At 41.2% G+C, this 72,089-nt stretch overlaps 1 non-coding gene across 1 annotated transcript; it reads right to left on the reverse strand.

The window, feature by feature from the left end:
- Positions 1–458: 458 nt before the first annotated feature.
- Positions 459–565, reverse strand: LOC127089374 (small nucleolar RNA R71). Its single transcript, XR_007790982.1, has one exon. It is a non-coding gene; the product is annotated as a small nucleolar RNA R71 (small nucleolar RNA).
- Positions 566–72,089: the final 71,524 nt, after the last annotated feature.

The following is a 72,089-nucleotide window of genomic DNA, read 5'->3' on the forward strand; positions in this document are numbered from 1 at the left end:
GCGCTTTTGGCCAAAGCGCTGTCTAAGGGGGGGGGGGGGGGGGGGGCTTAGACAGCGCTTTTAAGATTTAAAAAAGCGCTGTCTAAACCTTTAGCAGCGGAGGTTTAGACAGCGCTTTAAAGCGCTGTCTAAGGCTAAAAAAAGCGCTGTCTAAGGTCTTGTTTGTTGTAGTGAATTTCGAACTTAAACCCTCCCTGTTGCAACTAGTGCAACAAAGACAATTCGCAGGTCTCGCTACTGAGAACCCAAACCAACATTTAAAATTCTATCTCGAATTAGCAGACACTTTTAAAACCAATGGAGCTTCTCCTGAGGCAATCCGTTTGAGATTATTCCCTTTTTCCCTCAGAGATAAAGCCCTATCATGGTTAGATTCCTTTCCACCCAATTCCATTACGACTTGGGATAACCTTATAAGAGTATTCCTTGCTAGATACTTTCCCCCAAGTAAGACCGCCGTTCTTCGAAACCATATAACTAAATTTACCTAGAACCAAGGAGAATCGATGTTCGAAGCTTGGGAGAGATATAAAGAGCTGTTAAGAGCATGCCCACATCATGGTTTAGAAAATTGGTTAATCATTCAAACCTTCTATAATGGACTTCACTATAACACTAAGATTACCATCGATGCTGCCGCAGGCGGTGCGCTGATGAACAAACCTTACCCTAAAGCTAGTACCCTCATCGAAGATATGACTCAAAACCATCAATCATGGGGAGTCGAACGAGCGACATTTGAGAAGAAGGAAGCCCAATGAGGAGTACATGAACTAAACTCTATAGACATGATGCAAGCTAAAATGGACGCATTAGCCCTCAAAGTCGAGCATATATGCATAAACCCGAATACTGCAGCCGCAGTTTCGTCGGATTGTGAGATATATGGAACCAAAGGACACCAATCTGCAGAATGCAGTCTATTAAATGAAAACCACTCTAAGCAAGTAAACTACACCCAACGGAACCCATATTCGAATACTTATAATCCTGGATGGAGGAATCACCCGAACTTCTCCTATAAGAACAATAACCCAATCCAAAATAATGCACCTCCGAGACAAATAGGTTTTCAAGCCCCAAGACCAAATCAACCTATGCAACCTGTGCCACCAAAACCGAGCCTTGAGAAAATTATGGAAATTTTTATCACTGCTCAAACCCAACAAAACAAAGAGTTCATGAACCAAAACATTCATGTTAACTAACTGATTACTCAGTTAGGAACCAAGGTTGACCAAATAGTTACTCACACCAAGATGCTTGAAACCCAGATCTCTCAGGTAGCTTTAAACCAAGCCCCCCAGACCACACCTGGAGGACAGTTCCCTGGAACCTCAACAGAATCCGCGAGGGCAAGCCAATGCCATTACCCTACAAAGTGGGAACGCTTATGATGAGCCACCAAACCCAAGATTGAGTGACCCCAAAACTTCTAAGGAATATACCGAACCCACGGACAAAGTAAAGGAACCAGAGGAATCTGAAAAACAGGAAGGTCAAGAAAAAGGAGAAAAACCTAGATACAAAACTTACGTACCCCCGCCATATAAACCACCTATACCATATCCACAAAGACTTAAACAAACCCAGATCAATAACCAGTATCAGAAATTTATTAAGATTATAGAAAAACTTCACGTAAAAATCCCTTTCACATAAGCCATCACCCAAATACCTTCTTATGCAAAGTTTCTCAAAGACATCCTTACCAACAAACGTAGACTCGACGATTTGAAACCCTTGGAATGCAATTCTATTTCCGATAATAAGTTAGCCAAAAAAGATAAAGATCCTGGAAATTTCTGCATTCCTTGTCTTTTGGGAAGTCATGTCATCGGAAAATCTTTTCTAGACTTAGGAGCTAGTGTGAGCTTAATGCCTTTAGCAGTTTGTGAGAGGTTAAACTTAGGATAATTACAGCCCACTAAGATGTGACTTCAGTTAGCCGATAGATCTGTTAAGTATCCGATACGCATTTTAGAAGATGTCCCTGTTAGGATAGGTCAGTTATTTATCCCTATTGATTTTGTTGTCATGGACATCAAAGAAGATAATGATATACCAATCCTTCTAGGTAGACCATTCTTATCAACTGCAGGAGCCATAATAGATGTCAAGAGAGGAAAGTTGACCTTTGAGGTAGGTGACGAGAAAATAGAATTTATACATTTGAAATTTCTTATGGCACCTGTGATGGGAGACGCATGTTATGCCATAGATATCATTGATGAATGCATTAGGGAGTTAGAACAAGAAGAAATCATAAAAACAATTAAGTTTCCATCAACTCTCATACTGGAAGATGATGACTTTAGGAAACCCTACATCGATGATAACCTTTACGAATGTTTATCCCTTACCCCAGATCCTATGCCATGCCCTAGGAAACCAACCTTAGAACTTAAGGAACTGCCTAAGAACCTGAGATATGAGTTCCTCGATGAAGAGATGAATCGTCCAGTTATAGTCAGTGCTACCTTGAGCCAAGAGGAAACATACCAACTTTTAGACGTTTTACGAAGATATCCCTCAGCCTTAGGATGTAATATCTCTGACTTGAAAGGTATAAGCCCATCTGTATGCATGCATCGGATTTCGCTCGAAGAAGATTCAAAACCCTCCAGAGAACATCAAAGAAGAATAAACCCTATAATGAGTGATGTTGTTAAAAAAGAAGTTCTTAAGTTACTTGAGGCAGGTATAATCTACCAGATCTCGGATAGTAAGTAGGTGAGCCCTGTGCATGTAGTACCTAAAAAGGGAGGCATCACAGTCGTGCAAAACGATAAAGGCTAACATGTAGAAAAACGGACACAAGGAGGATGGAGGATGTGTATAGATTATAGAAAGTTAAATAAAGTAACTAGGAAGGATCATTTCCCTTTACCATTTATAGACCAGATGTTGGAGCGTCTAGCCAGACACTCTTACTTCTGCTATCTAGATGGATACTCAGGATTCTTCCAAATACCTATCCACCCCGAAGATCAAGAAAAAACTACCTTTACATGCCCTTATGGAACTTTTGCCTACAGACGAATGCCATTCGGCCTCCGTAACGCCCCAACCACTTTCCAACGCTGCATGATGTCAATCTTTGCAGATTACCTAGATGGTATCATGGAAGTATTTATGGATGATTTCTCGGTTTGCGGATTTGATTTCCAAAATTGTCTTGCTAACCTTGAGAAAATCCTGGAGAGATGCGTGGAGGTGAACCTTGTACTAAATTGGGAAAAGTATCATTTCATGGTGACCGAAGGAATTGTTTTAGGACATATAATTTCCGAAAAAGGTATAGAGGTAGATAGAGCTAAGATAGAAGTTATAGAGAATCTAAAACCACCAAAAACCATCAGAGAAGTCCGAAGTTTTCTTGGACATGCTGGATTCTACCAGCGTTTTATCAAGGACTTCTCCAAAATAACTAAACCATTAACTGGCCTTTTAATGAAAGATGCTAAATTCATTTTCGATGGAAAATGTAATGAAGCATTTAATCTTTTAAAGCAAGCGTTAATATCAGCACCTATTATGAAACCCCCTGATTGGTCAGAACCTTTTGAGATAATGTGCGACGCTAGTGATTATGCGGTTGGAGCCGTTCTAGGACAAAGGAAAGATAAAAAATTACATGCCATTTATTATGCCAGTAGAACCCTAGACGCTGTCCAACTTAACCACGCAACAACTGAAAAGGAATTACTCGCTGTAGTTTTTGCTATAGACAAATTTAGATCTTATCTAGTAGGAGCAAAAATTATAGTTTACACCGATCATGCTGCCATTCGTTACCTATTAAGTAAAAAGGATGCAAAGCCCAGGTTACCCCGATGGATTCTGTTACTACAAGAGTTTGATTTAGATATAAGAGATAAAAAAGGCACTGAAAATGTAGTAGCTGATCACCTTTCTAGGCTAGAACATCTAAAACCAGACTTAGTACCCATAAATGATGATTTTGCCTATGATAGACTAATAGCTAGACTAGAAACCATTAAAGACGATAGCCTAGGCCCTCATGAGCACTTCCAAAAATCCTTAGCAGTAAGTAACGTACCATGGTATGCAGACTTTGTTAATTACCTAGCTGCTGATATCGTACCCCCTGATCTTGACTACCACCGCAAGAAGAAGTTCTTCAATGATGTGAGAAACTTTTATTGGGACGAACCGCTCCTTTTCAAAAGGGGTAAAGGTGGCATTTTTAGCCGTTGCGTTCCAGAAGAGGAGGTAAAAAGTATAATTGAGCATTATCACTCTGCACCCTATGGTGGACATGCGAGCACCTCTAAGACATACACCAAGATTCTTCAAGCTGGCCTATTCTGGCCTACCATGTGGCGTGATGTCCATGCTTGCATTGTCAAAGGTGATAGATGCCAACGCACTGGAAATATTTCAAGGCATGACGAAATGCCTCTAAGAAACATTCAGGAAGTAGAACTCTTCGACGTTTGGGGTATAGATTTCATGGGACCTTTCCCACCATCCTTAGGAAACAGGTATATCTTAGTAGCTGTGGACTACGTGTCTAAGTGGGTTGAAGCTATAGTTTCACCCACAAACGACACTAGGGTGGTGATCAAGCTATTTAAAAACTATATATTCCCTAGATTTGGAACACCCCGTTTAGTCATAAGCGATGGAGGATCGCACTTCATATCGAGAATATTTGATAAAGTTTTAAGAAAATATGGAGTTAGGCATAGAGTAGCAACACCATACCATCCACAGACTAGTGGCAAAGTAGAAGTATCCAATAGGGAGATAAAACAAATCCTTGAAAAAACCGTTTCTATCTCTAGAAGAGACTGGTCTCAGAAGCTTCAAGAAGCATTATGGGCCTACCGAACTGCTTTCAAAACCCCTATAGGAACAACTCCCTACCAACTAGTCTATGGAAAATCCTATCACTTACCTTTCGAATTAGAGCATAAGGCTTATTGGGCCATTAAAACATTAAATTTAGACTACCTGACCGCTGGTGAAAAGCGTATCCTTGACATTCACAAACTAGAAGAACTTAGGCAATCCACCTATGAAAATGCCAAGATATACAAAGAAAGAACAAAAGCCTGGCACGACAAAAGAATAGTAAAGAAAGATTTCAATATAGGCGACCCTGTTCTCTTGTTCAACTCTAGGTTACGACTTTGCCCTGGGAAGTTGCGCTCAAGATGGACTGGCCCTTTCAAAGTATCCAAGATTCTGAGATCCGGAGCCGTAGAAATCAAGAACGAAACTTGTAGTCCATTCATTGTAAATGGACAAAGACTGAATCTCTACAAAGGAGGAGACATTCCAACAGACTACTCAAGCCACACTCTGATTGATCCACCGATTCCTACTACTACAGGTGTATAAATTCCGATCATCAAGCTAATGACGTTAAACAAGCGCTGCTTGGGACGCAACCCATGGTTTCTTACCTTGTTTTACTTTTTTTTGCATTTACTTTATTTTTAATTTTTAATTTTTATCATATTTTCACAGAGACTAAATATTTGAAATGTTTGTATTTTCAGGATCCTTTTTCTAACTTTTACAGGATGCAAGACTTCGACGATATGCACGTAGCCTATAGAGATGATGCTCAGAGAGAGCGCTACATAGCTCTTTACCAGCGCCCTATGGTGCCCACACGTTATCCAGATCAGCACTGCATGGAAGCCCTGGGTATTGAGCCGAGTATCAGATTTATGAGCCACCAGCTCCATTGGAACGAGTTCGCTGACGACCTGAGCAACACCTACAGGAACTTGACATTGGAGTTCCTCAGTTCATTTGATTATGACCCTTACTCTGGACCGGATGGGTATGCTGCTTTCAGACTTTTTGGGATTGAGTACTCCTTCAACCAAAAGGAGTTCGGTGACCTATTAGGCTTCCAGACCACCCCTGACGCTATCCTTGAGACACCGATGGGATATTTTCTAAGGAAGGAAGTGGAAAAGTTCTAGAGTAACATCTCAGGTGGAGGGAGCCAGGATCCTTCTACTCAGTTATCCCAGGCTATACATAACCCTGCTTTTAGATACTTCCAGATGATACTGGCACATTCCTTCCTAGGAAGACCGGATGCTGAGACTTTACTAAGTGAGGAGAAGATATTCCTACTATTTTGTGCATCCCAGTCTCGCCCAGTGGCATGTGGGAACTTTCTGTTATGTGGCCTCAGCGGTGTTTCCAGATCTTCCAAAAGAGTCATTCATGTAGGAGGGATCATTGCACAGATCGCCATCGCCTTAGGTCTATCTCGTAAGTTGTTACATCTCCGGACCTACTGTGGGTACACCACCATGGATATCGACTTTTTCTTGACCAGAGGGTTGATGAGGAGATCCTCCTTCAACCCAAGACAGTTCAGATTGCTGGTCGATAGTGAGGCGGTTCATTATTTTACACTACCTGATCCTATGATGACTAATGTTCATGACCCAGCTAACTGGAGTTATGCTTTGGAGGGCCAGGGAGAGACTATAGAGGAGCCCAAATCCCCACCTATTGCTGAGTATACCCCTACACCGCCTTCACCCAGGATCACTGTATTCTCTAACAATTTATCATTGCAGACCCCAAACATCCACACCCAGATTGCACAGTGTCGTAGAGAGATTGCCGAGCTTAGGCACGAGGTGGCTGACCTCACCTTACAGATGGGAGTATCCGATCTCACACACGCTATTGAGGCTGACTGTTTATACCAGGAGATCGCCGAGCTTCGCTAGGAGATAGCCATGCTTCGTGGATCTACTCAAGCAGACGAACCCCCTACTATCTGATTTTACCATCTCATTTTATTTTGTCTCATTTATGCTTATATTTTTCGCATTTACCTATTTATTTTATATCATTGCATTTGGGATATTTTTCTTAACTATGTCAGCACATTAATATTTCCACGTCTATACATCTATATTTTATGTGTGTTTATTATATTTATATTTTTATCATAATCTAGTTAATCATATTATATATTTATTTATTAGTCTAAGGTTTTGAATTTTATTTTTATAAAATTATGCAAGCCCTGTGTCAATAGGAAAATACAATGCAAATGCTATCCGGACCCCCCAACCGAAAAGAGAACGAGAAGCCCAAGCCAAATGACCAAAATCCGGCCCAGCCGAATTTTGCCTTGTGGCGCCCGCCATATATGTTGTGGCGCCCGCCACAGCGTCTGTATAAGCTCGGGGCAGACTCACATTTTCCACCATTTTCATACCTTCAAACTATTTTCCCAACTTCCATTTTCATTTTCATCCATCGAATTTCATAAAAATCCCACCTTTTTACAAACTCATCTTCATCATCTTTATCTTATTGCAAGAGCTAAATAATGGAGTTCAATGGATTTATCCTTCGAGGAGGGAAACCGGGAGATAGGAAAAGGAAGATTATCGAAAGATTGCAAAATCGGGAAGTTCTTCCGACAAGGTATGTCGATGAAAATTGTCTTTACACTTTGGGTATCTACAATAGAATTTTTTATTTATTAGATAATTTAGGCTTGCATACTATCTTTTCAAACAAAGAACCTACCTTTGAGCAATTGACAATCGAATTTTTAAGTTCTTTAATTTATATTGTCAATCCTACACTGCTTGCACAGTTGGTACTATCAGATTTAGCATGTTTGCTGTTGAATATGAATTCAGTACCGACGAACTAGAAGGCTTGTTAGGTATTCCTCATGGGGACGGTGCTATTTGTGAGGCCCCTTTGGATTCAGATTGGTTGGTCGAGGTGTTTTCCTTCTGGTAGAGATTGTCAAACACTTCCATAAATTCTTTCGAAGGAATTCTTGCCTCGACCATCCATAACCCGACCATCAGAGTTTTTAGATATCTGTTGGCATGTACTATTTTTGGCCGGGAGAATCCAAACAAGGTCAACGCTCGAGAACTTCTATTTTTGCAAGGAAGCCTCACAAATAGAAGAATTAATTCGGTCCCGTTTATGCTCGCTCATATGGCTTTAACTCTTAATAAAGCGGGACCTATAAGTTTCGGAGGACTCATTACGTCTATTGCTCGGGCGCTTAACCTGAACAATGAGATCGCTACCCTAGATCCCTTACCTCATCGCACAATCAACCTAAAATTTTTGAGAGATATGAAATTATGCCGATTGAGAAGAAAAGGAGGTTATGTGCTTATGGTTTATGGTATAGCTATCCCATCTGTTGTCTTACCATGCACTAGACGTACTGATGTACGTAATGAAAGGAATTGGACCTATGTTTTAGATGCTCCACCTGTTTTGGGTCCTCTTCCTCCTAATGTTTCTGATGAGGAGGGACACGACACTGATGAAGAATATGATCAGAGAGAGCGATCTCCCGCACCTCATGTGTCCCCCCATCACCCTTCACCACCACACACCGCACCATCTTCTTCTTTTGCAGGTTCTTCTCCTGGCTTCTATATTATAAAGGAGATGTGGCGTGACCACATGGCTAGAGAGCAAAGGCGTGATGACCTACTCTCTACCATTCAGGAACAACTGGCGGATAACATGAGCTTCATGCAAGAATCATAGCGGAGGACAGATAAATCCTATGAGACTGTTGTACAGTCCCTGCTGTAGCGGGGTATTCGTTACCATTAGAGATATCGACTAAATCTAAGGTAAACCATACAAGTCGAGTCGCCACCGCACTTCTATTTGTCCAAAGGAATGGTTAGAAAGCGAACAAAAACCTAAAAGTTTTATCGAATCAAAAACTAGTAAAAATGTCAGAGATTAGGGTAAGGGGGTTGGTTATGCAATGAGAAGGTTTTAAGCACCCAAAACATCCTAGGTACTCTAGGGAGCCCTTTTCACACTTGTTGTAAGGTTGGTATTTTGTGAAAATTTATTTGTGCAAACATGATTGAAGAGATGAGAAGAGAATATACAAGTTATTTACATTTTGTGTTTGGATGGATGAACCCATTGCCTACGTACCATCTTAAAAAAGATTAGGATCAAAACCTCGTAGTTCGGGGTAAAAATCTCAAAATGATTTGGTGAATTGATTGGTCCAAAAGCCTTAAGGTCTTTTGTTATCCAAGGGAGAAAACTCAACCTAAAACCCCAAATCCACCATGTGAGGATAGCTTCAACATGCTAGTGAGGGGTTAACCCTATAATAAGCATGGAAGACTCATTGTCCATCACTAAGGATATAAGTGAATATTACATCTACCTCAAGGATAACTCAAACCTAATAGCTAAAGGTTATAAGAAAGTTTTTTATTAAGAAAGTGGCCATTGAAACCATAAAAAGGTATTTGAATGAGTGGTATTTACCAATGAAAAGTATTTACAAAATATGGTCAAAGTTGACTTAAGATTCAATTCAAAATAAGTGTTATGAAACATGTTTGAAAATCAAAAGCATAAGGCTTAGGTTTCTAATGTTTGAAAAGGAGTGTTAAATGTTTGCACAAAAGTTTTGGCTTGGGTTAGAGTGGAGGGAAGAAGAAGAATGGCTAAACTCCTAAACATAAAAGAGATGAGGGATAAGAAGCAAGAACACAAATGGAGTTCCTCTCTTGAGATCATATTGATGATTCAAGTAGCTCCCATCCTTTGGAATATGCAAGCAAAATAAGTGTAAGCTCAAGCAATCAACATAATCAAACAAGCTCTTAGAAGATCCCCAATGTTTCTTGTATCTTTCACTTTGGATGAACATGGCAATGGTTCTTCAATTTTAGCTCACATAGGATCCCCTAGCACAAAAGCACACACATCAAAGAATTCTATGAAGTAACTCAAGAATGGACAAGAGTGAGTTTAGAGGTTTAGTCCTTCTAATCCATCTTCAATATTTAGGTCCGTTTACTCCAATTTTGCATAGCGAATGTCCTAGAAACTAAGTCCATTTGTTCATTTCTTTGCATTTGGTCCACAACAATCAAAACACAAGCACAATAATATATACACAATTATGTTCTCAAGTGAGCAAAACGCAAATTTCATTAACATAAACATGTGCTCAAGTGAGCAAAGAGCAAAACAAATGAATAATATATACAAGAATAGTAAATTGCATAAAATGTAAAGAGCAAGAAGTAAATGTTAGTAGTTAATGGTTAATGTTAATAGTTAGTGTGCCATAAGGCAAATTTAGCGCTATGTTAAGCAATCGTAATTGGACTTATGTAGAAGTCACAACTATCTGAGGCCGGTTAATAATAATGTAGGCAACAACACAAGTTAGAGGTCTTGATTAGTGAATCAAACTCCAATAACTTGCCATGCCAAAAAGAAGATGAGAAATGATCTTGTTTTGATTTAGGTTCTTTGCATGATTTAGGAAGCAACCTATCCTTAATGCAAAGCCATTCACTTGATCTATGATCAAGATGAATTAGATTTCAATCAAGGAAGATTAAACCTCCATGTATCAATTCGAACCACCAATCTTTAACTCATCGATCAAAAAGAAGAAAGAAATAAAGAAGAAGAAGAAGAAGAAGATGAAGAATTAAAGTGCATTAATGGAAATGGTATGTATTAATCAACAAGTATTAAGCAAAGATAGAGAAGATCAAGGTCAAACAATAGAAAACAGAAGCAAAATGAAGATTAGAAGTCAAGAAACAAATAAAATATTTTTGGCATTTTTTAATATTAAAATAAAACTTGAATTAAAATAATAACGAAAGGTCAAACTTCAAACTCACTTCAAATCAACTTTGAAAAGTACAAGTGAATTGTCCCAAGTTCAAAAAGGTCAAACAAAGTTTGACAAATTCTTTTAGCATCTTTAAAAGTCAGAAACTATTTTAAATCAATTAAAAATGCATAAAAATAACCTAATTGAACTAAAATCTCAAATAAATCTCAAGTAAATTAATAAATTGTTGAGAATATTTTTCATAGATCTATCATCATTCAAAGAGGTTGGAAAAATATTTTTGTATTTTTTGAATATCAAAAACTATTTTAAATGAATTAAAAATAACCAGAAAAGAGAAAATTACTAAAAAATATCAAATGACAAAATAAAAAAAAATTAAAAATCATTTTTAGAAAGTAGAAATTAAGAGAAGAATGAAATTGGTCCCATAATTTTTGGACCAATAATAAGAGAGATATTAATTTTCAAAATGAAATGGAATTAAAATAATAAAATGAAAATAAAACAGAAAATAGAAATAAGGAAAAAGCGTGAGCCATTGGATGAAGATTCATTAATTGACGTGGATCATCACATGGCCTAGAAGCGCACGTTCACCATACACCTTGGTCAACTGAAACACTCGAGCCTTTAAATAAGTCATAACAATGGACGTGTGTGATTGGATCTGGAAAAAGCAATGGACGGATCTGATTGAATCTGGAGACCAGACGGTGGCCAGCGCCACCGTCTTCTCCGACCAAACTCCGGCCACATCAAAAATTGCAAAAGTTAAAATGGCAACCAAAATGCACGATCCATGCATCAATCGAGAGCTAGGGGTGATGTACATCACCCTATACCACTCAATTCCTTTCTAGATCTCTATATTGAGAGAAATCATAAGTGGAAATTCTGTGGTGTTCATGTGAACTTCATGATTTTAAAAAATTGAAAGCATAGGATTGTTGCGTCTATGCAGAGGACTTCAGAGCACACAATAACAAAGAAAATAGAGCACTATACAAGCTGGTTCGAAGTAAATAAAAGTTAAAGTAAACCTTTGAATTGCAAGGCTTTGAGTCACGATCTTTGGATGCTTTTGCTTACAGTAGACAATATGGATCAAGGAGAGAAGGTTTAGGAACTTTGAGATCTGAAGATTGATCAATGAAATCAAAATTCAGATCTGAAAAATATGAAGAAAAATGGATTAGTTCCTTTAGTGATGGCTAGAATTTCAGTTCAGCAGCAATTGGGGCGCCTTAAGGTTGCTAAAATGAGAGGCAATGGCATTGTATTTATAGCTGAACAAGGCTGAGTTGCATGAACAAATCACGTGCATGGATGGAAAGGGCCTCCATGCATGGGCCTGTACAGGCGCATGGAGGGCCCAATTCCACTTGGATTTGCAAGCTTATGCCAAAGGGAATGAGAATGGACATGCAGAATGAGTGTGCTGAGCTCATGCAATGTAAATTTAATAGATTTTCAAAAATGCACCAACATGTTCATGCTTTCGAAAATGCCATGTCCATACTTGAAATGCAACCTTATGAGTAATGGTTGGAAAGCTTATTGCATAAGGAACAAATGTTATGTTGATCAAAACTCCATTTGGGCCTTGGAAATTAATGAAAATTGGACTTGAAGTGTAGGGTGCAAAACATGCATATGTGAGATTTTCAAAATTTACCAAAGTTCAAGCCCTTATGTCTCATTGATGCAAGCTCCAAATGAAAACCTCGTCAACATCAAAGTTGTATATCTTTTCAAGAAAATCAGTTTGGACACAAATTTTGCATTATTTGGATTTTTTATGAAGAAGTTATTATCACATGTATTTATTTTGAGATTTTGAAATTTTGCTCAACACAACATTTGAATTAGACATCTTAATATTTCCAATGAATTTGGTTTGACTTCAATATCATAAAAAATGAAGGAGTTATGTCCTTGGGAAGTTGACCCAAAATTAGGTTTCAGTCAAAATGACCTATAATGTCTTGGAATGGTTGATGACCTTCCAAGCTTCAATTCAATTTTTGATGAACATGAAAGTTGTTCATATAGTTCTTAATAACAGTTTTCATCTTGGGGTCATCTCCACTTGACAAACACATAAAAAGTTAGGTCTCGGTGTATTTCAAAATAGTCAGATGAATTGACTGATCAACTTCTCAAGTCCAAACCTCATATCTTGATGTATTGATGATTGAGGACACTCAAATAAGTTCAAATATGCATTAAATGATGAATTAAAGAACTTCCCTTGATTTTATTTGACCATGGGTTGAGGTTGCTTCATGAGCAAGGCACAATTGATGAACAAATGAATTAGGGTTTCCTTGGGAAACAAGCCTTAAAACCTTTGATTTGCTTTGATCAAAATGATGAATTGAGATACTTGGGTGGCATATTTGATGGATGAGAGCTTTGGGAACCATTGTCATGCTTGCTTTTATCTTCTCTTGGCTATATCTATGCACATAGGGTCTCCTAGAAGCTTTAGACCTTGTGACTACTCAAGCTACAAACAAAAGATGTTAGTGACATATTTTTGTGCTTTTGGTTAGTAAATAAAATGGGAAAGCTAATGATATAGAATTCAAACATGCTTGGTGATCTCAAACCAACTCACAAGAGATCCCACCCCAAAAGGTAAGGATCCAAGATGCTTATGATCCTTGAGGCAATGTAAATGCAATGTTATGATGTCATGAGGGATCTTAGGGTCAAAATTAGGGTCTTACACCTGCTTACGATCACGAACGAGCAAGCCCGTCAGCAACAATACCACCGTCAACATACTGTACTCATAGAATCCACTAAGGGTTCCATTTTGGGTAACCTTCGAGAGGTGAGGACTGCTCAAGACGCCTTACAGGCCAGGATGGATCAAAGAGATTATCGTCGTAGCCGATCCCATCGTCCACCTCAGGATGGCACAGGTACCAGTGATCAACAGTAGTATGTCAGGTGAGTCTCCCCTTATCTTATTTCAAAACATTGGGGATAATGTTCGATTTAAGTGTGGGAGGAGACTTTATCATTTTCTATTTTTCTTTGCTGTTTTTAGTTGGTTTGTTTATTTTTATTGCTTTTTAGTTGTTTACTTAGTTTCATTTTGCTTTTAGTTTGAGTGTTTTAGATAATGCATGAGTCTGACGAGTCACCAGTATAGTGTATCTTTAGTACAGTCTAATCTCCCCATTCCTTTAGCCCTACCAAAAAAATTTTTTTTGCAAAACAAAACGATGTTATTATGAAAGTTTTTGGGTTTTTAAGACGGGTTTGAGTATGGATGCGGTGATTTGGGAGAACTTTTTGAAACATCAGTATTGTTTTAGCACCATGGACTTCATGAATATAGGAATCACTCCCGAAACCCCAAATACCATGGCCTTAATCGCCATTTCAGTATAAGTCCTCAGTAGTTTATTCCAGCAGTCAGCTCCGGCCTACGCATCCTCTACGTGTGGGACCGATGAACATAAGTGAATGATCCAGTGAAATAAATAACAGAAAGCAAAAAGGCAACTCAGGTATAGGTGACCCTCATAAAGTCATTTAAACCAAAAAGTTTGTAAAAATTTGCTACAAAAGAAAAAGAAAAACTCACCCACCGTTAGTTGGTTCAGAGGTATCTGATGCTGAACTCGGTAGGGCGGATTACGATCCGATCCCCCACAACTGCAGTTAGGTCAAATAAAAGGGTTTACACAGATTTATGTGCCAGGAACCCCATGTTTAGATCATAATCACTAACAGGTCACTCTGCTATGAAGCATGTACGGATAACAGGCTTAATGTGATTGCGCCTGAATGAAAAGGACACAAAAAGAGATGAAGAGGCAGGCCCAGGTATTGTGGGATAATATGGGTTGGTTAATATAAGAATGGAGTTTATGTTCGTGTTTGCGGATAAGTGTCATCATGATACCCTTAGTTCACTCAGTTAGTACCTATCACTGCATCCCGACTTGAACTTAGAAATCTTTTAGCCTGAATCACTCGTTGACACCAGTTTTTCTTATATGAGCTCTTTAATGTTTTGCTTGAGCACAAGCAAGGGTTTAAGTGTGGGAGAATTTGATGACACTGATATTCACCGAATTTTTGACTCCGATTTCGCATGCATTTTAGTTATTTTATTATTATTTTGTTATGTTATTACTATGTTTCTCTTTGTTTTCATGTTTTCAGTCTAATCGGAGCCCCGATCGAGAAAACGAGTGAAAACGAGCTAAAAACCCTAATATTCAGCATTTTACACTTGTGGCTCCCACTGTGGCTGGCGCCATGGGTCCAGCCATGACGTGTCACAACTCAACTTCCCTCAACTGCCACGTTCCCCACTACCTCCACTTGGGCGCCACACTTTGCTCTTGTGGCGGGCGCCACAAGAAGAAAAGTTTTCCCTCCCAATTTCAAACTGAAGGGCGTCCTTGTCTTTTCCATTATTACTTGCCTATAAATAGAGACTCGAATTCATTTGTTTAATCATCCAAACTTAGAGCAGATGCAAACTTAGAGCAAACTTAGTTTCACTTAGGCATATATTTAGTATTTTAAAAGTGGTAATCGCTTCGCATTGAGGTGTTACCACAATTGTGTAATCAAGTCTATAATCGAGTCTGTAATCGAGTTTGGAGCACTTTGGAAGGAAGTTAATCCTGCCGCCATATTCATTTCCGCCTCGCATTTTATTCAACTCTCCGATTGGAGGAGGTTTTTATTGCTTGCCTTTATCTATTTTATTTTCCCGCACTGTCATTACTTTATTTATTTCTCGCACTCGCTTTACTTTATTTATTTCTCGCACTCACTTTACTTTATTTATTTCTCGCACTCGCTTTACTTTTATTTATTTCTCGCACTCGCACTACTTTTATTTACTTTCCGCACTCGCACTACTTTTATTTACTTTCCGCACTCGCATTACTTTTATTTGACCATGGGTTGAGGTTGCTTCATGAGCAAGGCACATTTGATGAACAAATGAATTAGGGTTTCCTTGGGAAACAAGCCTCAAACCCTTTGATTTACTTTGATCAAAATGATGAATTGAGATACTTGGGAGGCATATTTGATGGATGAGAGCTTTGGGAACTGTAACACCTCAAAATTTGCCCTCGTCTTCTTGAGACTAGTTTGACACATTGCATTTCATGCTTAGAGCATTAGGCATTGCATTTTGCATATCATATGGAAATAAGAAGGTCATCCTCCAAAGTCTTTTCAAAGGATGGAGAAGTTACATGATTCAAGCCTGAGGGTCTCTATGAATTGATGATCAACCATCTGAGGACATGGGCTTCAATTAGGGTTTCTTGGTTCTTCAAAGGTCTTGAGCATTCTCTTGTCTGCAAGGATATATTACCATCATCATGGTTATATCATCATCAAGGGTTTCGTAGTTCATTCTCCAGTTCCTTTGGATTAGGGTTGTGGCCTCTAGTCAACCTTAATCAATGTCATTCTTCCAACTAGGGTTTCTCAAAGAGATGGGGTATTTTCTTGGGATGAAGATCACATGGTTATCATGAGGAGCTTACATGCGCTAGGTTTTCATTTTAGAGCAATTTCCCTAAGTGGTAGAGGTTCAAATTGATCAAGGCATTTCAAGGTCATCTGAGGACCAAAAAGTCAACTGTGCAGTCAACTGAGGGCTATGAGGTGGGGAAATGAGTTGAGACACCTCAATCATGGTCAAATGGGGTCCATTCATCATTTTAAACATCCATATTGAAGATTCAAAGGTCATGGCAAAGGTTACTAAAAATGGAAAGTGACCTATAATTCAAAGTTTCCAAATTTGGAAAGTTTTTGGTCCACTTTCAACTTGACTTTTAAATATCAAATATATTTCTAATGGATTTTTGGTGAACATGAAAGTTGTAGATCTTTGTCTCTCCTTTCTAAAAAGTCCTAATTCATGTTCATATGATCAGTGGTTGAGGAGTTATGGTCATTTGATCACAAGGTGTGCATGGAAATTCAAAATGGCATAACTTTTGATACAATGCTCCAAATTGGTTCATTCTTTTGACAAAGTGTTTCTCATGTTCAAGACATCTCAAATGTGCTTTTGCCATGCATGGGAGAGGCTTGTATGCTCAACATTCATTTTTGGCTTAAGATGCAAGCAAACAAATACTCAAATCATGACCATTGGATGTTTTTAAGTGGATTGGAAGCTCAACATGGGATATTGCACGTGTACTATAGGCATGGTAGCTCATTTTGCATTTTTGCAATTTGATTCATATCTCACTAATCATGATTAGTACATGGAAAAGAGGATTAGGATTGTGATTAACATGAGATATAAATATCCAAACCCTAATTGTAACTGCCATAACTAACTTTTGAGATCAAGATTCAAGAAACTTTCCAAATTTGCTCTCTCTTCGAATCTTCATTTTTCTCACACAAACCTCAAATATTCTTGCATATTCTTGATCCTCATCCTTCACTGATCAAGAATCATCATTTGTTTGGAGCAATTCAGCCAGAATTTGAGGAGATCAAGAGCATGAACATGGCGATGGATTTTGGAAATTGAAGTGGATTCAAGTGTTTTCAACCATTGCTTATTGCTTAAAGCTTCAAAGGAGGTGCATAGGAGTGGATCTGGAGCATTGGAGCTCTTGAGAACGCATGAACAGAAACTTCCATTTCCAGGTGATGCAATTTCATCCTCTCCTTTTGTTGATTTTAGGTTATAGACTTGTAGATCTCATTGAGTAGAGCACGTACATATGTTTGGAATTGAAATTGGCTGAGTATTGAGCATGTTAGGTTGAATGTAAGTTTAGATCTAGAAACTTCTCCTCTTCGATCTGAATAATCTAGAAGGAATTAGGATGATCCATTAGCATATTTGGATTCAGCATTGAAAGAGGATTCGAACGGTATACATTTCGTGAATTTATGGAAATTCTCACGGCGGAGCTACTGTGCATCTCCCCAGAGAAGACGACCGAAGCTGCAGCTCCGGCGTCTGTATGTTGTTAGGGTTTTGATTACGTGTGAGCCATGTGTGCGCTTGCTTGGATGATCGATTGGCTGAGAATCCTTTGGCTGAGCCACGCGTGCCTTGGATTGCTGATTGGGCTGATGACGTCGTTTAATGAAACAGCGCGTTTTGATCATTTGAATGTGGACCTTTGATCTTGAGCGCACGCCATATCCAACGGTTTTGATATTTTCTGAGTTTATTCAAATTATTGTATTTCCCTCCATTTTTGTTTGGTTATTCAATTATTTTGGTTGTTTTGTAAAATTAATTAAAAATACAAAAATAGTCCAAATGAATCCCAATTTCTTTTCATGGTTTTGTATGGATGTCTACCTTTTTATGGTGCTGATTTCATGATTTTTGGATGTCTGGATTTTTATTTGGAGATTTTTGAATTGATGTTGTGCCAAATTGATATAGTGTATTAAATGCATTGTGAAATCCTCATTTTTGAGCCATTTGATCTAGTTTTTTGCATATATGATCTTCATACATGACATAAATTGTTGGTCACTGGTTTGGAATTTTCCTCACATGTTATCATTGTTTTTGACACATAGAGAATAATGTGACAAATTGTGTCACATTTTTGGCATTGAATTGGTGCATTTTCATTCACATTGCATTTGCATCATTCTGGACTTGATTTTTTGCACATTGAACATTCATGACATGAGGAACTTGTATAAAAAATCTCAAAGTCATTTCATGCATTTCTGATTTGATTTGAATTTGGAAGTTCATTTTGTGCCTATTTTTGGTCATTGCATCGCATAAGCAATTAGAGGCATTTGATTTATGATTTGATACTGGTCCTTTTGAGGACATTTTTAGGAGTGTTTGAATATGGAACGAGTAGAAGATTGGGTTCTGTTTTGGTCATTTGGTTAGTTTTTGAATTCATCTCTTATGCCTTTGTTTGTTGGTGTTTTGTTGTGTTGTTTAAATGCACATAAACTAACTTTGTCTTGTGTTTCAGGTTTGGATACTCATCATTGATCTTGTGAGATGCAAATGCATTTGAGTTCTAACCTATGTTTGTTTTGTAGGATTTAATTGATGTGGTGAACTCATGAGCTCATTTAAGTGCTAGGACACTCATGCATTGAATTGCAAAACTGTGGGAGAGTTTCACTGTTTGTTTGCCGGTTGTATAACTGAAGTACTAACTGTTTAGTCTTTGTACAGGTACCTTAGTTGCTTGCTTGCTTTAGCTCTTGCTTGAGCTTTGGATTGTGGTTGATACACCACTCAGGTAGTTGGCTTCTTACTTCATGAAGTCTGAAGTCCTATCACCTTTTTGGCAGGCATTTTGCTGGCAAGTCCTCCTTCAGAGGCTCTGTTTGTGTGTGTTTAAAATTGTGCTCAAAGACCTCCAAGAAGAGGCATGTGATATTTAATAAGACCTCAAAGAGAAGAGGCAATTGACGGATAAAAGGGATTAGTAGCCAATCCCCCGTTATTCAGTGTGTCGTTCTTTATGCTCACACTACGTGCTGATGCTTCTGAACATGTGACCCAGATCTTTGTCCAGAGTCGGTCAAGTGGAATAGGATCCCATTTTCTGGATCCCCACGCTTTCTTTGTCATGAGCTCACCCTGGCCAGGGTTAAGAGCATGAGGTCTCATCCTCATTACCATTTTGATCTGCTCACCCTGACGTTCAATGTCAGTGGTTAAGAGACCAGTTGATCACCCTTATAGTTTGGCTTGTTTGTCGAGGTTGATATGACCCCTCTTGACTAAAGCCCACCCATTGTTTGGGCCTCTTGTATGGATATAGTGTGTGATGCTTGTTCACTTGTGCTGGTGTGTTTATCTGCTTTCCTCTTCTCATCTCCATTTCTGTAGGAGTTGTATGATTGATTTCTGAGGAAGTTGAATGCATGTTAGAGACCTCAACTTACGAATATTTGATTGCATGACAACTATTAGGCTCGAGTCTTAGTCTCCCTATTAGTTTGTTGTCTCCCTGGTCTCTGGTTAGGAGAGTGTTTTACCCCTATTAAGGGGAACTACGTCGCCCTGATTCTCATACCAGATGAGATACGTAGGCAGGAGGTTGTGAGCAATCTCTCCGGGCACCATTTTGTTTTTTTGTGTGTTTATTCACCCTTTTTCTTTTTTGCTGTGTTGTCTTGTGTGTGTTCACCCTCTTCTTTGTTTTGGTGTGAGTACATGTTTGTCCAGCGTGGGCGTGCGTGGTATGTTTATACCTTGGGGATTTCTTCTGTTATTATTCGAGGTTCATTTATGACGGTTGTCATTCATATGGGGGTTCATCCTTGGGGTTCATTTATGAGGATTGTTAGTCACTTTGGGATTCATTCTTGGGGTTCATATTGGGGATCATTTGTGATGTTTGTTATTCAGTTGGGGTTCATATTCGGGGTTCATTTGTGATTGTTATTGTTGGGAGTCGGATGTAAGTCCATGTATTAGCATTCTGTTTCCTGTTTGTTTGTTATTGTGGGGAGTCGGGTGTAAGTCCATGTATTGGCATTCTGTTTCCTTTTGTTCTGTTGGTGTTAGGAGTCGAAAGTAAGTCCATGTATTGGCATTCTGTTTCCTGTTGAGTGTGTCTTTTGACGTCTCAGCGTCCCTTTTTGATGTCTTGTTTCGGCGTGCGTTAGCCGAGCTACGAGTGCTCTGATTCTCCTCTAGATAAAGAAGATACATAGGCATAGGACGCAATGTCTTAGCGAGCATGTCTTCCGTCCCCGAACTACGTTGACTCTGATGTTTGTTTCTGACAAACTACGTAGGCCCAGGATGCGATATCCTGCCGAGTCCACTTCCTTCGTTTTCATTCTCTTCCCCACCTGTTTATTATTCCAGTTTGTGCAGTTTTTTTGAGCAGTTTATTAGCAACCCTTTTCTTACTCTTCGAGCTATCTTTTGAGCGTGGATCCCGTCGAGTACGGCGGACGTGAGGGGTGCTAACACCTTCCCCATGCGTAACCGACTCCCGTACCTTGTAATCTCTGGTCGTAAGACCGTTCCTTTCCCTTTCTTAGGTTAGTCTTGCGCTCTCTTTCCGTCATAGGATGAATAGCGTCGGTGGCGGCTCTGTATTTTCCCGCCGGTTGTTTTTCGCGTTGCGACAGCTGGCGACTCTGCTGGGGAAAAAACTGACCTCTTGCTGGTCCATCTTCCCTAAGCGAGTCAATCCTAGCACTCTCTAGCGTAGTTTTTAGGGTAGTTTGGGTTGCTTTTACTGCTTATTTATTGCATTTGTGATTATTATACTATGATTGTATATATTTGCATATATGTTTGCATGCATCATATTATCATTGTGCTGGATTTTAGACAGGTGTGGTTTCTCTGATTTGGGGGTGGGTGTTCTGAGTTGGGCTAAAACCCAAAGCCCGAGTATACACCTAGAATTAGCATGGTCTCATGTCTCTGCTTATGTTGGATCAACATGATGTTGAGACGTGACATACCACATCTGGACGAGGTTCTTCTGAGAGAGCCCCTCCTTGTGGAGTTTCCACTATGGTTGGGTTACCTCTTTTGAGCTGTTGACTTCGGTGACCGTTCTTTCTCGGATCTTTGGTTTAGATGATCTTATGAGAGCTGCACGGCACACCCGAAAGGGAAAACCCGTTGATTATCTTGTCCGATTGTCGAGACCGATTATCCGCCTTAGGATGACCTTATTAGAATTCACCTGTGAGGGGAGGGGTTTGATTCCTACAGGTACAATTTCTGTTGGTGACTCTTTGATTCGGTCCGTAATTTGGGTTCTATTTATAAGTTGGATTTATGGATATTTATTTTTGACACGCCGGAGTTCTCTCCGTGGTATTTATGAGCGGGTTCCGTTTATTTCGGATCCCCTGAGTTGGATTTGAGGTTACTTGTTCAGATGATCTGGTTGCTATCCGTTCAGTGACTTTCCTGTGATGATGGTGATGTATCCTCCGGTTCCCTTTATTTCGGAACCCCCGAGTTGGATTTGTGGTTACTTAGTCCCTTGGATGGTTGCGATCAGTTCAGAGACCGGAATCCAGTACAGTTGGTGTTCAGATGTCTTGGAGGATGGCACTATACATTGCATTCATGCATCTGCATCATTCCCATTTTGCATTTATCCGCATCTAACTCATGTTTATCCATATGCAGGGTACATTCTTGATTGAGATCCTGGTTGAGAGACATCTTTGTTCCAGATATGAGGACCGACTTAAAAGATGATGTTGTCTACAGTTTCTTTGATCCAAAGATTGGCGTGTTGAAGGGTATGATAACATTGATTACACCTGACCATGTGGGGATGTTCCGTGAGGCTTATGGCAGTATTATGAAGATGGTTTTCAGGCTCACAGATGGGGATAGGAGTGCCCTCCATACTCTTCTCCAATTTTATGATCCGGGTTTGAGATGTTTTGTCTTTCCAGACTATTTGTTGGGGCCTTTGATGGAGGATTATGCCGGCATTCTGGGCATTCGGGTCAGAAACCAGATTCCTTTTTACGTTACTAAGGAAGAACCTGATATTGTTGAGATTTCTCGTGCTCTTTATTTGAGCCCGGAAGTGATTAAGAAAGGTTTGAAGGAGAAAGGAGAGTTGCCCGGTTTTCATCTGAGTTTCTTGGAGGCCAAGGCCAAGGAACATGTTGTTTTGAGTAATTGGAAGACTGTTTGTGCTTTGCTTACCGTAAGCATTTATGGAGTTATTTTGTTCCCTAATCAGAAGAATTTTGTGGATATTAATGCCATCCGGGTGTTTGCTCAGAGGAATCCCATTCCTACCTTGATCAGGGATGTTTATTATTCGGTCCATAATCGGAACGAGAAGCGGCGTGGAGGTTTGGTCAGATGTTGTGCTCAATTGTTATATGAGTGGTTCATGGGATATTTGCCTTCCAAGGGTGCCTTTGTCTTTCTTGATCATACTGTAAATTGGGCAACCAAGTTGATGGGTTTGCGAGCCAAGGACATAGTTTGGACTCACATTGATGTCGTTGGACGAGACTTTATTTGCAGTTGCGGGAGTTGTCCCAACGTGCCCCTTATAGGAGTTCAAGGGTGTATTAATTATAACCCGACGCTTCTTAAGAGACAAATGGGATTTGCTATGGAGGTTCCTCCTCTCAAGTGTGAGATTCAGGAGTCTTTTTACTTCCCGGTTGAGGGTAATCAATCATTGTTGAGGCAAGTGTCCGATGCATGGCACAACATTCAAAGGAAAGGCAAGATTCGTTTTGGTAGAGCTAATAACAGGCCTTTTCCTCCGTTTGATGATTGGCTCAGAGAGAGGGTTGAGCTCACTCGTTTGCCATTTCCTGTGGGTGATCTTTAGTATCCTTTGATTGAGGAGCCACGCTCTTCTGTCAGTATGGAAGAATTTCTTGAGATGAGGAAGGCAAGAGATTAACTGCAAGCAGAGAAGACTAAGATAGAAATGAGTGTTGCTGGAATTCAGCTGGCTAATCAGGAAATCAGGGGGAAAGCAGAAGACCAGGCTAGGAAACATGCTCAGGAGGTGAAGCATTTTGAGAAAGACACCTCCTATTACTGTAAGATCAGCCAAGCTTTAGAGTCATCTACGAAGGAGCACAACCTTACCAAGGAGAAATGTGCTAAAGCTTTGAAAGTCATTGAAGATGAAAAGAGGAGACAAGTCCCTGTGAAGACTCAAAGGGAAGCTAGAGCCAAAGCCCTTACCACCGAGTGGGAAGCGAAGCTGAGGGTTAAGGAAGAAGAGAAAGCGAAGATTATGGCCGAAAGAGATCACTATCTTGCTGAGAGGGACCATTATTTTCGTGAGATGAAGATTCATCAGAAAGAGGTGGGAAGACTTCAGCAGGAGAACGCGGAGCTCAGGTTCACTATGAAGTTTACCAGGATGGTCGATGGTGCAGAGCCTTATGTGGGACCTTATTCAGATTAGACTTTTATTGCAGTTGTTATCATGTGTTGGATTACCGTCAGGCATGTTGACGGAATTCACTTGCTTGTATTTCTTTCCGATTCTGGAGAATTGTACTGTTGATTTATAGTGGTTATTATCATTCAGTGATTGATCTCAAAGCTTTATTTGTTTCTCCGTGTCACGCTCACTTAACACACACATGGTCGGGTGATATCTTTGCTAGAGCACAACTTTCTATTCCGTACGGCAAAGCCAGATGATTGATGTCAGAATGTTGCTGTCAAATTATTGTTCGTCTCAATGAAGCCAGGATCGAAGGACAAGATGTTCCTCATATGGATAGACATTGCATTCATGCATGAATCATAATAACTTGTCTTCTATTTTGCAGGTGTCAGTATCTAACATGTTTGATTGACTCAGGAATCATTGCTCGCGCACGCAGAATCATTCCTCTGCACGTAGCTCGTCCGCACAGATACTTTACCAGACGCAACAAAACCAAAATGATGGATCCACCCAACGCTGACATTCTCGAGCTGAAAGAGAAGATCAGTGAGTTGATCAACGCCATGCAAGGGTTCGCCTTAGGGCAGAAAGCACTCGTCGATAAAGTGGAGAAGCTTGAGCGGGCTTCGGTTGCCAATAGTGGCAATAATCAAGAGGGTACCTCCAATAATGGTCCTGGTGGTTCTATGGATGGTGGCGATCCCAGAAGGAAGGCAACTACTGCTGGTGTAGTCCTCAACAATGGTGGTGGTTTTGGTTTTGCTACAGGCGGTGGATTAGGTCCTGTGGGCAACACTCTGAAGGACACTCAGTTTCCTCCTTTCTTTGGGGCTGTGGAGGATAAGGAAAAGGATCAGTTTTCTCTGCTGAATGAGCAGTTCGGTCAATATGGTGTTCAACCGCCAAATAAAGAGATTCAGGTACTAGTAGAAAATATCAGGGCTCTGGAAAGCCATACCTCTCCTGGGACTATTAATATGACAAACATGGGGCTGGTTTAGGGGATTGTGATTCCACAGAAGATCAAAGTGCCCACGTTTGATAAGTACAATGGGAGTTCTTGCCCGGAAACTCATCTTCAGGCCTTTGTCCGAAAGATATCTGCCTACACCATGGATCGGAAGCTCTGGATGTACTTCTTCCAGGATAGCTTATCTTGTGGGTCTCTTGAGTGGTACACCAAGTTGAGATCATCAGATATTAAGAGCTGGTAGGATTTGGGGGATGCTTTCTTCAAACAGTACCAATTTAATGCTGATATGGCACCAAGCCGTACCCAGTTGCAGGGTATGTCTCAGAAGTCGAATGAAGGGTTTAAAGAGTATGCACAAAGGTGGAGAGAGTTGGCTGCCAAAGTTCAACCTCCGTTGGTAGATCGGGAGATGTCAGATTTGTTCATGGGTACCCTTCAGGGGACTTTTGCTGAAAGGATGGTGGGATGTCCGGTTACCGGCTTTGCAGATATAGTAGTGGCTGGTGAGAGGATTGAAAGTTGGCTGAGAATGGGGAAAATACAGGGAAATGCTCCGTCGTCTGGAGTAAAGAAGCCCTTTGGTAATGGTCAGCGCAAGAAAGAGGGTGATTTGAGTGCTGTATATGCCCAGAAAGGACACGGTAGGAATCATTACTACCAGCATACTGCTGCAGTAACGATTCCTGCTGATAATCGACCCGCACAACAGCAACAGCAACAGCAGCCATTTCAATAGAGAACACAGAGAGTTGGGTACCAAGTTAGGGGAAGGATGGCAGATCGTCAGTTTGATAGGCCACCCATAATGTATGCTTTCCTGTTTAAGAAGTTGAAGGATCTTGGGTTGGTTCAGCTGAGGACGTTAGCTCCGTTAAGACCAGATCAGAGGCCTGCCAATTATGATGAGAATGCCAAGTGCGAGTTCCATTCTGGTGCTCCCGGGCATAACATTGAGGGTTGTAAAGCCTTTAAGCATGTTGTCCAAGACTTGGTGGATTCCAAAGCCATCAATTTTGCACCATCGCCGAATGTTAATGCTAATCCCATGCCGACGCATGGTCAGATGGGGGTGAATGCAATGTCGAAGGATAAGAGGAAAATTGGGGTGACGGACGTGGATCAGTTGAGGACTCCAATGTCTGTGGTCAAGAGACATCTGATGAAGAGTGGAGTTTTCCCTGGTTGTGATAATTAATGTGCTGCTTGCACTGTCACTACAAATGGGTGTGTAATGTTGAGGGAGACGATTCAGAGATTGATGGATGAGGGAAGCCTCTGATTTGAGAAAGTTGATTTGGAGAAGGAGGATGTTTCAATAATAACCATTTATTTTGATCTTGTCCACTTGTCAGTGTCGGCAGATGCGGCTCCAGTTACCATCACGGTGCCTGGACCTATTCCGTATGAAAATGATGATGCTGTGCCGTGGGACTATGGTGCGGAGGTGTGTTGTAATGGAAAAAAGAGGGAAGATCAGGCTGCAAGTGATATCACCGTTTCAAAGGTGGATAATACCGGACTTAGTAGTTTCACTCGTAGCGGGAGGTTGTTTGCGCCAGATACGTTGAGAGGAGGGGATGGAGAAAAAGAACAGAGAGATAAGGCCGAGGCTTTAGCCAGGGCAAAAGGTAAACAGGTGGTGAATGAGGGTACTCTTAGAGCAGCACCGGTGCCTGTTGGGCCGGAGAATGAGCTTGATGATGAAGCCGAGGAGTTTTTAAGGATTATCAAGAAGTCTGAGTATAAACTTGTTGATCATTTGCAGCAGACTCCGTCCAAAATTTCAATCTTATCTTTGATGCTGAGTTCAGAAGGCCACAAATATGCTTTGTTAAAAATCTTGAAGAGGGCCTATGTCCCGCAGGAGATTACGGTCAATCAGTTGGAGACAGTGGTGTCAAATGTCAATGCCAGCCATGGGTTGGGTTTCACTGATCTCGATCTTACTGTGGACGGGCGTAATCACAATAAGGCATTACACATTTTGATGGAGTGTAAAGGAGCCGTGCTTTCGCATGTTTTGGTTGATACAGGCTCGTCACTCAATGTGTTGCCTAAGAAGGCCTTGGCTAAGTTGGACTGCGAAGGAGTGGTTTTGAGGCCGACTGATTTGGTGGTTAGAGCGTTTGATGGCTCTAAGAGGGCTGTGTTTGGGGAAGTTGAGCTCCTTGTGAAGATTGGTCCCGAGGTGTTCAAGTCTGTGTTTTATGTCATGGACATTCAGCCGGCATACAATTGCTTGTTGGGTCGACCGTGGATACACACTGCTGGAGCAGTAACTTTGACTTTGCACCAGAAGTTAAAGTATATCTGGGATGGGCAGGTCGTAAAGGTTTGTGGAGAGGAGGATATTTTTGTCAGCCAGTTGTCATCATTCAAATATGTGGAAATGGACGGTGAAATATTCGAAACACCGAGTCAGACGTTTGAAACCGTCAAGGTGGAGAATGCCATTTTTGCTGAGAAAGAGAAGAAGTCGTCCATTGCTTCTTATAGACAGGCTGTAGAAGTGGTGAAGAGTGGAGAGGCCCCAGGTTGGGGAAGAATGATAGACATTGCGGCGAAAGAGGACAGGTTTGGGGTTGGTTATCAGTCGGGCCAAGGCTCGTCTGGACAGAATAGAGGACGTCGTCAACTGTTCACGTTCACCAGTGTTGGAATGCTAGATCCAGATCACGTCTGTGCAGTGGGTGAAGAGACTGACAGTGACTGCGAGCTTGACTCGTGGATAAAACCGTGCGTACCAGGAATGGAGATCCAGAACTGGAAGGCCGAAAAGATCATCAGTGTCACTCTGCGTGAAGAGTAATATTTCTGTTTATTAATTCTGTTTGCATGAAAGCCATACGTTTTGCCCGAAACGTAATGGTTCATTGTAAGGGTCACCTCATGTGTTTTATTTTACATTATTTGCATCATTAATAAACGGATGTTTTTCGCATTAAAAGCAGTGTTCCCTGTTTTTCATTTATTTTTGCAGTTAAAATAAAATAAAAATGGCAATGTTTATTTTCATTTTTCTTCCTTTTAATTTGTCTCGTCCCGACTCTAAAGCAATGCATGAATCAACATTCATGCAGATGTGATCATTCTCCGGATCTCATTGATAACAATCCTGTTACACCCCCATATGACTTCGACAACCCGATCTATCATGCCGAAGAGGAAGGCGAAGAAGATTGTGAACTGCCGGAAGAGTTAGCCAGATTGTTGAAACAAGAGGAGAAGGTGATTCAACCGCACGAGGAGCAAGTTAAGGTTGTTAATCTGGGTACCGAGGAGGTCAGAAAGGAAGTAAAAATTGGGGCTGCATTGGAGATGAATGTCAAGAGCAGAATGGTAGCACTGTTGAAAGAGTATGTTGATATCTTCGCCTGGTCTTATCAAGATATCCCAGGGTTAGATACCAATATTGTTGTACACAAGTTGCCATTGAGAGAAGATTGTCCTCTAGTAAAGCAGAAGTTGTGCAGAACTCGACCCGAGATGGCCATGAAAATCAAAGAGGAGGTGCAGAAGCAGCTGGACGCTGGTTTCCTAGCTGTCACTAATTATCTGCCTTGGATCGCGAACATTGTGCCAGTACCAAAGAAGGATGGAAAGGTGAGGATGTGTGTGGACTACCGGGATTTGAACAGAGCTAGCCCGAAAGATGATTTCCCATTACCTCACATCGATGTGTTGGTAGATAATACAACTCAATTCTCGGTGTTTTCCTTCATGGATGGCTTTTCTGGCTATAACCAAATTAAAATGTCGCCAAATGATATGGAGAAAACAACGTTCATCACACCATGAGGCACTTTTTGCTATAAGGTGATGCCATTCGGTCTCAAGAACGCCGGTGCCACGTATCAAAGGGCTATGGTGACTTTGTTTCATGATATGATTCATCATGAGATCGAATGCTATGTTGATGACATGATAGCAAAGTCCCAAACAGAAGAGGGGCATCTGGTAGACTTGGCCAAGTTGTTTGACCGGTTGAGACAATTCAAATTGAGGTTGAATCCGAATAAGTGCACTTTCGGAGTGCGGTCCGGTAAGTTGCTGGGGTTTATTGTAAGTGAAAAGGGAATCGAGGTTGATCCTACTAAAGTAAAAGCGATACAAGAAATGCCTGAACCGAGAACAGAAAAAGAGGTTCGTGGTTTCTTAGGTAGATTGAACTACATTTCACGCTTCATATCTCATCTAACAGCCACGTGTGAACCCATATTCAAGTTGTTGAGAAAAGATCAAACGGTCAGGTGGAATGATGATTGCCAAGCGGTATTTGAAAAAATAAAGGAATATTTGCAGGAGCCACCGATTCTGATGCCTCCTGTGGAGGGTTGACCGTTAATCCTATACTTGACAGTCCTCGAGGGGTCTATGGGGTGTGTACTGGGGCAGCATGAAGAGTCTGGTCGAAAAGAGCATGCAATTTATTACCTTAGCAAAAAGTTTACCGACTGTGAAATAAGATATTCACTGCTCGAGAAAACTTGATGTGCTTTGGCATGGTGTAGCACCTCAAATTTGCACCTATCATTGTACATACATTTTCATATTAGGTCATAGCATATCATGGTCCATTGCATAGCATTGCATTGCCTCTTCTGCCTCAAGTGCAAGCCAATCAAGAAATTAGGTCAAACTGATCAGGAGATCAGTCAACCAAGCAAGCAAGTGCATTTCTCAAGGAGCCAAGGCCTTAGGGTTTGTCCAACAAGTTCACATGACTTGGAGGTCTATTTGAAGTGTTCAAGTCAAGGGTTGAAGGCTTGGAGATCATCAGTTCATACACAGACAGTCAAAAACCCTAGAAAAGTCAACTATTGGTCAACTGTCCATTTAATCAGTGATTTGATGAATGGAAATGGTTTGAGAGAGTTTATTCATGTCCAAATAGGCCTCGTATATCATGTCAAACACCATCATGGAAGAATTTGAAGCCAGATCAAAAATTTCCAAAAGTGGAAACTGGACCTGTAACTGAAACTTACCAAAAATGGAAAGTCTTGATCCTCAAACTTACCTTTGTGCATTTTCTAAAACACAGTCCAAAAACTCCACATAACCAAGCCTGGCTTTTGTTGAAACATCATCAAAACAGCATTATGGACCTGTGGCAAGCATCATTCATCACCTGCACAGCCATCTTCTTGCTCTGTTTTCTTCATGGACATGAAATGGTGATTTGAGATTTAGAGGGTTATAAGCATTACTGAGCTGGTTTTCTTCAAGCATTCAACATCTCCAAGCCTTGTGGACACCTGTCTGTGCCTGTACCAGTCAAATAACCACTGTTCAACACTTTTCTTCAAAATCAAGTAAGTGCTCGATTCTCCCTTTTCTCCAAATTGTGCCATGTTTAGGGTAGGTCTGTGTATGCTGAAGCCAATGCAACCTTGAACCATTGAAAATGATTAACTATGCTGTGAGAAAATTGAATTTCATTGTTTATGCTCAAATAAGTTTCTGCTCGATTTGCCCTATTCATGATGAATTAGTGAAAATGGATACCATATTTGTGTCGTATGTGGTCTGATGATGCTGTTGATGTGCTTGCCATGGATTTCTGGGCGTTTTGAAAATTTCGATTTGAATAGAAAAGATGAACTTGCTGTTTGTTTAAACCTAAGACTCTGCCAGAACATGAATTCATGATTGTGTTTGTGTTTGTTGTTTATGTTGTGAGTGCGTGAAGAACTTTGTTAATTGACATGCTGTGTGAGTGATTCTGTTTGAAGTTGATGATGAACATTGTTGATGAACATGAAGCATGCTGTTGTGCTAAACCCTTGTATCTTTCCAGAAATCTTGTTTCGTATATGCATGAGTTTTGGCTGCTGTTGTTGTTTGTGATTATACGAACCATTTCCAATGCCATGCTAATTGCCATGTTGTTTGAATTTCGCATGATGATGATGAATTATGAAGTTGAACTTGATGCCCTGCTGCTAAAACCCTAAGGGTTTTAAACCCAGAAAGTTTGAATGTTCATTGGCTTGTTTACTGTTCCATTGGAACTGACCAATGGGAATATTTCGTGGCCTTAGCTGATGCGCAGTCGTTTTGCTAAATGAGGGTGGTAATTACCACCGTGCCACTGGTCAACCATAGTTTGACCATCCATTCATCCACTTTGTTCATGTTTCATCCAATTTGTTACTCATCTTCAACAATTCATTTCTAATTCATCTCAACTCCAAAAATTATGGAATTTTTTGCATAATGACCGGTTGGATGTCTAGTATTTTACCATGATTTTTAATAATTTTTCTGATCATTGGATTTTAATTGGCCTTAGGGTTTGTGTTATGTGACCAAAAGTTGTACATATTGCCAAAACCATTGTGAAATAATGATGATGCATCCATTGGTTCTGAAATTTTTTGTGGTGAAACTAGACTCATTCATCTTCATTTTGGTATAAAGTTTGTGGATTTCTCATTTGTGGTTTGTGTGATATGATTTTTTGAAGTAAGGTGTCACATTTGGTGTCACAACATGAATGTGCATTTTCATGAATTTTGTTAACTTGCTTCCTGGCATCCAAATGACCCCAAATTTTGCATGATCCCTCCCTTACATGTCTAGTTCATGTGTGAATTTTCTTGGAATTAATTGTGATACAATTTCCATTTATTTGAGATTTTTCTTCCCTGCCTAGTCAATTGTTCACTTTTTGTGCTACATGTTGCCAAATCCTTTGGGAAATTCTCATACCATATTGTATGACCATGAAATTTCATATGTGATAACTAGACATCTTGAGCTTTGCATTGGTGTTAATCTCATTCATTTCTCATCTGTTTTCATTTTGTTTTGATTTTTTGAAGTTGACTCATGTTTGTTGACCTTCATTGTGCATGCTTGAATTTGGTTTAACTTTCTGATTTTCATTGACTGCCTTCCACTTGTCCAAATGAGATGAAATTTGATATTCTTACCATTCTATGTGTTGTGATTGATCATGATTTATTTGATGATTTTTGGAAATGTTTGAGATTGGTTTTGATGCAAGTCTTGCTGTTGACTTCTATGAGCTTCTAAAATGCCATGTCTTGACCTAAATTGTTCATGAAATGATGATGATGATTGATATGAATGTGAAACCAATTGGGTTTGTTTCTTAAATGTTTGAACTTGACTTTGATTGGGCATTGCTTGCTGTTTTGACTTTTTCATTCCTTTTTGACCCTAGGCTTGTCCTAGTGGTCCTGTTACTCACCATTGAGTTCATGTTTTCAGGTTGACCATCAAATGGCCATTGAGACCAATTCTTTTGATTGAGCTTGCTTAAATATCATTGTCTAACCTCTTTGTCTTGTAGGTAGCTTGGCTCACATGCTTTAAGCTTTGTGCCTTGCACATTCACTAGCTTGTGTTGACTGGTTGATGTCTGTTTCATTTTGATTTAACTCTGACTTGTATACTAACGGTGCTTGACTGATTTCAGGTACTTTAGTTGCTTAGTTCCTTGTGAACTTTTTGCTTTGCTTTGCTTGTATAAGCAATTTGCATTGAGGTATGTCTCTTTTTCTTCATGTAGTCTGGAAGACCTGGCCTGTTACTTGGCCAGGCAACTGTCTGAAGTCCTCCTTAAGAGGCAATGTTTGTGGATGTTTAATTTTGTCCTTGCATAGAGTCAAAGTCCTCCTAAGTGAAGAGGCAATTGGTGGAAGGTAGGGATATGCAATCTATCCCCCACTATTCAGTGTGTCATCTGCTTTGCTCACACCACTGTGTTGATGCATTGCGGATACAAACCCAAGATCTTGTACAATTGTACAGTTGAGTCAGTTTTAAATGTGTAGAAGGGTTCCCACTTTCTGAACCCACACATTCTTGTCAAATGCTCTCCCAGGCCAGGGATAGAAGCAATGAGGCACACCCCTCATCTCCTTTCATCTGCTTCACCTTAGCCCCGCAATGGCAAGGTTAAGAGCAACATTCACCCAGTTCCAGAGGTTTGTTTGTTGAGGTTGATATGACCCCTCGACTAAAACCTAACCCTTGTTTGAGCCACTTGCTTGTGTATAGTGTGTGCTATCTGTGCTTGTAGGATTGTTTGACTTGCTTCTTGTGCAAGTTAGGATTGTTTGACTTGCTTCCTGTGCAAGTTAGGTTTAGTTTAGACTTGCTTCCTGTGCAAGTAGGTTTTGCTTGACTTGCTTCCTGTGCAAGTTAAGTGTGTGTGTGGCTTGCTTCCTGTGCAAGTCATGTCTAGGATAGGTTGGCTCCCTGTGCCAGTTAGCTAGAAACCTTAACTTAGGGATGAATTTGCATGATAACATCTAGGCTCGAGTCGTAGTCTCCCTAGTTGTGTCTCCCTCTGTTATCTGGTTAGGCTAGTCCTTTATCCCTCTGTAGGGGAACTACATCGCCCTGATCTTCACACCAGATGAAGTATGTAGGCAGGAGATTGAGCTGATCTCTCCGGGCGCCCTTTTTCTTTTTTGTGTGAGTTGTTTGACAGTTGCTAGGCTCGAGTGCCTGACTCCTTAGCAATTTGTTGTCTGTCTGTTTGAGTGTGTGCTTGACAGTTATAGGCTCGAGTCCCCGACTCCCTATTAACTTGTTGTGTTGTTGTGTGCTTGGAAGCCGATATAAGTCCATCGAGTGGCATTTGGGTTCCAGTGTGTGTGTGTTTTGGTTCGGATGCTGATGTAAGTCCAGTGATTGGCATTCAGGCTCCACGTTTGCCTTTGCCTTTGTTTGTTTGTGTGCGTGTCAGCCGAGCTACGAATGCTCTGATTCTCCTTCGTCCAAAGGAGATACGTATGCATAGGATGCGACATCCTAGCGAGCATGTGTTGTTTCCCCAGTCCGAACTACTTGGACTCTGATGTCTATGCCTGATAGACTAAGTAGGCCCAGGATGCGACATCCTGCCGAGTCAGTTTCAGTCAGTTTCTTTTGTCTCTTTCAGCCAGTTTGTGAATGTTTGAGCAGTGTTTTTTAGCAACCAATATTCCTTTCTTTTGTGCGTGGATCCCGTAGAGTACTACGGATGCGTAGGGGTGCTAATACCTTCCCTTCGCATAACCGACTCCCGAACCCATCCTCTTTGGTCGCGAGACCATGTTCTTTCCTAGGTTTACTTCGAGCGTTTCCTTTCCCTCTTTTGGGATAAATAACGCACGGTGGCGGCTCTGTTGTTTCTTCTTTTCCCGCCGGTTTTTCGCGCGATGCGACAGCTGGCGACTCTGCTGGGGACATAGAGAAGTTGACCTGTGCTGGTCCATCTTCCCTGAGCGAGTCTCTCCTAGCGCTCTCTAGGTTAGGGCTTTGGTTGCTTTGCACTATTTTATTGCATTCTTTGTATATATTTGCATTTACTGTTTGCATTTATTATTTGCATCAATGTTTGCATTCATTCATATTCATCTGTTCATCTGGCTGTGTTTCTCTGTTTGGGGTGGGAGTTACTCGAGGTAAAAGGCCCAATACCCAGGCTATGAGTGAAATCTAGGAAACCTAGGAATAGAGTGATTCATGGGAAGCGGGTGGTATGGCGCCACTTAGCGGAACATTGATATCACGAGCAGTTCAGACCCTGGTGGGATATTATCGGTGCATACATCGGGTGTGCACAGGATGATATTCTGCGAAAGGTTATTTATGCTGCGTTTCTCTCGACCTTACCCTGGCCTAGATGACACCCGTGAGTGGGGGGGATTGATCATTTTAACAGGTACAGTTGGTGACTCTCGGTACAGATGGTGACTGTGAATTATGGACGTTTATTTCTGGGACGCCGGAGTTCTGTCCGTGGTTTATCAGCGGGTTCCGTTTATTTCGGATCCCCGGGTTGAATTTGAAAGTACCTGTTCAGAGGAGCTGGCTGTCATCCGTTCAATGGATGTTCCTGTGATGATAGTGATGCAATCTCCAGTTTCGTTTATTTCGGAACTCCCCAAGTCGGATTTATGGTGACTTGGTTCCTCAGATTGGTTTCAGATGCCAGTTGATCAGATTGACTTTGGGTTTCAGATGTTTGTGATCAGAGTTCAAGCCGAAGCTTTGACCCTGTGCCTTGAGACGCACAGCCTGACCAGTCATGTTGCATCATTTGCATCATAGCATGTTTATTTTCCAAAAAATAGTAATGCATGAAAAAGAAAAGTTAACTTGCATATGCATATCCTTTATCAGGATCATTCATGACAAAATAGTACCCATATCATGCATATCATGCACATAGCATCCTTGCATTACAGACATGTTTGGAGAGACTTCTCACTTCGGTTCTTGACTGAGAGAGGATTGCTGACCGCCGACCGCATCGTTACTCAACCAGACTCAATCAACAGAGGATTATGGACCAGGTTCAGACAGAGTTGGCTGAGATGAGGGCAAACATGGCCCAGTTTATGACGACGATGCAAGGAGTTGTTCAGGGGCAAGAGGAGCTGCGTGCCTTAGCCCAGAGACTGGAAGCCGTGATTCCACCAGTCCACCGTGCTCCACCAGTGAATGTACCCGCTCATGAGGATGTTGCTGTCACCATTCTCGTCGATGATCATGCCGTGGGTGATGAATTGAAGGGGATCAGAATCAGTGAGCAGCCTCTTGCTGCAGAGACTGTTAATGTCAGAGCAACCCGCGCTCCGGTTCGCCATCCTGGCTCTTCAAGTTCCTCGAGTACTAAGAAGACATACTCTGGGGCACCCAAAAGGGGAGAGATTGAAACAAATGTTGTGCACCGACGGGGGAGTGTGAACAGAGGACAGTATCGTCAGGCTGTTGGTGTGACTATTCCAGCAACTCAACCTCAACAACAGCAGAGAAGGTCAACTCAGCAATATCAGCGTCAACAACATCGTCCTCAGCAGCAGGCTTCCCAGCCTCACAATGGTAATCAAGCCAGTACGAGTAATGAGAGGAAGAAGATCATTTTGATCCAATCCCCATGTCCTACGCCGAGCTCTGTCCCTCGTTGATAGAGCGGAACTTGATTACTCCCAGAGACCCGCCACCCATACCCGTCAACCCTCGGTGGTGGTATAGGCCTGAACAGCATTGTGTGTATCATTCGGGTGCTCCTGGTCATGACGTGGATAGTTGTTTCCAGCTGAAGATGAAGGTTCAAGACCTTGTGAGGTCAGGTATTCTGATCTTGGAGGACTTAGGTCCCAGTGCTAATCAAGCTTGAAGCTCACAAGTCCCGGGCTGTCGGTGTTTCTGTTCTTCTGAGGTCTTCAAGAGGGTTGTTCAAAATCAGAAGCTGCTGATGCAAAGAAATACAGACAGTTGTCGTCCCTGATGGGATCTATCACAATTGGGTCACTGTGGGCTTTCTTACAGTTGTTCATAAGTCTTTGTAACAATCACTTTGTTTAAAAACCCTTCTCCCATGCCAAAAGGAGAAGTGATGACATTGTTGGCAACATTTTGTGCAATGATATTTTCATTCAAATAATTCATGTTAAACATTTGTTTTTCCAATTGTTTTCCCTTTTCGCTTTTTGCATGAAATTGGTGATCACAAAAAAACCTTTAAAAAACAGGAATAAAAGCAGTCTTTTCATCTGCATAACGATTGTCTTGTTTGATTTTCAAAGAGCTTTTCATATCAAATCATTATGCAGGTTGTTTCTCAAACCCATTGAACATAGTGATCGGACGTCATCTCCCAATTTTGAATTCCCTGTATTCGAAGCGGACGAAGATGATGTTGAAGGGATTCCTGACGAGATTTCCCGACTTCTTGAGCAAGAGAAGAAGATCACTCAGCTGCATCTCGAGAATCAGCAGAACAGCCAACTGGGGCATTATCAAAAACAAAAAAGGAAGAAAAAAAAGAAAAAAAGAAAAGAGGAGGGTGCAAAATCAAAAAAAGGAAATCAAAAGAAATCAAAAGAAAGAAAAAGAAAGGAAAGAAATAAAAGAAAATAGCACCCTCAAAGTCCCAAGTTGGCTGATGCTGAATTCGATCAAAAAGAAGAGATCAACTGCCATGTGTCATGGTCAGTCATATCAGCAGAGAGTGAAAAAGCATTCAACAAGAAGGTCAAGCCTCGTGTGTTCCGAGAAGGTGACCTTGTGCTCAAGAAAGTCTTGTCTTTCGTACCCGATTCCAGGGGCAAGTGAACCCCAAGCTATGAATGTCCATATGTTGTCAAAAGAGCCTCTTCAGGCAATGTTTTGACACTCACAACAATGGATGGAAAAGTTCACTCGTCCTGTGAATTCCGATGCAGTCAAGAAATACTTCGCCTAAAACAAAAAAAAAGCAAAAGCTCGATAAGTCAAACACCCCAAAGGGCGACTTAGTCAAAAAGGAGCGTCTCGGTGGATTGAAAACCCGAAAGGGCGATCCAGGCAAAAGTTAGAGACATTGAAAAAAAAAAAAGAATTTGCATCCCGCTAGATTGATCACCTCACACTGGGGCAATCTAGGCAAAAATTAGGGATTTGGCAAGTAACTGCATCTTGACAAGACTGTGCTCTATATCTGTCATCCGTCAGGGATTCTCGATTCGTTGTCGACTGAGGCTTTGAATACATCGAAAATTCAGAATGGTAGAGGAAAGGTCATTATGTTCAATGTAGCCCTCTCCAATATATATCACCGATTTCAAACTTGTACAGATCCATGGAGTCTCGCCCTTTGCAGACTACCATTCCATCACATCAATTTGAGCTTTTATCCAATTATTTGCATTCTTATTTGTTTCAACTCAACAATTGTTTTGCATGTTTTAATTGACAAAGTATCATTGTTTTCAAAATAGACAAATTTTTCAAAAAAAATTGTTCTTAAACAAAGTGAACGTTCACAATGATGGAAGGATACTCAGGAGATCCGCAGTGCTCTCCCGAGGGTGGTATGATTACCAACAGGTAAGACATTTGTTCGTATCTCGAGCATAACTTTATCTCTCTCCTGTCGAACCTCTTTTGGTTTCTCCTCAGCATAGTTGCTCAGTGCAGTGTTGGTTGGAGTTGTTTATCTTCATGTTCCCGGCAGTACAACATTCTTCCTCCAAGTCCCTGTTAGCCCTATTGTGGGGCATCTCCAGTAGAGTGCTGTTTGAGCCCTATCGTGGGGCATCCTCAACAAGTTTGCTGTTTCGGACATTATTGTGGGGCAGCTCCCCTAGCAGAGTGTTTATTGAAGACTGCAACTTTCGCCTCTCCAGCAGAGTAGTCTTCCTCTCTCCCCAACGTGGGTGTTTTTCTTTGAAGATTCAGTATTTGGTAGATCAACCTCCCAGTACTATAGAATTCCCTCAGATAGATCCCTCAGCGGAGTGGTTCGCGTAAGGAGCTTTATCAACGCTTTTGTACTTCTCATCAGAGATCTGGTCGCTTCTCGGTATCTCTGATTTTCAGCACAAGTTGTTGTGGCGCATCCGCCTGTATGTTGAACTTTGTTCTCCGGTTGCGACTGACGATCCCTCCGGAAGCCTCTTGTGGCTCTTCCTCCCATGCAGAATGAGGACTTTGGTTTTCTCTCCGGATGGTTGATTCCCGGACCGTTGGTTGGAGCATGTCTGTTTGTCAGCATTCATCATACGTTTTAGGTAGAATGCATACATGCATAATCATAGCATTTGGATACTCATGTTGCAGCTGTCGTCGGGTATCTATTGATTGTTGCCTCCTGCTATTTGGTGATACAGATCTCTCCAGTAGATTTTCCTAGCAGATATGGGTGTGTCTGATCTCTCCATGTAGAGCCAACCCCTTAAGCAGAAAGTGTTTATCCTTTCCTGCCATTTCCCCACTGAGATACATCCTCGTGGATGACGGTTGCTTCCGTTCCCTCCCTAACGGGATGGGTTTTCCCTATTGAGTTCTTTCCTCATTAGGATGAGTCTTGATTCAGTCTGCCTTTTGGATCGATCGTAAATTGGCTTCTTGTTGATTGTCTCTTGTGCTGCCCTGGGGCATGAATGAATAGTGGCTCACTAACTGGCATTCATTCATCTTATCCTCAGCGAGATTTGTGGCCTCTACCTACGAACCGGTAGCTGTAAGTCCTATCTTTGTGGTTTTCTACCCACTAGCTGGTAGTTGTAAAATCCCACGTTCTCCCCTTGTTGGAGTTAACCCTTTGTGCCCATCCCAATGATGACTGGTTACTTTTCCATTGGCCTCTACCTATAACCCGGTAGTTGTAAGTCCTATCTTTGTGGTTTTCTACCTACTAGCTGGTAGTTGTAAAATCCCACTTTCATCCCCCTGGTGGAGTTAACCCTGTGTGTTCATCCTATGGATGACTAGTTACTTTTCCGTGGTTTTCTACCTACTAACCGGTAGATGTAATCCCCTCTTTGCAGTTATCAGTATCCGGTTTGTGATATTGATATTCTTTTCCCCTCTGGATACTTGTCTTGATCAAGCAGTATTGTCCCCATTGGGTCTTTCCCCTCTTTTTGGATACTTGCTCCGAGTAAGCAACTTTATCCTCTTTTGATTGGTCATCTTTGCATACCTAGTCCTGGTACCGATGCCTTTCTTTTCGGTCGATTTATCCATTTAACAACCTGCAACCCGGTTATGGATAATCTTCCATGCGAGTGTATTATCTACGTTTTGACGGCTATAGATAATATATCTCATGCACTCTTTGGTCAATCTTTCGATTGTTATCCCCGAGTGGAGCGGGTCTCATGAAATACATCTCCAGCAGTGATTTTCCTACATATGGATTGGTTGGGTCGTCCCTAGTGGAGTAGCATTTATTTCTCCAGCAGAGTTCATCCTACCAGTGGATTGGACGGGTTTCTGTAGAAGACTGATATCGGCATCCCCAGCTGAGTTGATTCTACCTATGGATCGCATGGGTTATCCCTAGCGGAGTAACAGACATTCTCCGAAGCAGGGTTTACCCTATCTGAAGATTGGTTGGGTCTTCCTCCCAGCGGAGTCGCTCCGCCACTCCCCAAGCAGAGTTCCCCACAGAATATTTCCCCAAGAGGAGTCTCCCCACAGAGTCAGAGTATCTGATCATTTCGGCTCCCTAGCCAGGGTTCATTTGCATTTTGCATGTAGTGATCATTGCATCTTCAAAAATCGCGTAGCATTTCCATTCCTAAATGGAGCATTACGCCATAGAAAAATTCAAACATATGCATTCATGTGTTCGAAACCCCATCAAACCGTATCCCCTGCAGAGACGGATTTTTGTTCAACCTGTACAACGCATTTGCTACAGTTGCTCCAGTCAACATTTGGTGTTTATAATCCCCACAGAGGTTTATTTCCTCACCTGTTGATGACAGAAAGTTTGTTTCTCCCCAGTGAGACCTCCTGCAAGTGTTCAGCCTAGCCTTGTCATCTTGAGAATGTCAGTATACCCTGTCAGCACCCGGGTGTGTTGTTTCTTTGGTGTCGGTAAACACCATCTTTCGGTGATTTCCAGTCATGCGTAAGTGTCTGGTCTTCTTTGGTGTCGGTAAACACCATCTTTCGGTGATTTCCAGTCATGCGTAAGTGTCTGGTCTTCTTTGGTGTCGGTAAACACCATCTTTCGGTGATTTCCAGTCATGCGTAAGTGTCTGGTCTTCTTTGGCGTCGGTAAACACCATCTTTCGGTGATTCCCAGTCATGCGTAAGTGTCTGGTCTTCTTTGATGTCTATAAACATCATCTTTCGATGTTCGTAACGTCGTCCCTCCCCTAGTGAAGATTCCTCCTCTCCGTTGGTGTCGATAAACGTCGAGTTTTTCCCGATCATCCGTTGATGATTTGGTTGTGTTCACTCTCCCCAGTAGAGTTTCCTCCTCTCCGTTGGTGTCGATAAACGTCGAGTTTTTCCTAGTCATCCGATGATGTCTAGTTGTACCCCTCTCCATGCAGAGTTACCTCTCCGTTGGTTTCGATAAACGTCGAGTTTTTCCCGATCATCCGTTGATGATTTGGTTGTGTTCACTCTCCCCAGTAGAGTTTCCTCCTCTCCGTTGGTGTCGATAAACGTCGAGTTTTTCCTAGTCATCCGATGATGTCTAGTTGTACCCCTCTCCATGCAGAGTTACCTCTCCGTTGGTTTCGATAAACGTCGAGTTTTTCCCGATCATCCGTTGATGATTTGGTTGTGTTCACTCTCCCCAGTAGAGTTTCCTCCTCTCCGTTGGTGTCGATAAACGTCGAGTTTTTCCTAGTCATCCGATGATGTCTAGTTGTACCCCTCTCCATGCAGAGTTACCTCTCCGTTGGTTTCGATAAACGTCGAGTTTTTCCCGATCATCCGTTGATGATTTGGTTGTGTTCACTCTCCCCAGTAGAGTTTCCTCCTCTCCGTTGGTGTCGATAAACGTCGAGTTTTTCCTATTCGTCCTATGACGTCTAGTTGTACCTGTCCCCACGTGGATTTACCTCTCCGTTGGTCTTGGTAAAAGTTGAGTTTTTCCCATTACGTCCGCTGACGTATGGTTGTATACCCCTTCCCAGTCATTCATTAATGTCTGGTTGAGTCTCCCTTTCGTCCGTTGACGTCTGGTCGAGTTTTCCCGGTCGTCCCCAGTTGATTCTCCTTCTCCGTTGGTGTCGATAAACGTCGAGCTTCTCCCTTTCGTCCGTTGACATCTGGTCGAGTATTCCCATTCATCTGTAAATGTTTGGTCGATCTTTTTGGTGTCTGTAAACATCATCTTTCGATGTCTGTAAACGTCGAGTTTTCTCCCATTCACCCGTTGATGTCTGGTTGTATCCTTTCCAGTCATTCATTAATGTCTGGTTACCTCTCTGTTGGTCTTGGTAAACGTTGAGTTTTTCCTAGTTGTCCGTTGGCATCTAGTTGTGATTTCTTTCCCCCATTCATCGTCGTTGCGATGTCTGGACGTGGCTGTACCCTTTAAAAACAAAACCAAAAAAATATATACCCAGCAATAAATATCAAATCTCAGTGGACGTTTCCATTGGTGGATCCCTGTATTGTGCAAATTCTACGGTTCTTGGTATTCAATCCCTGTTTACCCTGAAAGTCTGACAGCCGTTGCTCTCATCCATTCGGGTTCCCAGCTGATTGAATAGGGGCAGCTGTAGCACCTCAAATTTGCACCTATCATTGTACATACATTTTCATATTAGGTCATAGCATATCATGGTCCATTGCATAGCATTGCATTGCCTCTTCTGCCTCAAGTGCAAGCCAATCAAGAAATTAGGTCAAACTGATCAGGAGATCAGTCAACCAAGCAAGCAAGTGCATTTCTCAAGGAGCCAAGGCCTTAGGGTTTGTCCAACAAGTTCACATGACTTGGAGGTCTATTTGAAGTGTTCAAGTCAAGGGTTGAAGGCTTGGAGATCATCAGTTCATACACAGACAGTCAAAAACCCTAGAAAAGTCAACTATTGGTCAACTGTCCATTTAATCAGTGATTTGATGAATGGAAATGGTTTGAGAGAGTTTATTCATGTCCAAATAGGCCTCGTATATCATGTCAAACACCATCATGGAAGAATTTGAAGCCAGATCAAAAATTTCCAAAAGTGGAAACTGGACCTGTAACTGAAACTTACCAAAAATGGAAAGTCTTGATCCTCAAACTTACCTTTGTGCATTTTCTAAAACACAGTCCAAAAACTCCACATAACCAAGCCTGGCTTTTGTTGAAACATCATCAAAACAGCATTATGGACCTGTGGCAAGCATCATTCATCACCTGCACAGCCATCTTCTTGCTCTGTTTTCTTCATGGACATGAAATGGTGATTTGAGATTTAGAGGGTTATAAGCATTACTGAGCTGGTTTTCTTCAAGCATTCAACATCTCCAAGCCTTGTGGACACCTGTCTGTGCCTGTACCAGTCAAATAACCACTGTTCAACACTTTTCTTCAAAATCAAGTAAGTGCTCGATTCTCCCTTTTCTCCAAATTGTGCCATGTTTAGGGTAGGTCTGTGTATGCTGAAGCCAATGCAACCTTGAACCATTGAAAATGATTAACTATGCTGTGAGAAAATTGAATTTCATTGTTTATGCTCAAATATGTTTCTGCTCGATTTGCCCTATTCATGATGAATTAGTGAAAATGGATACCATATTTGTGTCGTATGTGGTCTGATGATGCTGTTGATGTGCTTGCCATGGATTTCTGGGCGTTTTGAAAAGTTCGATTTGAATAGAAAAGATGAACTTGCTGTTTGTTTAAACCTAAGACTCTGCCAGAACATGAATTCATGATTGTGTTTGTGTTTGTTGTTTATGTTGTGAGTGCGTGAAGAACTTTGTTAATTGACATGCTGTGTGAGTGATTCTGTTTGAAGTTGATGATGAACATTGTTGATGAACATGAAGCATGCTGTTGTGCTAAACCCTTGTATCTTTCCAGAAATCTTGTTTCGTATATGCATGAGTTTTGGCTGCTGTTGTTGTTTGTGATTATACGAACCATTTCCAATGCCATGCTAATTGCCATGTTGTTTGAATTTCGCATGATGATGATGAATTATGAAGTTGAACTTGATGCCCTGCTGCTAAAACCCTAAGGGTTTTAAACCCAGAAAGTTTGAATGTTCATTGGCTTGTTTACTGTTCCATTGGAACTGACCAATGGGAATATTTCGTGGCCTTAGCTGATGCGCAGTCGTTTTGCTAAATGAGGGTGGTAATTACCACCGTGCCACTGGTCAACCATAGTTTGACCATCCATTCATCCACTTTGTTCATGTTTCATCCAATTTGTTACTCATCTTCAACAATTCATTTCTAATTCATCTCAACTCCAAAAATTATGGAATTTTTTGCATAATGACCGGTTGGATGTCTAGTATTTTACCATGATTTTTAATAATTTTTCTGATCATTGGATTTTAATTGGCCTTAGGGTTTGTGTTATGTGACCAAAAGTTGTACATATTGCCAAAACCATTGTGAAATAATGATGATGCATCCATTGGTTCTGAAATTTTTTGTGGTGAAACTAGACTCATTCATCTTCATTTTGGTATAAAGTTTGTGGATTTCTCATTTGTGGTTTGTGTGATATGATTTTTTGAAGTAAGGTGTCACATTTGGTGTCACAACATGAATGTGCATTTTCATGAATTTTGTTAACTTGCTTCCTGGCATCCAAATGACCCCAAATTTTGCATGATCCCTCCCTTACATGTCTAGTTCATGTGTGAATTTTCTTGGAATTAATTGTGCTGTTTTTCCATTTATTTGAGATTTTTCTTCCCTGCCTAGTCAATTGTTCACTTTTTGTGCTACATGTTGCCAAATCCTTTGGGAAATTCTCATACCATATTGTATGACCATGAAATTTCATATGTGATAACTAGACATCTTGAGCTTTGCATTGGTGTTAATCTCATTCATTTCTCATCTGTTTTCATTTTGTTTTGATTTTTTGAAGTTGACTCATGTTTGTTGACCTTCATTGTGCATGCTTGAATTTGGTTTAACTTTCTGATTTTCATTGACTGCCTTCCACTTGTCCAAATGAGATGAAATTTGATATTCTTACCATTCTATGTGTTGTGATTGATCATGATTTATTTGATGATTTTTGGAAATGTTTGAGATTGGTTTTGATGCAAGTCTTGCTGTTGACTTCTATGAGCTTCTAAAATGCCATGTCTTGACCTAAATTGTTCATGAAATGATGATGATGATTGATATGAATGTGAAACCAATTGGGTTTGTTTCTTAAATGTTTGAACTTGACTTTGATTGGGCATTGCTTGCTGTTTTGACTTTTTCATTCCTTTTTGACCCTAGGCTTGTCCTAGTGGTCCTGTTACTCACCATTGAGTTCATGTTTTCAGGTTGACCATCAAATGGCCATTGAGACCAATTCTTTTGATTGAGCTTGCTTAAATATCATTGTCTAACCTCTTTGTCTTGTAGGTAGCTTGGCTCACATGCTTTAAGCTTTGTGCCTTGCACATTCACTAGCTTGTGTTGACTGGTTGATGTCTGTTTCATTTTGATTTAACTCTGACTTGTATACTAACGGTGCTTGACTGATTTCAGGTACTTTAGTTGCTTAGTTCCTTGTGAACTTTTTGCTTTGCTTTGCTTGTATAAGCAATTTGCATTGAGGTATGTCTCTTTTTCTTCATGTAGTCTGGAAGACCTGGCCTGTTACTTGGCCAGGCAACTGTCTGAAGTCCTCCTTAAGAGGCAATGTTTGTGGATGTTTAATTTTGTCCTTGCATAGAGTCAAAGTCCTCCTAAGTGAAGAGGCAATTGGTGGAAGGTAGGGATATGCAATCTATCCCCCACTATTCAGTGTGTCATCTGCTTTGCTCACACCACTGTGTTGATGCATTGCGGATACAAACCCAAGATCTTGTACAATTGTACAGTTGAGTCAGTTTTAAATGTGTAGAAGGGTTCCCACTTTCTGAACCCACACATTCTTGTCAAATGCTCTCCCAGGCCAGGGATAGAAGCAATGAGGCACACCCCTCATCTCCTTTCATCTGCTTCACCTTAGCCCCGCAATGGCAAGGTTAAGAGCAACATTCACCCAGTTCCAGAGGTTTGTTTATTGAGGTTGATATGACCCCTCGACTAAAACCTAACCCTTGTTTGAGCCACTTGCTTGTGTATAGTGTGTGCTATCTGTGCTTGTAGGATTGTTTGACTTGCTTCCTGTGCAAGTTAGGATTGTTTGACTTGCTTCCTGTGCAAGTTAGGTTTAGTTTAGACTTGCTTCCTGTGCAAGTAGGTTTTGCTTGACTTGCTTCCTGTGCAAGTTAAGTGTGTGTGTGGCTTGCTTCCTGTGCAAGTCATGTCTAGGATAGGTTGGCTCCCTGTGCCAGTTAGCTAGAAACCTTAACTTAGGGATGAATTTGCATGATAACATCTAGGCTCGAGTCGTAGTCTCCCTAGTTGTGTCTCCCTCTGTTATCTGGTTAGGCTAGTCCTTTATCCCTCTGTAGGGGAACTACATCGCCCTGATCTTCACACCAGATGAAGTATGTAGGCAGGAGATTGAGCTGATCTCTCCGGGCGCCCTTTTTCTTTTTTGTGTGAGTTGTTTGACAGTTGCTAGGCTCGAGTGCCTGACTCCTTAGCAATTTGTTGTCTGTCTGTTTGAGTGTGTGCTTGACAGTTATAGGCTCGAGTCCCCGACTCCCTATTAACTTGTTGTGTTGTTGTGTGCTTGGAAGACGATATAAGTCCATCGAGTGGCATTTGGGTTCCAGTGTGTGTGTGTTTTGGTTAGGATGCTGATGTAAGTCCAGTGATTGGCATTCAGGCTCCACGTTTGCCTTTGCCTTTGTTTGTTTGTGTGCGTGTCAGCCGAGCTACGAATGCTCTGATTCTCCTTCGTCCAAAGGAGATACGTATGCATAGGATGCGACATCCTAGCGAGCATGTGTTGTTTCCCCAGTCCGAACTACTTGGACTCTGATGTCTATGCCTGATAGACTAAGTAGGCCCAGGATGCGACATCCTGCCGAGTCAGTTTCAGTCAGTTTCTTTTGTCTCTTTCAGCCAGTTTGTGAATGTTTGAGCAGTGTTTTTTAGCAACCAATATTCCTTTCTTTTGTGCGTGGATCCCGTAGAGTACTACGGATGCGTAGGGGTGCTAATACCTTCCCTTCGCATAACCGACTCCTGAACCCATCCTCTTTGGTCGCGAGACCATGTTCTTTCCTAGGTTTACTTCGAGCGTTTCCTTTCCCTCTTTTGGGATAAATAACGCACGGTGGCGGCTCTGTTGTTTCTTCTTTTCCCGCCGGTTTTTCGCGCGATGCGACACATGGGCTGCTCGCCGACTGAGACAGTATATGCTGGTTCATACCACTTTGTTGATTTCCAAGATGGATCCGATCAAGTATATATTTGAGAAGCCAGCATTCACCAGACGGGTTGCGAGATGGCAAATGATTCTGACTGAATATGATATCCAGTACAATTCTCAAAAAGCAATAAAGGGGAGTGTATTGTCCGATTACCTCGCCCAACAACCCATTGAGGATTATCAACTGATGAAATTTGAGTTCCCTGATTAGGACATCATGTTTCTTAAATCGAAAGACCTCGAGGAACCTATCCCGGAGGAGGGGCCTGACCCTGAGTCCGAATGGATTCTGATGTTTGATGGGGCCGTTAACGTGAATGGTAGTGGAGTTGGTGCTGTTTTGGTTACGCCAAAGGGATCCCACATTCCTTTTGCTGCCCGGCTAACATTTGAATGCACCAACAATGTTGCTGAATACGAAGCTCGTATCTTGGGTGTCAAAGAGGCGATTGATTTGCGAATCAAGAACCTTGTTATCTATGGAGATTCAGCTTTGGTTGTGAACCAGGTTAATGGGAAATGGCTTACGCATCAATCTCACATAATTCCATGTGCCGAGAGAAGAAAATCCTTTGGCGGATGCCTTGGATACTTTGGCCGCTTTGATTAAAGTGCAGTGGTGGAATGAAGTTCCTAGTGTTGAGGTGGGACGACTGGGTAGACCGGCTTATGTGTTTGCTGTCGAAACAGTGCCTGATGATGAAAAGCCGTGGTATTATGACATCAAGCGGTATTTGGAGACCCAAGAGTATCCCGAGGGAGCGTCTAAGAAGGACCGAAAGACTCTGAGGAGGTTGGCCATGGCGTTCTATCTGAACAAAGATGGAGTTTTGTACAAGAGGAATTTTGATTGGGCTTTGCTCAGATGCGTCGATGACAAAGAAGCAAGCCAATTGATGAAAGAGGTGCACGAGGGGTCGTTTGGTACCCACGCCAGTGGAAATGCGATGGTGAAAAAGTTGCTAAGGGCTGGATATTATTGGATGACAATGGAGGCTCAGTGTTTCAACTTCGTGCGGAAATGTCATAAATGCCAGATTTATGCTGACAAGGTGCACGTGCCTCCAAATCCATTGAGTTTGATATCGTCTCTGTGGCTGTTTGCTATGTGGGGCATTGATATGATCGGAAAGATTGAGCCTACAACTTCGAATGGACACCGGTTCATATTAGTGGCTATTGATTACTTCACCAAGTGGGTGGAAGCGGCGTCTTATGCAAATGTGAAGAAACAGGTCGTGGCCAGGTTCCTGAAGAGAGACATCATTTGCAGATATGGGGTTCCCAAAAGAATCATCACTGATAATGGTTCTAATCTCAACAACAAGATGATGGCAGAACTGTGCCGGGAGTTCAAGATCGAGCATCACAATTCCTCTCCTTATCGTCCGAAGATGAATGGGGCGGTCGAGGTGGCTAATAAGAATATTAAGAAGATTGTGCAGAAAATGGTCGTGACTTATAAGGATTGGCACGAGATGTTGCCGTTTGCATTGCACGGGTATCGGACCTCAGTGCGTACATCTACTAGGGCAACGCCTTTCTCGCTTGTGTATGGGATGGAAGTTGTGCTACCAGTTGAGGTCCAGATTCCGTCATTGAGAGTCCTGATGGATATGAAATTGGAAGAGGCTGAGTGGGTAAGGACTCGGTATGAAGAGTTGAGCCTGATTGAGGAAAAGAGGTTGGCGGCCATTTGTCATGGGTAGTTGTATCAACAGTGAATGAAGCGTGCTTTTGACCGAAAGGTGCGACCTCGTGTGTACCATGTGGGAGATATGATGTTGAAAAGGATCCTTCCTGCTCAGAACGATCGTCGGGGCAAGTGGACACCCAATTATGAGGGTCCATTCGTGGTCAAGAAGGTTTTCTCTGGCGGAGCCTTGTTGTTGACGACCATGGATGGTGAGGATTTTCCATCCCATGTGAATGCGGACGCAGTTAAAAAATACTTCGTATAAGAGACCCGCTGGACGAAAAGAACAAAATAGTCCAGGCAAAAATGGGCATCCCGGCGAACCAAAAGAAAAAAATGAAAATGAAAAAGGTTCGGGCAAAAATTAGGGATAAAAAGAAAAAAAATTGTACACCCGACAAGTCGAAAACCCCACAAGGGCGGCTTGGGCAAAAAAGGGTATCCCGGTGGACTGAAAACCCGAAAGGGCGGTCCAGGCAAAAGAGGGAGTGAAACTAATAACTGTGTCTAGCATGGTCGTTTGTACTTTGGATATGACAATGGATACTCTGAAAGCGGAGATCGGTCGGAAGCGTCTTGTTTCGGAAGGCAGAAAGTGTGGAGAGTCTTAAGGACATATGGGTTGTAACCGGGTTGGAACTCGATGAGATCACGGGTTCACATTGCCATTAGGATAGATTTTACTTTTGTGCGCAATTACCTCTTTTCAGGGACTGCTTCCTGTGTATTGCTCAGTTACGAGCCTCCTTTTTCAATCAATAAAATGCATATTCAGTCAAATAATTTTGTTTTTGTTTTCATTACCGCTTTGATTGCAAAAACATCCGTTTATTTTGATAAAGAATCTTTGCATTTTGAGACATAGGGGTCCCTTCCAATGCATGTTTATAGGATTGAAAACCTGAAATCTTATTCGGAAGGTTGAGTGACCTGGGTGTTGAAATTTTGGCACGCCTGGGGCACGTTTTATCTAACGATCTCTTTTGCAGGTGCTGTGGGTTATTTTCACTCACTTGCAGGTTGTGGTATGAAGCGTCTCTTTTTGACAAAAGATTCCTTTGAGGTCCAATCAGGGACAAGGAGTTGAGGAATGGTGTAAAGACGACGAAAGAATTGCGACGATCCTAGAGGGTTAATCAAGAAGACTCTTCAAAGTCTGAAGAAGTGGAAAGTTGACATTATGGTTAAATGGTGAATGCCAGTGTTCGACGAGTCGACAGGTGTTCCGTGTCAAATATTCCGTATCTCCCCAGCGGGTTCGAGGTCGGTGTTTCCTCGGCAACTAGGCCTGAAGTTTTCTGTTTCCCCTAGCAGGGTTGAGATTGTTATTTCCCCAGCAGGTCTGAAGGTTGTTATTCCCCCGGCAGGGGTGTGCGTTGGTAGTTTTTTCCCAGTAAAGTCCCCAAGCGGATCGAGTTCAGTGGAGGTCATCCCTAGTAAGGGTTGTCCTTTCCCCAGCAGTAGTGTTATCCCAAGCAGAGTTGGAGATTGGAGTGATATCGAGTTCCCCGACAGAGTTGCTCGTGCAGTCCCCTGAGGGGGATATTTTTTATGCATTCATCATTTAGAGAAGCATAGCATATTGCATAATTAATTGCGTAGCATTTCCATGGTTATGGAGCATTACGCTGTAAAATTCATGCATCGACATTGCAAGCATAAACTAGTCTCGAGCCGTGGTTACCGTTTGAGAATTGGTTTGGCTGGTTGGAGAAGATGTTACTCTGAGGAGTTTGGCATCGTGATTTTGAATCAACAAAGTATTCCGCAGTAGTCCGATATTGGAGGAAGCAATTCCGTCGTTCGGAGATGGAAGTGAAGACTGGAGAACGTTACGCGATCAACGCGGAGATCGGGGTCCATCAGGAGAAAAGGAGACGCAAAGTGTCTTCTGGAGAACGGGGTTCAAATGGAGAACGGGGTTCATTGTTTGGTAGCGAGAGTGATATGAAGTTGTCGGGGTTCAAATGCGGTGATCAGGGATCATCCGCGCAAAAGGAAAATATTTGTATAAGGGTCCAAGAAAGAAAAATCAAAGAAGTTTTGGGGGTTCAAAAAAATAAAAAATATTAATAATAATAATAATAATAATAATAATAACAAAGAGAAAATCCCCAACACTTGTGGCATTCAGGGCAAGTTTTCCGGTATTCAGACCGAAATGGCATTCAGGCCAATTTTCCGATGTTCAGATCGAAGAAGTTTCCGACGTTCAGGTCGACGTAACTTGTAGCATTCAGGCCAATTCTCCGATATTCAGACCATAGTGGAATTCAGGCCAGATTTTCCGATGTTCAGATCGAAGAATTTTCCGACGTTCAGGTCTGTAAGACCCCAATTTTGTCCCTAAGATCCCTCATGGCATCATAGCATTGCATTGCATTAGCCTCAAGGATCTTTAAGCATCTTGGCTTCCTTACCTTTGGGTGGGAAATCGTCTTGTGAGTGGTATGAGATCACCAGGCATGCTTGCATTGTATATCCTTGCTTTTCTTGTTTTAATCACTAACCAAAAAAAGCACCAGAAATATGTCATCTAACATTTTGTTTTGCAATCTAAGCAAGCACAGGTCAAGAAATTCAAGAATATCCTATGGGCAAGAAATGATGGTATTTTCTTGAGATAAGGATCACATGATATCATCTTGAGCTTATATGAGCTATGGTTCCATCTTGAAGCAAATTCCCCAAGTGGTAAAGGCTCAAGTTCATCAAAGCATGTCAAGGTCATTTGAGGACCAAATAATCAATTGTGCAGTCAACTAAGGGCTTTGAGGTGGGGGAAATGATTTGAGACATCCCATTCATGTTCAAACAAGGCCTATTCATCATGTTAAACATCTATCTTGAAGATTTTGAAGTCATGGCAAAAGTTTCCAAAAATGGAAAGTGACCTGTAATTTCTAGTTTCCAAAAATGGAATGTTTTTAGTCCACATTCAACTTGACTTTCCAACATTAAAGAAGCTTCAAACTAATTTTTGGTGAACATGAAAGTTGAAGATATTTCTCTCCTCTTTTCAAAAAGTCCTATATCATGTCCATCTGATAATTGGTTGAGAAGGTATGGCCAAATGATCACAAAGTATGCATGGAAGTTCTACATGGCATAACTTTTGATTCAAAACTCCAAATGAGTCCACTCTTTTTGCAAAATGCTTGTCATGACCAAGAGATCCCAAATGAATCATTGCCTTGCATGGGAGAAGCTCACATGATCACTTATTCACACATATGCATTTTGGAGGGAAATTTGATAATTCAAATTTGGTTGATCATGCAAGCAAAATACCACTTCCATTTTGATTATTAATTGATTTTAAGTGAATTTGTACCCTTGCATGGTACTGTTCACGTGCACATTGGTCATGCTAAGCACACTTGTGCAATTTTGCAATTCACCTCACATCTTCCTAATCCTAATTAACCAATGCTTAATTGTAATTTCAGTGTGATTAATAGGTGGTATATAAGCTAAATCATAACTGTTTTTCAAGAGAGAAGCAATTCAGATCTCAAAATTTCCATTCCCTCCAAAATTTCTCTCTCTTCGAATCTCTCTATTCTTCACACAAACCTTGATTCTCTTTGCATATTCTTACTCCTGGAAGAATTCTAAGCAAGATTCAACCATTGGATTGGATAATTGAGCTTGATTTTAAGCAGATTGAACGCATGAACATGAAGATGGATTGTTGAAATTGAGCTAGATTCAACCTGTTTCCATTGCTAATTCTTGTGCAAAGCTTCAGTAGAGGTTAAAGGAAGTTGATCTGGAGCTGGAGGATGCTTGAGCACGCGAATTCATTCACTGCCATTTCAAGTAGGTGAAATTTCGATCATCTCCTTTTGCCTTTTTCTTGCCGTAAATATGTAGATCTTGTAATGCTGAGAATGCTGATAGTTTTAGATTTTGATTTGGCTGAAAAATGAGCTTGTATGATGAACTTAAAGTTTGGATGTTCAATATGTTTTTGCTCGATCCGTTCAATTCAAGAGGTTTTAGATGATTTTGATATGACATTCATGATCCTCGTTGAAAGATCTTTCGAACCATGTATCATTTGCCAATTTCTAGAAATTTTTGCGTGAAGGTCACCGGATTTCAACCGGAGAAGACGACCGGAAACACTGTTCTGGTCGTTTGGTTCAGTCGCTAGGGTTCGCTCAAAACGCAGCGTTTTGGTTATGAGCGCGCTTTGAACCTTGCGCGCATTAGTTCGATTCTTGGCATATGCGTTTTGTGAATTTTATTCGAATTATCATTTCCTGCCTGGCGTGCATGCGTTCGATTCCTGCTGATGCGCTTTCTGAATTTAATTTCATTTCATTTTTCCTGGCCTGGCGTGTGTTCGAATCCTGGTTGTGTGCATATGCTGATTTCATTTGAATTTCTATTTTCCCTCCATATTTCATTTAATATTTCATTTTATTTCTTCAACTTCAAAAAATCACTAAAAATAGTAGGAATGTCCAATTTGATCTCAATTTTTTTTCACAATCTTGTTTTGATCTCTATCTTTTTATAGGATTTATTTCATGATTTGTTGATTGCTGGATTTTTAATGTGTGATTTTTGTTTGAACCTTATGCCAAATTGACATGTTACATTCAATTCTTTGTGAAATGCTTTGTGTTGATCCAATTGATCTGAAATTTGGCATGCTTGATCTTAACATGTGATATGATTTTTGAGCTTTGGTTTGAGATTTTTATCATATGCTATCACTGTTTTGGACACATGAAGATATGTTGTGACAATTTGTGTCACATTTTTGGTATTCAATTTGTGCATTTTTGTTTACCTATCATTTGAGCTCTTCTGGATCTAATTTTTTGTACATTACTTGTTCATGACATGTTGAGTTCACATAATAATTCTCAAGGCTATTTGATGCATTTCTGTTTTGATTTGGATTTTCTAATTTGGATGCCCAACTTTGTGCATATTGTTTGCCTTTGCATGACATGAATTGTTTGATACCTTTGCTTCATGAATTGATCTTGGTCCTTTTGAGGACATCTTATTGATTGATTGAATGTGCATCATGTGAAAGATTGACTTCTGTTTTGATCGTTTGATTTGGTTTTGAACCTAGTCTTTGTACTAGTGTTTTGTACATGAACTAGTTGCGCTTTGTGTTTCAGGTTTGGACATTTAGCATTGATGATTGGTTTGATCTCACTTTGTGAGATACAAATGCTTTTGAATGCTAACCATTGCTGTTTTGTAGGTTCTAATTGATGCTCATGAGTTCACTTGATTGCTTGAGCATTGTTCATTAAGATGTAAATATTGGAAAGTTCCACTGTTTGTCTGTTGGTTTTCTGAATGCAATATTAACTGTTTGGCTTTTGTACAAGTACATTAGTTGCTAGCTTTTAGCTCTTGTTTGAGCTTTGGATTATGGTTGATACACCATTGAGGTAGTTTGTCCTTCTTACTCCATGTAGTCTGGAAGTCCTGTCACCTTTTTGGCAGGCATTTGGCTGAAGTCCTCCTTAAGAGGCTCTGATTGTGTTTGTTTATATTTGTGCCAAAGACCTCTAAATGAGGCATGTTACTTGATAAGTCCTCCTAAGTGAAGAGGCAATTGACAAATAAAAGGGATTAGCAATCAATCCCCTGTTATTCAGTGAGTCTTTCATTATGCTCGCACTACGTGCTGATGCTTTTGAATAAACACCCAAGATCTTGTTTAGAGTCTGTCAAGTGGAATAGGATCCCACATTCTGGATCCCTACGCTTTCTTTGTCATAAGCTCACCCAGGCCAGGGTTAAGAGCATGAGGTCTCATCCTCATTTCCATTTTTCATCAGCTTCACCCTAACTCTCAATGTTAGTGGTTAAGAGCTACAAACTACCTTTGTATAGTTTGGCTTGTTTGTCGAGGTTGATATGACCCCTCTTGACTAAAGCCCACCCTTTGCTTGAGCCACCTTGTATGTATATAGTGTGTGCTTGTTTGCTTATTTGTGCATCCTTCATGTGTTTGCATTTGCATGATTGTTTTGAGGAGTTAGATATAAGTCCATATATTGGCATTTTGTTTCCTGTTTTGTTTTGAGGAGTGAGATATAAGTCCATATATTGGCATTCTGTTTCCTATTTTGTTTTGAGGAGTTAGATATAAGTCCATCTATTGGCATTCTGTTTCCTGTTTCGTTTTTAGGAGTCGGATCTAAGTCCATATATTGGCATTCTGTTTCCGTTTTGTTGTTTGGAGTCGGATCTAAGTCCATATATTGGCATTTTGTTTCCATTTTGCTTTCAGGAGTTGGATGTAAGTCCATATATTGGCATTCTGTTTCCTTGTGGTTCTCTTCTGAGACCTTGTTTATATGCTTTTGCCTTGTGCTTGCTCATTCCAAAGGAACTTACTTGGATCATCTCTATGATCTCGAGAAAGGAACCCCTGTTGTGGTTCTATCCCTTAGCCATCACCATTAACCTTTTCACTCCATCTTAACCCAAACCAAAAACTTTTTGTGCAAAGATTTGACTTGTTTTCAAAACTAGAAACCTAGGCCTTATGCCTTTGATTTTCAAACTTTCTTTTCATAATACTCATTGTGAATTGAATCATTAAGTCAACTTTGACCATTTTGTACATACTTCTAATTGGTTAATGCAACCCACTCAAATGCTTCTTTTGTGGTTTCAATGACCATGTTCTTAATCAAATTTTTCATAACCTTTAGCTATTAGGTTTGAGTTATCTTTGTGGTAGATATAATACTCACCTTTGTCCTTAGTGATTGAATTGTAAGACTTCCATGCTTATTATAGGGTTAACCCCTCACTAGCATGTCGAAGCTATTCTCACATGGTGGACTTGTGGTTTTTCAGGTTGAGTTTTCTCCCTTTGATAACAAAAGACCTTAAGGCTTTTGGACCAATCAATCCACTCTTTTGTTTTGAAATCTTTTACCCGAACTACGGGGTTTTGATCCTTATCTTTCATGAGAAGGTACGTAGGCAATGGGTTTATCCATCCAAACACAAAATGTAAATAAATTTGTATATTCTTTTCTCATCTCTTCAATCATGTTTGCACAAATAAATTTCATAAACAATAACCTTTTGCAACAAGCGTGAAAAGGGCTCCCTAGGAGTACCTAGGATGCATTGGGTGCCTAACACCTTCCCTTTGCATAACCAACCCCCTTACCCAGATCTCTGACCTTCTTTTACTAGTTTTGTTTGTAAAACTTTATAGGTTTTTGTTCGCTTTCTAACCATTCCTTTGGATAAATAGAAGTGCGGTGGCGACTCGACTTTGTATGATTTACCTTGGATTTAGTCAATATCTCTAATGGTAACGAATACACCGCTACAGAAAAGTGGCGAATCTGCTGGGGATAAATTTCCTGGTGGGTTTTGCCAACTTTTCACACTTGTTGTATTATATTGTTGTGACATATTTTTGTGCAATTTGGGATTATTGTATTGTTTGTAATGCTTGAATTGCTTGATATATCAATTGCTTGTGTGCTTGGTGATCTTTGTGAGATGAGTTCTATACCCGAACTCGAGTGCACTTAGGATAGGAGAATGGCGTAGTCTCGTCGACTTGTGTGGAGTTTATCCTTAGCAAGTTGACTTGCGAGTCCATTCACTTGGTGGAGGTCATGTTGGGATCAATAATGTCACACGAGTAAATTGTGGTTAGACATTATTCTTTCAATATGTGCCTTAGAAGCCAAGGACCTTAGTTTACCAAGCCCATCTTGGCCTATTTTAGGACGTAGTGCGGAGGTCGTTCAAATGTAAGATTTGATGCGATTGTTACGCGATACTACACTCATAAGAGTCTCTCTTGAGAATATTTTTGGAATACGAGTATTCGTTCCTCCGATAATATCCGAAAGATGGGATGATGACTATGGGAACCTCTTATAGGACATGTTCGGCAGGTTTAAACCCTAGTACACTCCCTTTGGGTGGTTCTTAACTGAGACTCCATGCTCGTGACTCACAACAAACTCGTGATTCATGGTTGATCCGTTCATGCATCCTTAATATCAATGGAACTTGGGTGTTGATAAGGTGAAAACCATAATCCACCAAAATGGATGATTGATATTAAGGATAATATGAGCCATCACATGACCTTTGTCTGGTGTGCTTTGCTTGATCCTTGAGTGTGATTGTTGCATTCATGCATTCATGCATTCATCTGCACCCATATCATCAGATAAAAAGAAAATTTTCAAGGAACTTAAGGGGTTTATTTGCAAAATTTTCAGATATGGAAAGAAAAAAAAGGCATACAAAGAAGTACAACTTTAGACAACCCGATCTGAAAGAGTTAAGGAATCTGACATCCTATGTACTAGATCCCTTGGGTTTCAAAGCTCGCTTCGGGAAACTTCTTCCTCTTTTGACTACTCAGATGGATGAAGGGTTGATGAGTACGTTGGCGCAGTTTTATGATCCTTTATACCATTGCTTCTCTTTTCTGGACTTTCAGTTGTTGCCTACCCTTGAGGAGTACGCTTATCTGGTGGGTATACCTATTCTGGATCAGTTGTCGTTCAGTGGCTTGGAGAGTATTCCTACTTCTCGAGAGATAGCCGACATGTTGCACATAGATGAATCCCTGATTAGTGCTCATATGACTACCAAAGGTGGAATTCAAGGTCTCCCTTCTGAGTTCCTCATTGCTCAAGCTACTGTTTATGGGAAGGCCATGAGTGAGGATGCCTTTGAAGCCATATTTGTACTTCTCATCTATGGATTGGTATTGTTCCCCAACTTCGACAAGTTTGTGGATGTGAACTCTATTAGGATCTTTTCTGCTCTTAATCCCGTTCCGACTCTGGTGGGTGATACCTATTTCTCTTTGCATATGAGGAATGCAAAAGGTGGTGGTGCTATTGTGTGATGTTTGCCTCTGTTGTATAAGTGGTTTATTTCTCACTTACCTCAGAAGGTCACCTTCAAGGAGAACAAGGGATGTCTACGGTGGTCCACGAGACTCATGTCTCTCACTAATGACGATATCTCTTGGTATAACCGTGTATATGACGGTGTCCAGATTATTGACGCTTGTGGTGAATTCTCCAATGTGCCTCTTCTTGGTACATGTGGTGGGATTAGCTACAACCCTGTGTTAGCACGTCGTCAGCTTGGGTTCCCCCTAAAGGATAAACCTAATAACATTCTGTTAGAAGGAGTGTTCTTTCAGGAGGGTAAAGATCCCCAAGGCTTGAAAGGAAGAATGGTTCGCGCTTGGCGCAAGGTGCACAAGAAGGGCATGAATAAGTTGGGTCCTAAGAACTGCATTGCTTTGGAGCCGTACACTACTTGGGTAAGGAAGAGAGCATCTGAGTATCTCATGCCTTACGATTATCCGAGACCTACACCTCTGGTTGTGGCTGGGCCTTCAACCCTCCCTAACGAAGGAGTAGAGGAGTTGAGAGACGAAGACCTGTCAAGTGCCTGGATCCGTGAAAGGGAAGAGTTGCTTCAACAGATTAAGGAGAAGGATGCTCTGATAGAGTTCCTCGAGCATCAAGTCATTGATGATCCTGATGATGCATGAACTTCTCTACTTCCTCAGTCTTCCAAGTTCTGGAAAAGGAGGTATGACCGACTCGCCAAGGATAAAGCAGATATGGAAGCAGCATACGAGAGAGAGGTGAAGAGGCTTCGTGCAACTTATCTTCCGGTGTCCCGAGCTTCTAGGGATCCATAGGATGATTATTTTCCTTTTCTCTTGTAATATGATTGACAATGCTGTACTTCTTTCTCCGATATATAATATGAGATATTTCCATATGCGATAAAATGCTTAATATTCCAAATTTGCAAATAAAACCCTAGAGTTCCTTTGAAATAAAAACAAATCATATGCACAAGCATTGCATGCATCATTTGCATAACCAGGTGTTGTTCTCAGCCTCTGGTCCTGTGGTCTAACTCTGTGCTCTTCATTTATTTTGAAGACAAGCTGACTCACTGGTACTACACCAGAGCCAACTCTTCCAGATTGATGGATCATCTAGAGCAAGAGAACCGTGAACTCAAGGAGGAAGTCGCCAGACTGAGTGCTTTGATGGAATCATTCCTAGCTGCTCAGAATCATTCGTCTCCAACACCTGCAACTCCTCCCCAGAGGACAGTCATTTCTGAGATTGTTTCCTCAGCTGTGCCTGCTGCCAGTGCAAACTTTGTACCGACAGCCATGTCGTCCGGGTTTCCGTGGGGGATGCCTCCCGACTTTATGCCTGATATTCCGGCTCCAACGTTTGCTTCGATGCCGGCATCTAACCCGGTCCTTGCTGTTCCTCCTCCTGTCGTGCATACCGTTCCTAGGGTAGACGACACCATCTATCATTATGAGCCGTCTGAGGGCCCAGATGTTCATGAGAAGATGGATGCAATGAATGACCAATTTCTTGAGTTGCGCAAGGAATTGAAGAATCTTCGAGGAAAAGGATCTCTTTGGAAAATCTGCTGCCGAGCTGTGTTTGGTTCCCGGTGTGAAAATTCCTGTGAAATCCAAAGTCCCTGACTTTGAGAAATACAAGGGGAACACTTGCCCTCTCAGCCACCTGGTCATGTATGCCAGGAAAATGTCAACTCAAATAGATAATGATCAGCTACTCATCCATTACTTTCAGGACAGTCTGTCTGGTGCCGCACTGCGTTGGTATATGAGTTTGGACAGTGCGAACATCCGTTCCTTCAATGATCTTGGCGAAGCCCGTCGTCAAGCAGTACAAATATAATGTGGATATGGCTCCCGATAGAGATCAGCTCAGGGCCATGTCCCAGAAGGACAAGGAAACGTTCAAAGAGTACGCCCAGAGGTGGCGAGAGTTCGCAGCTCATATTGTGCCTCCGCTAGAAGAGAAGGAAATTACCAAGATCTTTCTAAAGACCTTGAGCTCATTCTATTACGAGCGGATGATTGCTAGCGCTCCTTCTGACTTCACCGAGATGGTGAACATGGGGATGGGTCTAGAGGAAGGGGTCCGTGAAGGACGGCTAACCAAAGATGAAGGCTCTTCTACCAAACGATATGGGGCGTTTGCGAAGAAAAAAGATGGAGAGGCATATGCTGTGACCTCCCATGTGAAACCCAGAAGACCCTCTGTGAAGAGGAAGCCCGTGCGCCCTGCCAGCAACCAGCACCAGGTGGCTCATATAGCACCTGTCTTTAGAGATAATCAGCAATATCAATAGCACAATAATCAACAACAATCTCAGCAATATCAGCAACAATATCATCCTCAACAGCAGGCTTACCAGCCTCGCAACAGTAATCAAGCCAGCACGAGTTATAAGAGGAAGAAGATCACTTTCGATCCGATTCCGATGTCATATGCAGAACTGTATCCCTCTTTGATAGAGAGGAAACTGATTACTCTGAGGGACCCGCCAGCTATACCTGCCAACCCTCAGTGGTGGTATAAGCCTGATATGCATTGTATCTACCACTCTGGTGCTCCTGGCCACAATGTGGAGAACTGCTTTCCGTTGAAGACTAAGGTTCAAGACCTTATGAGGTGCGACATTTTAAGCTTTGAGAACTTAGGTCCTAATGTTAAGAAGAACCCATTGCCCGAGCATGGGAAATCGGTTAACATGGTCCAGGGCTGCCCTGGCAAGTACAAAGTCAAATATGTTAGCCATATTCGACAATCATTGGTTGAGTTGCATCGTTTGCTGTGTGATTACAGTCATCTGGAGCACGATCATGATAAATGCCGAATCTTCTCTGTTAACAGATTGGGTTGTCGCCAAGTGCGTAAAGATCTTCAGGAATTGCTGGATGAAGGAGTCATTGAGATCCTTCAGAACAGGAATGTTGACGAAGATGAACCAGAGGTCAATGTGATGTCTCCAGTGTTCAGGATTCCCGAGCCGGTTATCATTAAGTATGATGGTAGCAAGCAGAAGGTTTCTCCTTCCCTGATTATCAAACCTGCCGGTCCTGTGTCGTATTCTTCTGACAAGGCAATCCCATTCCGTTACAATGCTGTGGCTGTGGAAGATGGGAAAGAGGTGACTTTGCCGTCCTCCTCTGTTGTGAATATTGCAGATGTCAGCGGGTTGACCCGTAGCGGTCATGTGTTTTCTACACCCCCGAAGCCTCAAGCTAAGGCTGACTTTATTGAGCGTCCGGTTGGGAATGCAGTATATTTTCCGAATCCGGCACCTGTTGTTAAACCCTCCTCTGTACAAAAATCTCCTATTTCTGATGGCCCTAGGGGCAATGTGAATGAAGACTGTGATGAGATGCTGAACCTCATCAAGAAGAGTGAGTACAACGTTGTAGACCAGCTTCTACAAACTCCATCCAAGATATTTGTGCTATCATTACTTCTGAATTCAGAACCGCATAGAGAGGATCTGCAGAAGGTCTTGGATTTAGCTTATGTTGATCACGATGTCACTATAGAACAGTTTGACAACATTGTTGCAAACATTACTGCTTGTAACACTTTGAGTTTCTGTGACTTTGATCTCCCTGAGGAGGGAAGAGACTACAACCTGGCTTTACATATATCCAAGAATTGTAAGAACGACGCCATGTCCAACGTGCTGGTGGACACTGGGTCATCCCTAAATGTATTGCCAAAAACCACTCTCGCAAGATTGTCTTATCAAGGGCCTCCCATGAGGCAGAGTGGGGTTGTTGTGAAAGCTTTTGATGGGTCGCGTAAGACTGTGGTCGGGGAAGTTGACCTCCCAATCAAGATTGGACCAAGTGATTTCCAAATTACCTTCCAGGTTATGGATATCCACCCATCATAAAGTTGTCTCTTAGGAAGACCATGGATTCACGAGGCTGGCGCCGTGACATCCACCCTACACCAGAAGCTGAAATTTGTGAAAAACAAGAAACTGGTTGTGGTAGGGGGAGAAAAGGCTCTCCTGGTTAACCACTTGTCTTCCTTATCATATATAGATGTTGAGGATGAAGTTGGAACACCTTTCCAAGCTTTATCTATAGCCGAGCCTGTTGAGAAGAGAACTCCTTCATTTGCTTCCTATAGAGATGCAAAATTAGCCATTGAGTGTGGTGCAATTGCTGGTTTAGGAAAAATGATCGAACTTGAAGACAACAAATCCCGGGCTGGCATTGGCTTTTCTTCTGGGGACTTCAACAAAAAAGGGTTGTTCAAGAGTGGAGGTTTCATCCGCACTGGTCAAAGCGAGGAAGTTGTTGCTATCTTGGAAGAGGATGCAGAGGATTCTGACAAATTTGTCATCCCTGGAGGGATCTGCCACAATTGGGTCGCTGTGGATGTTCCTACAGTTATCCATAAATCAAAGTAATAATCACTTTGTTTAAAAACCCTTCTCCCATGCCAAAAGGAGAAGTGATGACATTGTTGGCAGCATTTATACAATGATACTTTCATTCAATAAATTCATGTTAAATGTTTGTTTTTCCAATTGTTTTCCCTTTTCGCTTTTTTGCACGAAATTGGTGATCACATAAAACCATAAAAGCAAGAATAAAATCAATCTTTTAATCTGCATAATGATTGCCTTGTTTGATTTCTAAAAAGCTTTTCATATCCGAAATCATTATGCAGGTTGATATCTAAACCCATTGAACATAATGATCCAACGCCATCTCCCAATTTTTAATTCCCTGTATTCGAGGCAGAGGAAGATGATGTTGAAGAGATTCCTGATGAGATTACCCGTCTTCTTGAGCACGAAAAGAAGATCATTCATCCGCACCTCGAGAATCTGGAAACAGTAAACTTGGAGTCTGAAGATTGTGTTCGAATAGTGAAGATTGGGGCACTCCTTGAAGAGTCTGTTAAGAAGGGGTTGATAGAATTGCTACGAGAATATTCTGATATCTTCGCTTGGTCGTATGAAGACATGCCAGGTCTAGATACAAATATTGTGCAACATTTCCTGCCTTTGAAGCCTGAGTGCGTGCCTGTGAAGCAGAAGCTCAGAAGAACTCATCCTGATATGGCAGTGAAGATCAAAGAGGAAGTTCAGAAGCAAATTGATGCGGGGTTTCTGGTGACTTCTACATATCCTCAATGGGTGGCCAATATTGTGCCCGTGCCTAAGAAAGACGGAAAAGTCCGGATGTGTGTGGATTACCGTGATTTGAATAAAGCTAGTCCGAAAGATGATTTCCCTCTACCACACATTGACATGTTGGTAGACAATACAGCTAAATTCAAAGTCTTCTCGTTTATGGACGGATTTTCCGGATATAATCAGATCAAGATGGCACCCGAGGATATGGAGAAGACAACATTCATCACACCTTAGGGAACATTCTGTTATCGAGTGATGCCCTTCGGTTTGAAGAACGCCGGAGCCACGTATCAACGAGCTATGACTACCTTGTTTCATGACATGATGCACAAGGAGATAGAGGTCTATGTTGATGATATGATTGCTAAATCAAGAACGGAAGTGGAACATGTAGAGCATTTGTTAAAGCTTTTTCAGCGTTTGAGGAAGTTCAAGCTTCGCCTAAATCCCAACATATGTACATTTGGAGTCCGTTCTGGAAAGTTATTGGGCTTTATTGTCAGCGAAAGAGGTATTGAGGTTGATCCTGCAAAGGTCAAAGCAATACGAGATATGCCTGCGCCCAAAACTGAGAAGCAAGTCCGAGGTTTTCTTGGCCGCTTGAATTATATTTCCAGATTCATATCCCACATGCTTGCCACATGTGCGCCGATATTCAAGATCCTCCAGAAAGATCAGTCTAATGATTGGACCAAGGATTGCCAGAAATCTTTCGACAGTATCAAAGAATATCTATCCGAACCTCCGATCCTGTCTCCGCCTGTAGAAGGAAGACCTTTGATCATGTATCTGACAGTTCTTGAAGACTCAATGGGTTGTGTCCTTGGTCAGCAAGATGAATTCGGAAAGAAAGAGTATGATATTTACTACCTGAGTAAGAAGTTCACTGATTGTGAGTCTCGATACACAATGCTTGAGAAGACATGCTGTGCTTTGGCTTGGTCCGCTAAGCGTTTGCGCCAGTATATGATAAATCATACAACTTGGTTGATATCCAGAATGGATCCAATCAAGTACATCTTTGAGAAGCCTGCTTTAACCGGGAGGATTGCCCGTTGGCAGATGTTGTTATCTGACTATGATATCGAGTATCGAGCTCAGAAAGCTATTAAAGGTAGTATCTTTGCTGACCACTTGGCACACCAGCCGATTGAAGATCATTAGTCACTTCAGTACGACTTCCCAGATGAGGAGATTCTGTATTTGAAAATGAAAGATTGTGATGAGCCTACACTCGATGAAGGACTAGAGCCTGGTTTCAGATGGAGTATGGTGTTTGATGGCGCTGTAAATCAGTACGGAAATGGTATTGGGGCAGTAATTATTACTCCTCAGGGCACACATATTCCTCTTACAACAAGGCTAACTTTCAAATGCACGAACAATATGGCTGAGTACGAAGCCTGCATTATGGGATTGGAAGAATGCATTGATCTGAGGATCAAGCATCTTGATGTTTATGGTGATTCGGCCCTTGTTGTAAATCAGATCAAGGGTGAACGGGAAACGAATCAGCCTGGTCTTATTCCATACAGAGATTATGCGAGGAGGATTTCAACGTTCTTTACTGAAGTTGACTTTAATCATATTCCTCGAGAGGATAATCGGATGGCAGATGCTCTTGCTACGCTTGCTTCCATGATTGTGGTCAAATATTGGAATGAAGTTCCCAATATCACCGTGATGCGCTTGGACAGACCAGCTCACGTATTTGCAGTTGAAGAAGAAAACGATGATAAGCCATGGTATTATGACATCAAGTGTTTCCTCTAGAACCAGGTTTACCCGCCTGGGGCATCTGTGAAAGATAGGAAAAATTTGAGGAGATTGTCAGGCAGTTTCTACCTCAATGGCGAAGTGCTGTATAAGAGAAATTTTGACATGGTTCTGCTCAGATGCGTGGATAGACACGAAGCAGACCTGTTGATGGCTGAGGTCCATGAGGGTTCATTTGGTACTCATTCCAATGGACATTCCATGGCTAGAAAGATTTTGAGAGCAGGCTACTATTGGCTGACAATGGAGTTTGACTGCTGCAAATACATGAAGAAATGCCATAAGTGTCAGATTTATGCGGATAAGATTCATATTCCTCTGACACTTTTAAATGTGATTTAATCACCATGGCCTTTCTCTATGTGGGGAATTGACATGATTGGCATGATTGAGCCGAAAGCGTCCAATGGGCACAGGTTTATTCTCGTAGCAATTGATTACTTCACCAAGTGGGTTGAAGCTGCATCGTATGCAAATGTGACCAGGCAGGTGGTCGTGAAGTTTATCAAGAACCAGCTTATATGTCGTTATGGTGTGCCAGGTAAGATCATTACTGATAATGGATCTAATCTGAATAACAAGATGATGGAAGAGTTATGCAGCGAGTTCAAGATTGCACACCATAATTCTTCTCCTTACAGACCTAAGATGAATGGGGTTCTTGAAGCTTCTAATAAGAATATCAAGAAGATTATCCAGAAAATGGTTGTCACGTACAAAGATTGGCATGAGATGCTGCCATTTGCTTTGCATGGATATCGTACATCTGTCCGCACTTCAACAAGGGCAACCCCTTTCTCTCTTGTTTACGGCATTGAGGTTGTACTCCTTGTAGAGGTGGAGATCCCATCAATGAGAGTCTTGATGGAGGCCAAGTTGACTGATGCTGAATGGATTCAGAGTCGTTACGACCAACTGAATTTGATAGAAGAAAAGAGATTGACTGCCATGTGCCATGGTCAGTTATATCAGCAGAGAATGAAGAAAGCTTTTGATAAGAAGTTCAAGCCTCGTGTGTTCCGAGAAGGTGACCTTGTACTCAAGAAAGTCTTGTCTTTCGCGCCCGATTCCAGGGGCAAGTGGACTCCAAACTACGAGGGTCCATATGTTGTCAAGAGAGCCTTTTCAGGCGGTGCTTTGATGCTTACAAATATGGATGGGGAGGATTTCACTCGTCTTGTGAATTCAGATGCAGTCAAGAAATACTTTGCCTAAAAATAAAAACAGAATAGCTCGCTAAGTTGAAAACCTGAAAGGGCAGCTTAGGCAAAAATGAGCGTCTCGGTGGATTGAAAACCCGAAAGGGCGATCCAGGCAAAAGTTAGAGACATGAAAAAAAAATGATATTTGCATCCCGCTAGATTGAGTACCTCATCCTGGGGCAATCTAGGTAAAAATTAGGGATTTGGCAAGTAAATGCATCCTGACAAGACTGTGTTCTACATCTGTCATCCGTCAAAGATTCTTGTTCATTCGTCTTCAACTGAAGCTTCGAATACATCAAATACGGAATTGGTGGAGAAATGGTCATTATGTTCAATCTAGCCCTTTTCCAATATATATCACCAATTTCAAACTTGTACAGATCTATGGAGTCTTGCCATTTGCAGGCTACCATTCTATCAAATAAATTTGAGCTTTTATCCAATTATTTGCACTCTTATTTGTTTCTTTTCAACAAATGTTTTGCATGTTTTTGATTGATAAAAATATCATTGTTTTAAATAAATAAATGTTTCACAAATTGTTTTTAAACAAAGTGAACATTCACAATGATTAAAGGATACTCAGGAGATCCTTAGTGCTCTCCCAAGGGTGGTATGATTCCCAACAGGGTAAGACATTTGTTCATATCCCTGGCATGAATGTGTCCTCTCCTCCTAGGATTTTGTTGGGATTTCTTCCCACAGAGTGTGTTGTGGTTAAAATTCCCCTGCTAGAGTGCTTGTTGAGATTATTCATATCCGGATTTCCAGCAGAGCAGCAGTCTTTCCTGTTTGGCAGTTGTGTCCTCTCTGGAAGCCTCGTTTTGAGGGGTTGGTCCCCATAATTCCTCTATCCTTCAGGCAAACTCCTCAGCAGGTTTGTTGGTGGTGATGAATTTTATCTATATAGGTTCATCCCAGAGTGGTATGCTTGTCCATCACTCTCCCCTAGCAGAAGAGCAGTGATCTTCACTCCTTATCATAAGTGTTTTCTTTGGAAGGTTTGGTATTTTGTGGTTGATCCCCAGCATTCCTTCTCTTCCTCAGATAGTTAATCCCCAGTAGAGTTATTGGTGATGGATGTTATTTGTGATAGGTCATCCCCAGCTGAGTTGTTGGTGTGTTGGATCCTATCCTCGATGATGTTATCTTCCTCAGATAGATCCCCAACTGAGATTGTTGGTGTGTTGGATCCTATCCTTGATGATTTTATCGTCCTTAGATAGATCCCCAGTTGAGTTGTTGGTGTTTTGGATCTTATCTATGATAATGCTATTTCCTGCATGAGATATTGCTATTTCCTCAGACAAATCCCTCTCAGAGTTGTTGGTATAACGGGCTTTATCTGAGATGATTCATCCCTTGCTAAGATACTGTTTTCTGGTATCTGGGTCTCCCCAGCATGGGTCACTTTTGTGACAGTTTCTACCTGCACAATGAACTCGTTTCTCCGGCTGTGACTGTTGTTTCCTCCGGAACCCTTTGGGGTTTATTTCCCCAAGCAGAGTGTATGGTAAAGGTATTTTGTTGCCTCCTTCCTCCTCAGCAGGTGAGAGCTCTTGGTGTTTGGCCTTTTGAGAGCTTCTTTTGTGATAATTTCTCTGGCGGAGTTGTTTCTCCAGCAGAACTTATTTGCGCCGTGATCCGGCTCCCGGTTGGAATGGTGGTTGTTCGTTCCCCCAACAGAGATTTGGTGATTGCCTGATGTCTCTGATCCCCAGTAGAGTTGCTTGCGTGGCAGATTCTACTTATGCGATCTTTGCTCCTCAGCGAGTGTGATCTCCTCAGTGAGTTTGGTTTTTGGTGGTTGTTCCCCAGAAACCTATTATATCCCTCAGTGGATTCCCCAGTGGAGTTGCTTGGAGTTGCTGTTGTGGCAGTTTCTGCCTGTGCAATGAGCTCCTTTCCTCAGCTGAGACTGATGATCCATCCTTGCAGAGATTTTTGTTGTCTTTGATCCCGACAGATTGGTTGTTCTTCGGTGATCCTGGCTTTCTCTCCTGAGATGTAGTACCGGGTGTTTGACTCCTGGACCTGTTATGTGTCAGATGTGTCTGTTTTTCAGCATTCATCCAACATAAAACACGCATATACATGCATACTTATAACATTCAGATATTCATGTTGCATTCTTTGCCATATATCTATTGTTTGTTGTCTCCTACTATTTGGTGGTATATTTTTTCCCCAAGCAGATGTCGGGTGTCTAATCTCTTAATATAGAGTCAGCCCCTTAAGCAGAAAGTGTTTATCTTTCCTTCTGCACTCCCCACTGAGTTATATCCTCGTGGACGATGGTTGTTTCCGTTTCCTCCCAACACATACATTGGGATGGGTTTCCCTATTGAGTTACATCCTCATTAGGACAAGTCTTGATTCGGTTTGCCTTTTTGGTTTGATCCTAAATTGGCCTTGTGACTGTCTCTTGTGCTTCCCTGTGGTATAAGTGAATATTTGCTCAGTAACCGCCAACCATTCATCTTATCCCCAGCGGAGTTTGTGGCCTTCTACCCAGTAACCGGTAGTTATAAGTCATATTCTTTGTGGTTTTCTACCCAGTAACCGGTAGTTGTAAATCCTATTTTCTTTCTCTCCAGCAGAGTTTGTGGTTTTTCTACCCAGTAACCGGTAGTTATAAACACTAACCTTTTTTCCCCACGCGGAGTAGTGTCCTTTCGCTTCCCACACAGAGTTTGTAGTCTTCTACCCAGTATTCGGTAGTTGTAAACCCTATTTTTATCCTCATCAAAGTTTGTGGTCTCTACCCAGTATTCGGTAGTTATAAATCCTACTCTCTCCCCTTTGCAGAGTTAACCTTTGTTGTTCATCCTAGTTGGTGACGGTTACTCTTTGGCGGTTATTATTATCCAGTATTCGATATTGATTTTCCTTGCCCCTTTTTGGATAATTGCTTTGGTTAAGCAATATTATCTCCAACGGGTCTTACCCCTTCTTATGGATAATTGTTCTGAGTAAGCAATTTTATCCCCAGCGGGTCCTCTTTCATTTACCGTTTGCCGGTGATGTTTGTTGCTCCCCTTCTTTTGGATAATTGCCTTGTTATGCAATTCATCCCAAGTGAGTCATCTTTCGTCTACCCTATTATTGTTGGTAACGATTGGTTCTCCTTGATTGGTCATAATTATATACCTAGTTTGGTATCCCGATGTCCTTTTGTTTCAGTCGATTTATCCTTTATTAACCGAGTAACCGGTTGTGGATAATCTTCCATGCGACTATATTATCTACGTTCTGACGGTAATAGATAATATATCTCATGCGCTCTTTGGTCGAAGTCTTTTGTTGTTCTTCCCCAATTGAGTAAGATTCGTATTCTTTGTAGAATCGAATATCCATCCTATAAACAAGTTTGCTTTTCCAGCTCTCTTCAGGATGATAAGTGTTTTGGCACACACACCAACTCACGTTGCGGTCGATTTATCCTTTATTAACCCAGTAATTGGTTGTGGATAATCTTCCATGCGAGTATACTATCCATGTTCTGACAGTAATGGATAATATATCTCATGCGCTCTTAGGTTGAAGCCTTCTGTCCTTCCCCATTCGAGTAAGATTCGTATTCCCTTTGCGGAGTCGAATGTCCATCCTGTAAGTCGATTTGCTTTTTCAAGCCATCCTTTCGGATGATGAGTGTTTTGGAAGTAAACCCCAATTCACGCTTCGGTTGGTCACCTATTATATACCCAGTAACCGGTATCCCTGGTGTTCCTTCCCTTCTGCTCCCTATCATGACCTTGGTCCCCTGTGGAGTCAAATTTTTCCTGAGTTGATATACCTTCTTCAGGTCCTCCTCAGATGATTTGGTTGATTGATATCTCTCACCCTTATACCGGTCTTAGATATTCATTCTTCCCGAGCTTGTTGTTCTTTCACCCAATAACCGGTGATTAGATCACATGTCTCATTGAGCTTGTTACCCAGTAAGCGGTAACAACTCATCCTTTTGCTTCCCCTGGAGAGTCTTTTTAGATTTCCCCAGTGGAATTTCTGTTGTGATCTTCCTTTTGTTGTGTTGGCGTTTTTCCCAATACACGCATTTTTCCCTGGCAGGGATGTTTTGTTCGTATCTTTCCCCAACCTGAGTCCGGATTTTTATCCGATGTATCCTTTGTGGATAGTTTTGTTGTGTTGGCGTTTTCTCCAATACATGCATTTTTTAGTCAGCTTGTGTCTTTCTGGTGGATTTTATTCCCTTTGGAAACTCTTTTCCCTAGTTTTGAGTCGTGACCTGCTCACGCCGTGTCAGTTCTCTTTCCCCTGATTCTGAGTCATGATCTGCTCACGCATTGCTTTTTCTATCCTCGTGAGAGTCCCGTTTGAGTCTCTATTCCTAGTGAGTGTATTACTCCTATGGATTGTCTTTTCTCCCGATGTCTTTTCCTCTTTGTGGACACATATCCCCACAGAGTTTTGTTTGTTTTGCACACATACATTTGCATCATGAGGTCTCTCAGGGACCAAAATTTGTCTCTTTGTTATTATTTAAGCCCATTCTACCTCGTCGAGACGAAGATTTTAACCTTCATTTCTCCGGTTAGAATGATCTTAAATAGGGGCATCTGTAAGACCCCAATTTTGTCCCTAAGATCCCTCATGGCATCATAGCATTGCATTGCATTACCCTCAAGGATCTTTAAGCATCTTGGCTTCCTTACCTTTGGGTGGGAAGTCGTCTTGTGAGTGGTTTGAGATCACCAGGCATGCTTGCATTGTATATCCTTGCTTTTCTTGTTTTAATCACTAACCAAAAAAAGCACCTGAAACATGTCATCTAACATTTTGTTTTGCAGTGTAAGCAAGCACATGTCAAGCAATTCAAGAATATCCTTTGGGCAAGAAATGATGGTATTTTCTTGATATAAGGATCACATGATATCATCTTGAGCTTATATGAGCTATGGTTCCATCTTGAAGCAAATTCCCCAAGTGGGAAAGGCTCAAGTTCACCAAAGCATGTCAAGGTCATTTGAGGACCAAATAATGAATTGTGCAGTCAACTGAGGGCTTTGAGGTGGGGGAAATGATTTGAGACATCCCATTCATGTTCAAACAAGGCCTATTCATCATGTTAAACATCTATCTTGAAGATTTTGAAGTCATGGCAAAAGTTTCCAAAAATGGAAAGTGACCTGTAATTTCTAGTTTCCAAAAATGGCAAGTTTTTGGTCCACATTCAACTTGACTTTCCAACATCAAAGAAGCTTCAAATGATTTTTTGGTGAACAGTAAAGTTTAAGATCTTTCTTTTCTCTTTTCAAAAAGTCTTATATCATGTCCATCTGATAATTGGTTGAGAAGTTATGGCCAAATGATCACAAAGTATGCATGGAAGTTCAACATGGCATAACTTTTGATTCAAAACTCCAAATGGGTCCACTCTTTTTGCAAAATGCTTGTCATGACCAAGAGATTCCAAATGAATCATTGCCTTGCATGGGAGAAGCTCACATTATCACTTATTCACACATATGCATTTTGGAGGGAAATTTGATAATTCAAATTTGGTTGATCATGCAAGCAAAATACCACTTCCATTTTGATTATTAATTGATTTTAAGTGAATTTGTACCCTTGCATGGTACTGTTCACGTGCACATTGGTCATGCTAAGCACACTTATGCAATTTTTAAATTCACCTCACATCTTCCTAATCCCAATTAACCAATGCTTAATTGTAATTTCAGTGTGATTAACAGGTGGTATATAAGCTAAATCATAACTGTTTTTCAAGAGAGAAGCAATTCAGATCTCAAAATTTCCATTCCCTCCAAAATTTCTCTCTCTTCGAATCTCTCTATTCTTCACACAAACCTTGATTTTCTTTGCATATTCTTACTCCTGGAAGAATTCTAAGCAAGATTCAACCATTGGATTGGATAATTGAGCTTGATTTTAAGCAGATTGAATGCATGAACATGAAGATGGATTGTTGAAATTGAGCTAGATTCAACCTGTTTCCATTGCTAATTCTTGTGCAAAGCTTCAGTAGAGGTTAAAGGAAGTTGATCTGGAGCTGGAGGAAGCTTGAGCACGCGAATTCATTCATTGCCATTTCAAGTAGGTGAAATTTTGATCATCTCCTTTTGCCTTTTTCTTGCCATAAATATGTAAATCTTTTAATGCTGAGAATGCTGATAGTTTTAGATTTTGATTTGGCTGAAAAATGAGCTTGTATGATGAACTTAAAGTTTGGATGTTCAATATGTTTTTGCTCGATCCGTTCGATTCATGAGGTTTTAGATGATTTTGGTATGACATTCATGATCCTCGTTGAAAGATCTTTCGAACCATGTATCATTTGCCAATTTCTGGAAATTTTCACGTGAAGGTCACCAGATTTCAACCGGAGAAGACGACCGGAAACACTGTTCCGACCGTCTGGTTCAGTCGGTAGGGTTCGCTCAAAACGCAGCGTTTTGGTTATGAGCACGCTTTGAACCTTGCGCGCATCAGTTCGATTCTTGGCATATGCGTTTTGTGAATTTTATTTGAATTATCATTTCCTGCCTGGCGTGCATGCGTTCGATTCCTGCTGATACGCTTTCTGAATTTAATTTCATTTCATTTTTCCTGGCCTGGCGTGTGTTCGAATCCTGGTTGTGTGCATATGCTGATTTCATTTGAATTTCTATTTTCTCTCCATATTTCATTTTATTTCTTCAACTTCAAAAAATCACTAAAAATAGTAGGAATGTCCAATTTGATCTCAATTTTTTTTCACAATCTTGTTTTGATCTAAATTTTTTTATAGGATTTATTTCATGATTTGTTGATTGCTGGATTTTTAATGTGTGATTTTTGTTTGAACCTTATGCCAAATTGACATGTTACATTCAATGCTTTGTGAAATGCTTTGTGTTCATCCAATTGATCTGAAATTTGGCATGCTTGATCTTCACATGTGATATGATTTTTGAGCTTTGGTTTGAGATTTTTATCATATGCTATCACTGTTTTGGACACATGAAGATATGTTATGACAATTTGTGTCACCTTTTTGGTATTCAATTTGTGCATTTTTGTTTACCTATCATTTGAGCTCTTCTGGATCTAATTTTTTGCACATTACTTGTTCATGACATGTTGAGTTCACATAAAAAACCTCAAGGCTATTTGATGCATTTCTGTTTTGATTTGGATTTTCTAATTTGG

This window comes from Lathyrus oleraceus, chromosome 5 (assembly GCF_024323335.1).
Source record: "Lathyrus oleraceus cultivar Zhongwan6 chromosome 5, CAAS_Psat_ZW6_1.0, whole genome shotgun sequence".
NCBI classification, from domain to species: Eukaryota; Viridiplantae; Streptophyta; class Magnoliopsida; order Fabales; family Fabaceae; genus Lathyrus; species Lathyrus oleraceus.